A 72,089-nucleotide genomic window follows, 5' to 3' on the forward strand; every position below is an offset into this window, starting at 1 on the left:
ACTGATATACCTGCTAAATGAATTGAATAATTTTACTGATTTCTGGTTGAGCAGAGTCTTTTTTTTAGAACTAAAGTTGCTGATTGTTTTGGTTTGCTGAAGGTGACTGGAGGTGATATTGTTACTTTGTTATACTGAAAAATGTATACTTGTGCTGATTGTGTTTTGACTAGAGGAGAGTAGTTGATATGTTTCTGGTTTGACTGGAGGAGAATAGTTGATATGTTTTTGGTTGAGCAGAATTTTTTTATTGAACTAAAGTTGCTGATTGTTCTGGTTTGCTGAAGGTGACTAGAGGTGATATTGTTATTTTGTTATACTTAAATTTTTTCTGCTATGCTAAATACGTGGGTTGGTGTTACTGGTGTAGCTGACTAATTTTTTTTTATGCTGTTGATTGTTGATGTTTTGACTGGAGGTGAGTGATTTGGTGTTTTGACTAGAGGTGAGTGATTTGTTATATTTCTGGTTGAGCAGAATTTTTTTTGAGTTTGAGCAGCTGACTGATGTAGTCATAATGGCAGATGAATGTTCTGGTTTTGGATGAATATGTTTGTTGCTGTTCTGAGTTTGAGAGCTACTGACTGGTGGTGTTATGCTGGAGCATGAGCTGAATTTTTTGTGAATTGTTGAATGAATGTTATTGGTGCTGCAGAATGAATGTGGCTGAGTGTTCTGGATTGGTGTATAAGTAAAATAGAACTGAATGTGGCTGAGTGTTCTGGATTGGTGAATAAGTAAAATAGAACTGAAGTGTTGATTGTTCTGGCTTGTTGGATAAAAGCAAATTGGGTTGATGATTATTGCGGCTGGAGAGTTTACTGGTATTATGCTGCAGGATGAGTGTTTTTGGTTGCTCTGGTTTGCTGAATGAATAAAATTGGGCTATTGATCATTGTGGCTGGAAAGTTTTCAGTGGAGGTTGAGTTTACAAGGGAATGTTAGAATATGATTTTGGTAGTGCATTTGAGAATTCAGTAGAGGTCGTGTTTACAAGGGAATGTTAGAATATGAGTTTTAGTCATTGAAGGATAAATCTGTAATTTCAGTTAGACAAAGGGTAAATCTGTAATTCTAGTCTGACTAACCAGTTGACTTGTTGACTGGGGTCAGTTTACTTTTTAACAAACTTTTGTAACAGTATTTGTTAATCAGATTTTACGCACACAAATATTCAGACTTATTTTCTCTTGTTTTCTCACACTTTCTTGGCACTTTTCTTAGCTGCCTTTCTTTCAATTTCAAGCTCTCATCATATTCAATANGGGTGGCTTGTGAGAGGCAGATGGGAGATTGGAGGTGGTCGGAAATCACACTACACACACAAAAATCCAATCCACAAAAACAAACTCCAAAAACAGTCACCAAATTCACCAAACTTCATTATCCAAGCAAAACCAAATTCAAAAAACAACTCCAAACTAACTCAATTCCAACTGGTAAGCGGGCTGATGCCTGTTGATGGAGGTGGTAAGGTGCGGAGGTGGGCTGAGGGAATTCTTTGAAGGCAGCAGGTAGGAGGAGACCGAAGAAGCAGTGAGCTGGGTTCGCGAGCGGCTGTGGCGCGATCGATCGCTCAATTGTGAGGTACGATCGATCGCTCAATTGTGAGGTGCGATTGAGCTGGCGGAGATGAGGCTTTGGAGTGTAATTTGACTGTGATGGCAGGGTTTTGGTGAGTAGAAGATGGTGAAGCGAATGGTGGCGTTAGTTGGTGCGAAGGAGCAGCGCAACTGCATGCGACGTGAGTGACAGTCGTGTGATGGTGTCGCAGCAATGTGAAGGTATGGAAGGTTGGAGTAGAGGTGTGGTAAATTTGAAAGTAACATGTTATTTTTCTAATTCTAATAATTTAGGGTCAAAAAGTAATTTAATAATTTATTTATCAACGGTAGTATGGTAATAATTAGGGATGTTCGGTTCTAGGTACTCTGTATTTTTTTAAGGAACCAAAATTAGAACCGGAACTGGAACCGACGGTTCCTTGAAAATTGGAACCAAAACCGGAACCAACGATTTCGATTCCAGTTCTGGATACCCTGTAAAATTCTGATGCCCCAAAAGTTTTTAAAATGGCAAAAAAAAACCCTTAAAAACTTACAAATAACCCCCCACCTGGAACTTATTAACAAAAATAAAATTATAAATTATAAATTATAAATTCAAAATTACAAACTCCATTACTTTGTAAAGATAGATTGTCAAAAGTCAAAATAACTTACTTTAGATATTATGAAATATAAATATAAATGTATTCATATTATTTTTTCTACGAAAGTTTTTATTAACCCCCTACTCTTTAATTTTATTTTATATTAGTCTCGGTTTCTGGTTCCGGTTCTAGTTCCTAACTATAAGAACCGGAATTGGAACCGCACAGTAACAGTTCCAAAAATTTGGAAACGAAACCTACCCGTTGACGGCTGGTTCTGGGTAGGAACCGAAACCAAACCCTAGGTACCCGTCGGTTTCGATTCCACTCGGTTCTTTTAAACACCCCTAGTAATAATACCTTCTGCATCTGTGTTTGATCCTATCAATCAGTAACAGTGTTACTTTAAGGGTGACAATTTGGAATTTGTGAAAACAGGGGTGGGCACTTGTCATTACGCTTTACCTTGGGCAGGAACATATCGTTTACTCTAGAAATTATGGCTTACCATTGCATGGCAATAACTGACTCCAGATATCAGCTGCTAAAGAAGAAGCAAGCCTGCACAAAGACAAATTCCCTAAGTAAATCACATTCTCACTAATTTACAATAACACTATGCTTAAACAACAAAAACAAAAATCATGCTTTAATAGATCCAAATAAATCAAAATCTTTGTTACAAAACGGATGAACAACAAAATACAAGAAAACTAATAAAAAAATTCCAACCAAGTTTGCAAAATCCAAAGAAAAAACAGTATAAACAGTCCCAAGTCAACATTCTCAGCAAACCCAATTGCGAAAATCATAAACACAAAAGATGTGAAGCTGGGACGAAATTTAGTTAAAGATTAAGAGAAAAAAATGGTACCTAAGCTGATGTTGAGGAAGAATAACTTTTTAAGCGATATCCATGTCTAATCTTCTGAAATCTCCACCAATGCTTGCAAACAAAGAAGCGACTGGAAGCGCTTTTATTTACAAGAATGTGGATGGTTTAAACTAGTGTTTGAAAACCGGACCGGATTAACCGGTCGGACCGGTTTGATCTGGAACTAACTCATCTCCAGTCGATTCCCCTAAAAACAACGTATTCTAATCAAACTGGATGAGTTGCAGTTGGATCGTCGAAAAGTGCTGAATCATGGTCCAATCTCGAGTCAATCCCACCGAATTCGCACCATTTGAGGGTAATAACACCACCATAAGACTTGGTGGCATCTCCACGAAAAAACCCATCCATTTCTGAGCTGCAGTCCAGCCTCTTGTCGCTCGCTGTCCCACTATGTTCAGTAATGTCGGCCTTCTTCTTGATTATGGCAAATTTCGGCGTTGTTAGAAGTCCTGACACACCGTAAGATTCGCCAACACCTTAAATCAAAAGCCATCATTTCAAACTTGATTGGCGTTGATTGCCATCCACTTATTCACGCAAACGCCTGCCTTCCTTCTTGATTCTAGTAGATTTCGACGTTGTTAGAACTCCCTAACAACCATAAGATTCGTTGGCACCTATACATCAAAAGCCCCATCATTCCAACTTCAATTGGCCATCGTGTCGCCACCACTCACCAGTCTCTTTGCACACTACCCAGATTGTAGGGGTGTTTGGATAAATTTTTAAGGACTCATGCATAATTATTTAGGGTGTTTTTTAATTTTAAACATTGAAGGACTAAAATTTTTTACAAGATATGGTCCAACCAACGATCCAACGATCAAAGTGGAACCGAACCCTTGAACGGGTCAAGGCTCGATCTGGTTTCAGAACATTGGTTTAAACACCTTTGGGATGATGTTGTATCATTTTATTTGACCTTTGAATGCCAGACTTTTGGAAATGCCAAAATATTTATTGTAAATGATACAACATATAAGACCACTTAATTCACATAAATTTATCTGTATGTAAAGACAATAGTTATTGTCAATGTAACAAATAAACATCAATAAGGTTATTAATATCTCTCATTAATGACAAACAATATCAAACATCAATTACATTAAGCCACATATACAATCAAATCCAATTCTAATTATTCCACATCATGACCAATCAACCAACCAATGTTAAGAATCCAATTGATCACCAATCAAATGCAACCATCTGTAAGACAATTTCCTACATGGCAAAATGAAGGAATTCTACATCTTCAAATAGCCATAATATAGCCTATGCCTTAGGATTAATATATATAATTAGCGGGTAGAAATGGAACCTACCCAGAATTGACACTGTGCAGGTATGTTCTGTTTCAATTTTTTGGAATCGACACTATGCGAGTCTGGCTCCTATGTGTGCAAGAACCAGAAAGGAACTTGGGATGAGAACCGATTGAGGGTACTCGGGATGGAACCTGCTTGGATAGATGGCGGGGACCGAGAAAGCAACTTGGACAAATGAAGGCGGGTACTTGATATTCTGATACCAGGTACCCACCCTCGGATTCCAATTTCTATAGTATATCTATAATAAAGTAGTAACTAATTAATTTATATGATAAATTGATAAACATACTAATTATCATCACTTATTACTTAATTAAATGATTAGAAATTTAATTAATTATAACATTACATTTAGTATGATAACTCATGCCTCATGAATCATGGTATATTAAAAAGGTAATTGTTTAATTAATATTCGTAAAACATATTAACATTAGTTTATCTTTTGTCACAATCACAATTAATGTTAATTTAACTTATGGGCAAATTCAAAAACTTCATTTTTACTCTAGTAAATATAATATTATATAGATTATTTTTATCTATGCAGAAGTAATAAGTACGAATCGAAGTTCAACGAGTATCAAAATAATGATTAGTCGTTTATTATTAAAATACAAAAATTAGAACCACCTACTAATTGTGTATGAACTTTTTTCGAAATAATTTAATTATTAGTAATTTTATTTATTTCTCTATTAAAAAAAATATTATAATGTTAAAGTTTTGAGGGCAGTGATTAAAACCTAAGAGAATTAAATAGATTAGATTCATTAACTATTTGATGAGGGAAACCTACCCAAAGTTTGTGTAAAGACAAATTGGTACCCAAAAGGTTTGGAAATGAACAACAGCACTTTCTATCATGTTTTGTTAGGAATTTTCATCTGCTAAAGGTAACAAGGTGGAAAAGACTGGAATACCCTTAACATCTTTTTCTTGGCAACACACCTTAGCAACCTTTGCCACAGGGTTTTGGCCACTTTTCTGGCCATTTACCCAAAACCTTCTCCATCCACCGTCCTGGCCCTCCCTCACTGAACCTGAAAGATTTAATTCTTTACCAAGTGAATTATCCTAAGGAAATAGTTGCTATGTTGATTTTAAGTGTTCTTTGAACATAAACATAAAGCAATAAAAATAAACCCAAGTAAAACTACACCAATTTTTACATGGTTCGGCAACATACCTACATCCATGGGACCAAGTCCAGATGAAGCCAATCTATGGTAAACATTATAGTTATTACAAAGCCAAAGTTAAGCACAGTTGCAAGAACACTCCCTGTTTTGCAACGCTTTAAACTCCACCCTTGGTCGAACTCGAACTACCATAGCAAGCTCCACGTTCACAAGACCACCTGGTCAGCCTTTAGCTCCTCTCAAGGGACAACAATGAAGATGCACTTCAACTCCAAAGCTGAGAATCCATCAAGCAACACCCATGGAAACCCACGTTCCAGCCATGCATGAACAAATAAACAAAGTTTATCAAAGGTATTTGAAGCCTACCAACTAAGGCATATGAAACCTGATTCAAACAAGAAGAAACCTCAAGGAATTTTCAGAGTAATACAGAGGAATAATCAAGCTTAAGAAGAATGCATTGGAGGAGACGAATATATAGAAAATTGGGCTCCAATGCAAGGGGACAGGTGGCAAGGAATAACTTATTGTATTCAACTTTATAAAAGTTTATTCCAATATCAAGTGCCACCAATCAAAGAGAATAAAACTTTCCAATACATTGAATATAAAATTGACAGGTGTTATGGATCACACAAATATCTCATAAGAGGAAAAATAAAATGCATTTAGAAGCATAACACGTGTTACCCAAATAAATCTGCCAGATAAGTTGTGATCACTCTAACTCAGAGGTGCTCACCTAATACGGTAGATAACTAACATAAAGGAAAGTGGGCACTTTAAACATGAGGTGATCATACGAAATTAAACGAATCAATTTGCTTAGACAATAGGATTGAGGGTTACCACTCTAGGTTCATAAGTTGACAAATAACTTACAGAACCCACCCAATCTCGACACCAGTGCACCCATTAATCGTGAAAATGTGGCCATCGTTATTCCTCGCGACTACCATATTTGAGGTTGGATTCCAGTTGATATCACACCATTCCACATCATTCGAATCCCCACCATTCCCTCTTTGAAACTCAACCTCCCATTGCTCCTCCCTACTAGCCATTGTTGTAGCAACAGTGTTTACCCGCCCTCCAACTGTTTGTGAAAATTCCCCAACCAACCCAACAGGCTGCCACTCCTTTGTTGATGATCTTGGGCTCTTTGGAGTTCTTTGTTGAAAATCTTGCTATTGAAGTGTTGTTTGCTGTGGGTGTTGTGTTTTTTGGTCACTGTCACTCCTCAAAGCTCCCTTCTTCGACATTTTCTAACATGCACACAAAGTGCTCGACAAAAGGTCGTAGTCACTGACCTCCATTCCCAGCGCGCGCTAGCAAGGGCAAGTGTCGCTGTTGTCACGAATCGTAGAAAAATGCCAAATCAGGTAAAAAAAACAATGGATGAGGCAAAGGGTTGTGCAAAGGGCTTGGGGTGAAATCTTTTTTATGACTGGTTGTTTGTTCGTTTGTTCGGTGACAGATTATTGTTTGTTTCCGGTGATCAGATTTATTGTTTGTTTGTTTGTTTTTGTTTTTTTTTTTTTTTGAAATTTCTAAGATTTATTGTTTGTTTCTTATGGCTTTGATATCTTTTTTATGACTCTGATCCATTGAAATTTTTTTGGTTTAATCCAAGAGAGAAGAAGAAAGAGGGAAACAAAGAGATGGAAGGAAAGAGGGACGAAAAAGAGATGAAGAAGTGAAAGGAAAAAAAGAATGAGAAGAAAAGAGAGTGGATTTAGAGAAAGAGATTTAAAATTTAAAAATTTATGGTTGTAGATGAAATTATTGTATTGTCCTTTAGCAGACGGAAAGTATCTATTTGTCATTACCAAACCTTTTGGGTACCAATTTGTCTTTATAGCAAACTTTGGGTTGGTGTAGGTCGTTCTGCTATTATTTGATTAATTAAGTATATAATTGGAATTAGGATCCAATTAAAAGTGTTTAATGTTATTAAAAAAATTATTTTTGAATAAAATAGTATATAAATATATTTGATTGAATAATATTTAGTTATTTACTTCAATTATCAAGTTCTAAGTATATCTATAGTAAACTAGTAATTAATTAATTATAAATGACAAATTGATAAACATTAGTACATTACCACATTACTACATTAGTACATTACTTAATTAAATTATTAGAAATTTAATAATTATAACATTACATTATAGTATAATAACTCATATCTCATGAGTCATGGTATATTAGGAAATCATAAAACAAACTTAGAGTTAGAGTCATACTAATTATTTAATTAAAGATTCAAAAATCATATTAATATTAATATTTAATTTTATTCTTTTGTCACAAATTCACAATTAATGTTAATTTTGAGATAGTGTTAAATTTGCTGTCTACTTTTTTGCTTTAGTTGTTCTCTCATTCCTCTTTTTCTTATTCCAATAATTGTTTATCGTTTGGTTTTGATTGAAATTTTTTTTTATGAATTGTGATGAATTGATTGAATTTAAGTATTATCTAGAGATTAGAGAATTTGTTAGTCACATTGGACACAAATGAATGAGTACTGAAAAGTTGAAAACTACTAAATGCATGTTTTCTTAATATTTCAGGGGTCTATTTGTAAAATTTTAAGGTGTATTTGTCATTTTTTAAACTAATAGGGGGTAATTGAGTTTTTATAGGGTACTCAAACCAGCATTTGTATTTTAGGTTCCAATTCTAAGAATCAAAGAATCAGAACTAGTCGGTTTCAGTTTCGACTCCTTTTCTTAGGAACCAACAAGTTCCAGTTCGCCCGAAAATCGAGGGTACCCAAAACCGCTCACCCCTACAGATAACCTATGACACATTTATGATAAATTGATAATTTGGCATAATTCAGAACAAACACATACGAAGGAGATGATCATGATACAAATTATAATTAATTTCATAAGCAAAAGCTTTAGAGTCCATTACACAATAGAAGAGAACCACTGAAGCCACAAGGGCTGATTATTTATACGGGTTATTAAATGACAGTGTAGAGAAGCAAATTGAAAGGTTTTTAGCAATTAAAATTTGCTATTTAATAATAAAAGTAGGAATATATGTAGAGAAGAGAAGAAAAGATATAATAATTTGCCTCAAACAAATAAGTTAATTAATATATAGAAAATTGAAAGGTTTAAGCAATCAATTTTTATTTTTTTATTTTTGGGTAAGTAAAAATTCATTAGAAGAGAAAGCCAGAATATACACAGGCCATAAATACTCGGCCAATCTATCTCAAGGCATATATTGGGTTTGGTATAAAAGAATCAAATAATCTAAGAGAAATAGAGAATACTATCTAAAGGCTAAACAAGGCAACAGCCTATACAATCAATTCGCTATTGAATAATAAGACTGAGTACACTGGGAGGACATCAAAAGCCAGTCCAAGGTGAAATGTTGCGTTTTAAATTAACTCATTAAAACTACACTTAATACAAGAAACGTCACACTATAATTACTTAAAATTTTGACTTAAATTAAAATACAAATTCATTATCGTAAATATATTAAAATCTAACTGATATAAGAAGAAAACTGAAGGTAGTTATTTTTCTTTGTCACCTCATCAACTTTTAAACCATTAGATTGTAATAGATTAAGTAAAAAATTTCGGTGAAAATTTTAATTTATTTGCCAATACACTTAAAATTCAATTGAAATGAACTTAAATCTAATATTTTTGATTCATTATATAAGCTGGACATCACGTATTAGTGGACTTTTCTTAAACAGTCAGTAACGCAAAACACCATACAATATTGTACGTAAAATGATTCGATAAAAAAAGAGAATAAGAGAAATTAAAAGGTGCTCAAAATCATATACATAAAGGAAATTAAAGACACAATATACAACTTGAACACTCCTCCACCACAGCTTTTTTGACTCAATAATACAAATGATATCTTTCTATTTTGAGGGATAATTGTTTCCACCTCAAGATTATTCTTAACCATTGAAGCAAGCAGTAAAACTCATACTTAGTTGGATCCCAACATCATTTACACTACTTAAAACAATTTTCTCAGTTATCGAGAGAAAGTAATATATTATTTAACTTACATTCATATCATGAGTGGTGATGACGAGCAGAAGAAGTCTTGCTCTTACATAGTCTTCTTTATATTCAACATGTTGAAGCTGATCCGGAGGTCTCCAAGAAGAGAAAAGAAATCGCATTATGAAGGAAGTTCAACTAGAGTTTGTATGCCGACCAGGAGCCATGAAGACAAAGCTTCTTGGTTTGGTGATTCCGATATCGATGGAAAAACGGTAAGTTACATTACTAGGTTCCATGAAACTCGCCAAGATGATGAATAGAGAAGCTCAACAAGTAGGTGTGTTTTTTTTTTAATCTCAGCACTATGAGAGATTTATTGGTAGAAAAAGAAAATTTATTATATATACTTGGCCAAAAGACGTAACTAATCTTATCGCTCTTAATGAAAATAAAAAGTTAAAGAGTAGTGATGCCGATAATCTTAAGTCGTTGTTTTATGTATGTTGGACAAAAGTAATAGAGTTATTAAAAATAAAAACAAAAACTTTTAATAAGTATGCCCAAATTTCTTTTATATATATATATATATATATGTTGAAGTCCCACATCGACTAGGCACGCTCAAGCCTATTGGGTTATAAAATGGGATAATCCTCCCATTCAACAAGGCCTTATTGGATGAGAAGTCAAGCCCACCTCGAATTCTAACATGGTATCAGAGCCCAAATTTAGTTAAGCTGAGCGTTTGACCAGCGAGTGAGGAGTTAGAGCCAGTAACTACCTCCAATAACAGGCATGACCCAACATATGGGCTTGACCGTGAGGGAGAGTGTTGAAGTCTCACATCGACTAGGCACGCTCAAGCCTATTGGGTTATAAGAGGGGGTAATCCTCTCATTCAACAAGGCCTTATTGGATGAGGAGTCATGCCCACCTCGAATTCTAACAATATATTCTCCTTCTTTTTGTAGTAATAACAATCTTATATATCAAAAAATAATTTCAAAATATACATGAAAACATATAAATAAAATATATTAAAATTTTAATAATTTTTTTATTAATAAATTTGGCCCCGCCTAGATCAAATTCCTGACTACGTCCATGATTCCAAGTAAATTTATGGCAATTCGATTACTTATCCGATTCAATAAACTAAATTTTCATTTACATGTGTATTAGGAGCCTATCATTATTCATTAATCTTTTTTCTTTTTTTTTTTTTTTTGCTATTGAGAAATATCAATTTTAAAATCAGAAATATAGAGTGCATGCATGCATTATATGGTGATTATTCTCCCTCTAGGGTTTTTCTTTTTTCCTCTTCCAACTTACTCCTTTATCTCATTTTGTACCACTTTTTATGTGTTGAACAATACTTTTAGAATATTTCAAATATGCTATAATTGGGAAATTTACATCCTTTTAATAGATCTTAATTAAAGTTGAGAACCAAATTCATGGGAGTTGCTCCCCCAACTTGCAAGATTTGATTTGTACTCAATTGAAAAGCTCCCTCTGAAGTTAGAAGAACTGTTCATCTTCAAACGTGGAACCTGCCTCGTTATGAGTTTATGTAACTTTAATTGCTTTCTTAGCTTGTACTCTAAGATCATGCACGCATTTTGTTGAATTTTGTCCTTGTTGACTTCCTCGGAATACAAAATTTTAATACAAGGGATAAGGTTCATTATGTCCCCCCTAATTAAGGTGTACTTCATTGTTAATCAATAATATCCCTCATATAAAAAGAGAGAGAAATTTATTGTATATCCTGGATACTCTTTGATCCTTTTGTGCTGCGTTGTCCCTTGATTTTGCTTAGCGTCATGCTATCTCGGGTTCCTCCTGTTTAGACGTAATTTTTTATTCTTTATAAAATTACTAGTTACCCAAAAAGACGTAATAAATCTTATCGAACTTAATGAAAATAAAAAGTAAAAGAGTAGTGTTGTAGATAATCTTGTTAATTTGTTTCTCTTTAATATAATATGTTGGATAAAAGTAATAGGGTTCTTAAAAAAAAAAAACTTATTTGTTGATCAATAGGGTTTGCTCCAAGTAGATTTATTATGGCAATTTGATGACTTACCCAATTCTATAAACTAAATTTTAATTTACATGTACAAAGGAGCATATCATTACTTTTTTTTCTTGTTGCTATTGAGAAATATTAATTTATTAAAAAGCATAAATATATGCTATAGAGTGCTTGCATTCATTTTGGAATCCATGAATAGATAGATTGTACTTATTCTAGGGTTTTCTTTTTTCCTCTTCCAGCTTCTTCCTTTTCTCATTTTTTTTTTTAACTACTTTTTAAGTGTTGAACGTTACAATTGATAGACACAAACTAAATCTAGTTTTTAGAATGTCTCAAATATACTATAATTTGGAAATTGACATCCTTTTAATACATTTAAGTATAAACTATAAAGTTGAGAACCAAATTCCCGGGAAGATGCTCTCACTTGGACTAGATTGTCCATGATTTAGCAATAATATCTCAACCTTTTTGACTCGAATGAGATCCTTGTGATGATACCTTATTGATTTTCAGAGCCGGATCTAGGAATTAATTTTAGAGGGGCAATTTTAAAATAATATAATATAAAATAGAGAAAAGGTAGATAAATAGGGTTAAATTTATGAGCATTAGTACAAATACAGGACGGTAGTTAAAACGAAAAAACTAAATCAAATTAATGATAGGAAAAAAAAAAAAAATTGAGTGGAGTCACTGGCCTTCGTACTATTTTCCATGTATTAATTGTCACGTGTTGGAGATCTCCTGAATTTGATTTCGTTCATCTTCTTATGTTATGCCACCATATGCCTTTTTAAGACCACAAATATGTTTACAGAGAATGGAAACAATTCTTGTCAACTCTTTTTAATTGCTAGCTTCACATTTGAGTACCAAATCAAATCTTGCCTGTCGGAAGAGCATCTGATTAGTGTTACTTGATTGTACAATCTGATATAAAGAGGGGAAGGGCTTGAGCTTTGAAAGGAGAATTGTCACCCTAATCAAGTAACATGGCATCTAACTTGACAAATAACAAGAATAGATTAATTAATGATTAACAGCTAATTGTGTTCGATAACTCGTTCTTCTTTTTTTTTTTTTTTTTTTTTTTAATACTATTTCTCTTCATAATTTATTTGCACGTTCATTAAACAATAACTACAAGCAACTTAAAAGGTTTTAGGGAAAAAATTATCAGTAATTATAGAGAACAATATGATGAAATTACATCGGAAAATATCGAGAAGAAAACTTAGTTACAAAGGCAGAAAAATTATGAAAAGCAAATTGAAATAAATGAAACTTTGCGTTTTGATTTTAATACATTGCGTTAACATTAAGCGAGCAGAAAGTCACATCATCCGAAGATGCTTCCAAGAAGGCAACCACGTGGTCTATGAGACTATGACCAATTGAAATTAAATTAAGATGGCAAAGCTTTTGCTATAAATTAAACCTCTTGAAATTAAAATTTAATTCTAATATATTAATTTATTTAAAAAATAATTATGCAATTATAGCAATATAAACATCTTTATTGATTATGTCATACAGATGACCCCGTATGCAGATGTAATAAGTTTTATTCTCTCTAATAAGTTCTCGGCTGTTCAATTTCAATAAATTTTCTTGCAAGAAATTGATCAAAAAGGTTTAATTAATAAAGAAAATCAAAAGTTGCTATAAATTGAAGTCACAATAAATTCCACAGAGAGACGCACTTTCATGGGAAGTTGCTATAAAGTGGTGACAGCAATACGTTTGATTCAGTCAAGTTTTGAGCCACTGAAAATCAGAAGCAATTAATGGAAAGAATTTGATTTAATTTCTGTCCATTATTCTTCAAAGTAGTTTCCGAAAAGAAAAATAATATTTTATGTAATATGTGGTCTGTCTCCTAACTAATGAAAGTCGTAATTCTCTGTTTACATTGCGGCAAATTGATTAAGTATATTACTGTTAAATATTCTTTGATATATCATTGCTCCATCAATTACCGTACTTTTCATTATTTATAGTTAACATTCAAGATTCTTCACCAAAACCATGTATATTTAACTAATAATGTTCGTAAAAGAGATGAACGTTCCCACAAGAGACTGAGTATATAATATATAGAAAATTGTAAATAGAATGCATGCATATCGACGGAATCTTAAAAATGGGGGAAACTTCTTGAGAAAAAAAGAAATTAAAATAACACATGGTGACTTACAAAAGCTAATATGAACTCAACCTAAGAAAACCTTTAAAAAATATACAAGAATATTAATCAACTGGTCCATAAGCATTAGCTCAATTTTATTTTATTTTTCTAGATTTTTCGCCCATCATTTATTCAACTATATATATATTCAATCAAGACTTGATTAAACTTATAGTTAGATTTTTATTAGACTCTTCCATTCTCTAGCCTTCTCTCTATTGATATTCTATCTCAAAATTTTCGAGAAACATCGGATGGATTCAAACAAGAAGCCTAAAAATTCTTGCTCTTGCTTTCCCTTCAACATTTTCAATTCCAGGAGGCCTCCAACCGTGAAGCCTCAGAGTGTGAGCAGTGGTGTGGGAACTGGTGCGGTTTGGACTCAAAGTCAAGGCACCGGTTGTGGCATCGGAGAAAAAGAGAGAGTCGGTTCTAGGGTATCTAATCATCAGGGGTCTTTTATTGATGGGAAAGCTAAATATTATATTGACAGGTTCTATGAAAATAACCAAGACTCAGATGTTGAAGTAGAGAAAGTTTTCTATGAAAATAACCAAGACTCAGATGTTGAAGTAGAGAAAGTTTTCTATGAAAATAACCAAGACTCAGTTGTTGAAGTAGAGAAAGTTTAATTGATTATATCCTGTAATTTCTTCTTCTTTTATATGATGCTTTTATATTAATTCAACCATACTATGAATGTATTTTTCAATGAAGAAAACTCTCATTGAGTACTAAATAATTTTTTTTTTTTTAAATTTAGTTGTCTCCCTTACTATATATTTCTTATTTAATATATACGTTCAATCTCTTTACACGTTTCTTATTATATTATTTTTTTAAATAAGATTTAACTCTCATGTAAAATTTTGTCTTTCAAAGACATAAAACCTTGGATCAATCTTGAGTTAATTCAATTTCGTAAAAGGTTGAGTTAATCTATCAGTGTTGCTTATAGTTATTTATAACAGTAATTTAAAGAAGTAATATATTACTAATATAAGTTGTTTCTTTAAACAATCAATAATAAAAGATTAACTATCATTTCAAATATTTTAACGTGTATTCTAAAAACACGACATCAATAGAATCAATAATTGTTTAAATAAATTTATTCTTCAAGTTGGAAGCCACATTTGGAAGATGCTATGAGGCAAGTAATAAATGTGAATCACTCAAAGTAGGAAGCAATTGAAAATTAACGAAGGGACAAGAATTGTTTCAATTAATTGGCCAAAACCTCTTAAAAGTAGAAAATTCTTCATGTTTTTATTGGATTATAAAACTAATTGTTGTCTCATCTAGCTATAGTAAAGATTTAATTATGTTTACATTGAGCCAATTCAAGTTATATTTATTTATGCACATGATTCACATGAAGTATCAAGTTCTTTAAACAAAACCATTTATTTAATACTATTTAAGTAACAAAGTAGATTCTTAATTTATAAAAACTATAGATATTATATAGTTTTAATTAAAAATAGGATTTAACCCTTTTGCTTTTTACCAATTACATATTGAATGCATATAATATTCTTTTTTTGTAATAAATCTATCTAAATTAATTAAAGTATTCAATGAATAAATAATATGGTTCAGTTGAGATTTTTTTTAATTAAATAGTCAACATAATTTAACCATAGTTATTAGTGTATCTTACGATACGCGATACGTATCCTACGATATGATTCGATACGGGTTACTAACAATATGTATCAGAGAATGTATCATAAACTTTTTGATACATCAATACATATCTATTTGTATCTTTAAAAATATCGATACGACTTTATCAAAAAAAAAAAATCGGTGGGATCCGGGTCACCCAATCCGGTCCACTAAAACCTGTCCAAATTTACTCATTTTGCATGAAAGAAGTGAAGAGGAACATATGTTACCCATTTTGCATGATAATAATAATACAAGTGAAAGTATAGATATTGACATTGATTTTAGAAATGATATAAATAGTTGAGAAGAAATGATATAGATTCTTAATATTATGATTAATTTTGATTACGTAATACCATAATTTAAAGTCAATAATACCACAAAATTCTTTAATTAATCTTTGGAATGATATTAATTTTTAGAAAAAATTTATTATTTTTTTAATTTTTTTTAAAATACGTATCCTACGATACGCGATACACGATTCTAAAAATTAAATTTTGGATATACGATACGATATGTGATTTAACAACCATGAATTTAACCCATTTAAATTTAAATTCTATTGGGTTTGGTTTAGTTTTTCGGGTTCGGATTCGGATATTTTTACATGCACAAATGAAATATACGAATGAAATATACGGATGGGGTCAAACTATATCATAAATTACCAAATAGGGCCCGATAGTCCATGATAATGGGCTGAATGGATCTTTCCTGCCTAGCATTTGACCCGTATAAGGCCCCGACCCATTATCATGAATATATTATATTTTCATTAACTATCCAAGTGAACGAATTCAAAGAAAGCAACAAGCTTTGAAGCCATTCAATCAAAACCCAGAAAGGTAACTCTGTTCGTTCTCATTATATTAGCGCTCGCTTTGTATTATTTTCAAATTATTTCAAGTATTTATACTCATTTCCATGTTTTAACACTTCAGTTGATGAACCAGTAGCTATTTTTAAGATTGTTTTCTAACCGTTCGACAAAATGTCTCAAAGGAAAAGACTGTGTTTGTATGAATGTTAGTTTTGAAAAAGGAAGTATTTTAAGTTGACTTTTCCTTTTTTGAAGAATCCTGATTTGAGCTTGTACTTTTTGGCTGCTAAATAGTTCCAATTTTGTATCATTTTTTAGTGGGTTGAAGCCTTATTTTTATGAAAACATTAAGCTTATGACAAATTGAAGTCTTGTTCAAGAAACATATTAAAGTAGTTATCTGTTTTGTGTTTAAGTTTCCAAGGATTTCAATTGAGTGTGGTTTTGCTGTGGGCTGAAGTCAGTGAAGTTAATAGGAGCTTGTAACAGATTTATTCTGAGGGGGGAAAGCAAGCGGGAGCTTTTTTTTGGTGGCTTGAATGCTTTGAATTATATTGATATATAGATGGCGTTGAGGCGTTTATTGGGGTTTTCGGATGGTGAGCTGATGCGCTCGGATGCAAAGCCCTGTTCGAGATTAATGAGGCAGACAGCTGGGATTTTTACCGTTGGAGGAGCATTAGGGTTCTGGGTTCTTTGTAGACTCCATTATGGTATGTCCTATTTGATTCTCTTATACTTGTTTAAGCTTGAACTATATTCACACATTTTGTATCTTAAATTACCTTTGTGCAGCTTCGTAAGTTTCTCAGAGCTGCTATGAAAAAAATTATAAAATGGATTTCCATTTGATCGCTTATATTATCTTTGCTTGTGAACTTGTGTTGGGATCAAGGGGTTGTTAAAAATCCATGATAGGATATGAAAATTGATTGCATTTTTTGCTTGCTTTTTGCTTCAAAGTATTCCCTATGGGTTCTCCATTTCTAAATTTTTTTTTTTTTGAAGCTCAGTTTGTGCTAGAATCCTTTTATTTGGATCAGTTGATAACTCGAATGGCTTTGACAATTGTCTTAGACAGAGTAATGTCAAGCATCCAACTTCATCAACGATTTCTCTAACTTGGTTTTTTTCTTTTTTTGCTCTTGAATTGTATTCTGTGACATAATTTTAAGCTATAAATTGATTTAAATGAAATGTTACTGTAGGTTTTTTTCTGTTTGCATGATGCTAACATTTCCATGCATTCTGTCTAATCTGAGCAGCAATTCATGCTAATGCAGGTCCTAGAGTTACAGTCCCGAGAAGTCTTCGGTGGGCAGCTTGCGGAGCTGTTTCTATGAGCTCAACCACTGCTCTGCTGGTCCGCCTTTTTAGTCCAGAATGTGAACCTCAGAATATAGCCGCGTATGATAGACGAAAGTAGTAATAAGCTTCATTTTTGGCTTAAATTTGTGATGCCTAAGAATTATAATTACTCCTTGAAAAAAAAGATCTCATTACTTGTAGAACCCCAAGACTAAATGCATATGTACTGTTGCTAATGCCAAAAGGTTAAATACATATGAGCCATTGAAAGATATTTAAATTCCATTTGTCACGTAATGTTTACACTACTCTATGGTTTTTAAATCAGTAGAGTTTTTTGACTTTTTGTGAAAATATTGAATGCTGATGAAATATGGGAATCTCTCAGGGTGCCATGATATTTCCCCTTGGAGAAATATAGCTTGGATATCATTTAACAATGGGCCCTTCATTAAGCATATTGGTACTCCAATTGTTCAAGTTCAGCAATTATTGCTTGAATTTTTCTTTTTCTTTCTCTTCTCAACCAAAACTAGTACAATGTGAAAATGGTTGTTTGTTGAATGTTGATAACTAAGGTCCATGTACATTACAAGCAACATTATACTCTTGACCCTCGGTCAACAATTTTTTTAAAATATTTTTTAAATAGTAAGTGTGTCTTATTGAATGAGTGAATTGATGCACACATTTAGCTAAAGACTAAGTTGTATTCACTAAGATGGCCTATATACGTCGTATACGTTCACGACATATATACGAAACATATATATTCCTCCTGTCACATATATGTCATCTTAGCCAACTATTTTTCTCACCCTAAACTGTCTCGGTGTGTATTATTAGCGATTAAAAAGTTTGTTTTTATCTTTTGAAAATATGAGGAAGAAACTCTAGCAATGTTATTTATTATATCATCCCATTCAATTGATGACAAGTGATAAAATTAAAATAAGTGGTGCTAAATAACATCACCCCTGGTGCAATTAAGCTAGAAAATGCGTTTAACTATTAGTGTTTCATTTAGAGCTTAATTTGTAGAAAATAGAAATCTTCAGATGACATGGGATTTATTTGTGAGGGTGTTTGAAATTGTAACAGCTTAAAAGATAATCACTTCATTTCAAAGCTAAGAAAAAAATAATATTTAGAAAACACTCATTAGAATAATCTTTCAAGTTCGATGACTCAGAGGAAAAGACGGTGTGTTTGTATGAATGTCGGTTTTAAAACAATCTTCTCATATGAGTTACAAATTTAAGTATTTTAAGTTGATTTTTCATGTTTTGAAGAATCCCAATTTGAGCTTGTACTTGTTGGCTGCTAAGAGATCAAGTTTTTGTATCATTTTAAGTGGGTTGAAGCCTCTTATTATTTTTAGTTTTTACATTAAGCTTATGACAGATTGAAGTCTTGCTCAAGAAACATATTAAAGTAGTTGTCCAGTTTGTGTTTCAGTTGTTGTGTTCTTGCTGTTAAAGAAATCAATATTTTAGCAGGCTGAAGTCGTTGAAGTAAATAGGAGTTTGTGTAGATTTATTCTCTGAGGGGTCAAAGCGAGCAGGACAGTAATTTTTGGTTGCTTGGAAGCTTTGAATTGTATTGATATATAGATGGCGTTGAGGCGTTTTTCTGGGTTTTTGGATGGTGAGCTGATGCGGTTAGATGCAAAGCCCTGTTCGAGATTAATGCAGACAGCTGGGATTTTTTACTGTTGGAGGAGCACTGGGATTCTGGGTTCTTTGTAGACTCCATTATGGTATGTCGTATTTGTTTCTCGTGCTTGTTTAAGCTTTAATTATATTCATGCATTTTGTATCTTAAATTACCGTTTTGCTGCTTGTTCTTTCTCAGAGGTACGATGAAAAAAAAAAATTATAATATGGATTTCCATTTGACTTTTCTATCTTTGCTTGCGTACTTGTGTTGGCATCAAGGGAAATGACTGTTAAAAATCCATGACAAGATATGAAAATTCATAGGATTCTATACTTGCTTTTGCGTCAAAGTATCCCCTATTGGTTCCCCACTTCTAAATATAATTTTCTGTGAGAATTTGTGTTTTCGTGTTTCTTTCTACAAACAGCAGCATAACAGTGCAGATACTTATATAAAAACTACAACTTTTCCTAATATTTTGATAAGTTGATAGCTCAAATGGCTTTGAAATTGTATGTATTTTATAATTTTTCATGCAAGTTTGTATGATTTTCAAACCTACCTCTGGACTTACCACTTAATTGAGTCTCAGTTTCATTTAATTGTACACCAATAAAACGAGGTCTTAGTATTGCTGTCTCATACGTGTGATCCTTCTATATGTATTCTCTCTCTGTTATGAAGTTTTCAATTTGTGATAGATTGCAAATAAAGTTTGACGTAGTTTGTTAAGATGCATTGGACAGGGTAATGTCGAATGTCTAACTTCATCTACTTGTTCTCTAACTCTGTCTCTTTTTCCTTTTCCTTTTATTGCTTCTGAATTGTGTTCTATGATGTGAATTAAAAGCTATAAATTGACTTAAATGAAATGTTACTGCAGGTTTTTCTGTTTGCAGCAATGCTAACCTTTTTTCATATCTGTCTAATAGAAACATATACTCTATGATAATGCAGGTCCTAGAGTTACAGTTCCGAGAAGTCTCCGGTGGGCAGCTTGCGGAGCTGTTTCTGTGAGTTCAACCACCGCTCTGCTGGTCTTCCTTTTTAGTCCAGAATGCGAGCCTCAGAATATCGCTGCATATGACAGGGGAAAGTAGTATTGAGATGCATGTACGGGGTGAAATTTGTTACGCTTAAGAATTATCATTCATTAGACCCTGAAAGAGAGATCTCATCGCTATTAGACCCCCAAGACTGAATAGATATGTACAGTTGTTGACGTCGAAAAGGTCAATTATTATGAACTATTGAAAGATCTTTTTAAATCCATTGTCACCTAATGTTTACACTCCTCTATGGGTTTTCAAATCAGGAGACTTTTGATAATTTCTGAAAATATTGGATGTTGAAAACATTTTCAGGAGTTCTTGTGGCCCCATTATAATTACCTTATGGAAATGTAGTTTGGAACTTTGGATATCATTTGACTATGGCTTTTTTTTTTTTTTTTTTCCAATAATATCGGTAGGTAAGACTTCAATTTTTCAAGTTGAAAATAGAAGTAAAGCAACATTATCCTTGATCGTGATCCAAGAGGTAACTGAATCATGATTCAATATTGTTATCAAGATGGGTCAGTAAGGTTGCCCGTCAAAATATAGTAACGCTACTCTTAAACAGGGAATTCGTTTAGAAATGAGATAATAAGCCCCTTCATGTACAAATTGAGACGATAGGCAAATTCTTTGAACATGTGTTATTGAATAAGTCGGTTGTCACAACGCACTCGAGAAAGTCTTCACTAAAACACACTTATACATTCAATCATTCATATGTAATTATTAGACAGACACGCATACTCACTTGTCTCGTCTAATTGGAGGAACATATAGATGCCCAATTTATAGAAATGTCTATCTCTAGTTTTGAGTTATACATGGAAAAGATTTTAGCAATATTATCTCTCCTGTCATCTTATGATGTTGAAATGCAAAATAGAATGCAAATAATATATTTTTTTAATTGTGAAATAATATTATGTTTTTTTTATTTTAGAAAATTTTATATTATGTTTCTTTATTGTATAACTTAATTTTTGTATAAATAGACAATGTTGGTTCAATTATAATCAATTCAATAACAATTGAATTCACTAAACTATGCTTTTGAGTCTCATTTGCTCATAATTTCAACATGGTATCAGCGTTTCTAGGTTGAATCAGCTTCCGCTCAACTAATCTCTCTTTTCTATCCCACCAATTCAAAAAGATATTCGGTTAACACAATACTCAGTTAACCTCTCTTTTTGTCCCTGCAATTCAAACAGTTAGATTTTCCAATGGCAAATCGAAACTCAAACTCTAACATAATCGCCAACATTTGCATCTTTTACGTAAGCTTGTAAACCACAAGCTTAAGGGGGAGTGTTAAAGTGCAAAATGTAATGCAAATAATATATTTCCTTAATTATGAAATAATATTATGTTTCTTTATTCTATGAAATTTTAAATATTATTACAATATTATATTTCCTTATTATATAGCTTAATTTTGTATAAATAAGCAATGTTGATTTAACTATAATCAACTCAATAACAATTGAATTCATGAAACTATCTCCTTGAGTCTCATTTGCTCATATGAATCATTTAGTCAATGAAATATGATAAATCTTTGAATGAATGTGAAACCAGTTTAAGATTGTTCCTTGACCGTAATTGATGGTTATCGCAGAAAGGATTTTGTTTGATGTAATTCTTACAAAAATTCTTATTCAAAGTGCTTTTCTAAAGCCGTATTATTTTATTTGTTATTACAAGATGTTGCCGGCTCCCTTTGCATAATTTTGTGGACATAAGGTGGAGATTAGTCACATTACTGTGTTAAAGAATAATTAAACTATAAAATAATAATTAGGAATAAATCTTGTCTCTATAAACATATTACATTTCTAGTTTCCCATTCAATGATTTGTTATTATTAACTCTAATTTATACTTGCCCTTTGATATTAACTTCCAAAATAAATAAATTAATACCGTCATCTTGAAAATTACTTATATCATCAAATTTAGAAGCTAACAATAGAAACCCTAAATTTAATTATAAAATCGGTAAAGGTAAGGTAGAAGGGGATGATAAAAAAATTTAATACAAAGTATATGAAGGTCTTTTTTTTAGTTGTTGTGTGAGAATGTGTGAACAGCTCGGAGCCAGGAATAGCTCGGAGCCGAGCTAGCTGTAGCCCATAATGACTTGTGAGATGACAATCAGATGAAAACGAGCTACAGTCAGAAGCAAGGCGAGCTACTCGAAAATTATCTTCTAAACCATGGATAAGTCTTATCTCCTTGGATTGACATTATCCCCTAAAATCAAGGAGGAAATCACAGGATTAATGTTAGTCAATCTCGGCATGATGGCCACACTGGAAATCATGGGATTGACTTCACCAAATCAAGTCATAATCCCAAAAATCACTCTTGTAAGCACTACCAACTCAGTTATAAACCCCATGAAAATCATTTAAAAAGGGGTTAGCAATTTGAGAGTTAGCAACCTAAGAGTGAAAGCCTGTTCTTGTAATCACAACTATAGTAATAAGATAACAGTAGATGTAGGCTTAAGAGTTTAGCTCGCCGAACCACTTTAAAAAGTTCTTGTGCATTTATTTTCATCATTTTTTTCTTTCTCTTACTGATTATCTATAATCATGCAGCCACACTATCTAATTCTGTTAAGGTCAATTAAGTAACTCTAGTTGTTATAAGATTTTGTAACAACATTTTGGCGCTAGAAGGAGGGCTTCACCTTGTCAATCCTTTTCGTCAATCACACTTAACAACCATGACATATACCAGAGCATCCAAGAGTGGCGTTAATCATGTCGATGAGAATGAGCCTAGCCACCAGGACATTGATCAAAGGGCCAAGTAGACTTGCCCACCAAGAGGTTGATCAAAGGGCCAGGTAGACTCAGTGGCAAATCCAAGATTTTTGCTGAGGGTGGGCCTCCGCAACTCTGTTATTGTTTGCCAAATAACTAGTAAAAACTTTAACAACCAAACCTTAAGCAAAGAAAATAATATAATATCAAGAACCTGAGAGAAAAGAATGCAATAACACAATACTTTCTTACTTGAATATATGAGAAGCAAAATTTTGAGTAAATGTGTTGAGTAGACCTTGAGCAAAACCTTTTTTTAATTTTTTTTTACTTTTGGCTTATAAAGATTATAATATAAATTTTCATGACTTTGATTAGACCTAGCCTAAGCTAAAGTCAACCAAAACTTAAATCAAGTCAACATTGTGTTGACTTTTAATATGAATTAATAAGAAAAAAAGGGAATTTTCTTGATATAAACATAAATAGTAAATCAAATTTCTTTAATAATTTTGAACAACTGAAAGGTGACGTTTGAAATGTAGGAAAGTAGTGGGTGAAAGATGAAGAATAACATCCTTTAAAATATAGTTAAAGTTTTAATGTGGAAAAACAGGTTCATTCTTAGACACAAAACATAAAATAAACTCATAAGATCCATGTCTTTTTCCCTCAAATTACAATAAAAAACCTCCAAAAAAAAAAAAAAAAGCATGGTTCAACCTAAAATAAACTAAATTGAAATAAGAAATACATATACCTAAAACTGATAAAACAAAAAACATAGCTAATTGTGGCACCTTGAGTAATGAAAGCTTCAAAAATTTCAGTCTTCAAAAGTTTTAAGAGCGAATAGCATGAGAAAGAGAAAGGGAGAATGAGAAAGTAAAGAATTTTGGAAATAAAATCATAAAAAGCATGAAGAGTCGTGGAGAAAAAGAGTGGAAAGAGGTTTAAACTTTTAATATGACATGAGCTTGAAATATATATATTAATAGTGAGTTTTTTGTAGACCTAGATATATGTGTAATAGTTCTCATTTTTTTTAAATATGAGGGTAGGTCTGGGTATATATATTAATAATTTTTTGTGGCCTATATATTAATAATTTTTTTTAAAAAAAATTTGAGGCCTACCCTCAAAGGGGCTAGATTCGCTCCTGCCACCAGTGGTTCCACCGGTGACTCAGCAGGGGGCAGGAACGTCATCCAACCCGAAGACTGCCCAAGTGATGGACATGCTAAGGCCACTCACCAATGCATTCCAAACCTTGCAGCAACAGTGACAAGTATGAAGGAAGTCCCGCAAGGAAACTGGGCTCATACCCAACAAGACGTCATTGCTAGAATGCAAAACTGGGAGCTTAAAATAGCTAGTGACAACTGTAGTTCTTCTCGCAATCGCCACCATCAACAGCCTAGAGCTGGTGGAATGCAAAGAAGTGAGGCCCAAGATCAAAACAACCTGAGCAGACGCCCAAGAAGACAACTAATGGTTGAGAGAGAAAGGCGCCAGAAAGTTGCTTGCTCTGAATGAGCGAACAATCAAGCTCAGTGTGTCGTGTGAACCCACACCTAGGGCATACTTCACGTTAGTTAGATGCTGGAAACCGATGTGTCGTTTTGCACCCACATCAGGAAACCTCAAATAATTCCTATTATCCGAGTAATTATAACTTATCATCGCACGCCAATAATAGCTTGAAACTGGTTGGAGCTCGGAGTGATTTGTGAGACAATAATCAAATGAAAGCGAGCTACGATCAGAAGCAAGGCAAGCTAACTGGCAATTATCTTCTAAACCATGGATAAGTCTTATCTCTTTGGATTGACATTATCCCCTGAAATCAAGGAGGAAATCATGGGATTAACGTCAATCAATCCTAGCATGATGGCCACACCAGAAATCATGGGATTGACTTCAGCAAATCAAGTCATAATCTTGAAAACACTCTTTTAACCACTACCAACTCAGTAGTATATAAACCCCCGAAAAATCATTGTAAAGTGGTTAGCAACTTTAGAATCAGCAACATAAGAGTGAAAGTTTGTTCTTGTAGTCAAAATATAGCGATAAGATAACTGTGGAAGTAGGCTTAAGAGTTTAGCTCACCGAACCACTTTAAAAAGTTCTTGTGCTTTTATTTTCATCAATTTTTCTTTCTCTTACTGATTATCCGTAATCACTCGATCATCCTATTTGATTTTGTCAAGGTCAGTCAAATAACTCTAGTTGTTGCGAGATTTTGTAACAACAATAGTGATAAAAAAACACCCAAGGAAAAAATCAAAGCTACATAGAAATAATCACGACAATCATACCACAATCTCCAATGCCTAAACTGTGCATCAAAACTAAGAGTTCGTTTGGTTCATTATTCTAATACTTTTTAGAATAATATTTTGAAAAAAGTTAGATTAAGTGGGTATTACGATGTAGGATTTGAAAATTAACAAAAATACCCTCTATGTTTGTTTATTTACTAAACACCCCTATAATAAAATATTAAAAGTTAACAAAAACACCTCCAACCCATCTATTAAATACGGACAGCCGGCCACCACTACCGGAGGGTGGTCGGAGTCACCGTATCAACGCATGACCGGCTGGATCTTGTCAGTCGTGCGCCGATATGGCCTTATTCGGCTAGATCCATGGTGGATTTGGTCGGAAAATGCTAGATCTACGACTAGATCTGGCCATTGACAACTAGATCTTACCGCATTGATGGTCAACGACGACCATATCTTGGCTGTCGTTGACGACTGGCTACGGCCAAAGATCTGGCCGTTGTGGATCGGGCTGGAAAAGGCTAAATCGGCGCACTACCAGCCAAATTCAGCTAGAAGAGCGCCATTATACTAGATTTCAGCTAGCTTCCGGCAGTGGTGGCCGGAATCTGGTAAATGTGGGTTGCTAGGGTGTTTTTGCAATTTCTAAAAAAAATATTTGGAGGTGTTTAGTTAAATTAATAAATTTTGGAGGGTCTAAATAAATTGAATAATAGTTTGAGAATAAGTCAATCTTACTGTTTAACTTTATTAGGAAAACCCAAAATGCTATTTTCAAGAGTGAATCAAACTGGAGCCTAAGTTTTTTGCATATCTTTAACTCATAAAATAATCACCATAATAGCATATAGAAAATCATCGCCAACTTAGGATTTGTTTCATTATTATTTAAATTAACATATTTAATTAATTTTTTTAAATTAATTATAGCTTCAGGTGTTAGTTCGAACGAGGTCGAGTTTTTTTATCTTATCATTTCACAATTTATCATATTTTTGTGTTCAAAGTAATCGAATAAAATTAAATACATTGCAAGCGCACATTCATTATCGTGGTCTATACGTTAGTCCAAAAATATTTCATGGTGTTATCTTATTCAAATGAAAGCATAAACAACATCATGCAAATAAAATGATAGACAAGTCACTTCGAAAACTTTACCCCGAACATTTTACCTAACTCGATAAATGAATTCACCTAACAAATGTTTCACTTTCATTTGACACTCACTAATATAAAAACTCACCTAGCTCAACTACTCTCTTCGATAATTTGAACTCCTCTTTAGTTCAAAAGCTAACCTTAATTTATGATATTATAGAATGATGAGTGGTGACAGCAATAATCAAAAGTGTTGTTCTTGCATGCCCTTCTCTTTTTTCAAGTTGAGGAGGCCTCGAAGAGGGAAAGATCAATCAGAAGAAGATAGAGAAATTGCACCAAGAATTATTGGTCGTCGCAGCGATGGTGACAAAGGCTCTTTCTGTGGCAACCCTTTTGTTGACAGAGATGCTGATGCTTATCTTGAGAAGAAACATGAAGCTTTCAACCAGTCGCCATTTTAATTAGTTGCAGAATTAAGTACGTAGCTTTTGCAGATTATCAAGCCTGTTTTTCATCACAAGAAATAACATTAATTAATATACTTCTTCTTCTTTCAAAGATAGAAAATGGAACTCCGTATATTCCTACTCTAACGTGGACGTCTGTATGTTTTTAAATCTGAATATCGTTTAATGGGGATAGTAAACAGAAATCCGGGTTTTATAAATAATGAACGTCCATATTTGAGAATTTTTGTGCGTCTTCTCTCCATCTCCTTTTTCTTTGTATACATATATAAGTTATCAAATGAATATAATGGAAATTAACAGTAATTATAGAGGTCTTAAAAGGTTTAAATTATTTTTCAGCAAGAACTCTCTATCCCTCCTCCATTTAAAGGCTGATGATCTGAAAGTATAACAGAGTTTTGCTTTTTAGACTCAACTAATGTTATTAAACTTGAGCAAGAAAGTTTTTAGGAGGGGTCAACATTGATCTCTTAATAAGATGAAAATAATTTTTTGAATAATAGTTGTGTAACATTAAAAAATATATATATATATATATAATTGTTATATTAAACGTTTTAACTTTATAATTACCCTCGACTCATTTTCATGTTTTAAATGTATTTTTTCATAGCCTGATGGGTGTTATCGCTGAGAAGATACTTAAAAAAAACTACTAAAAGAAAAATAGCATTTGATACATTTTTTTTTAACACTAGATAATTTAAAGAGGAATAATACTATACGTTTAATTTTTTTATACAAACTAATAGGTTGTTTGGTTTAAAATTAAAGATATATTAAATAAATTCAAGTGGATGATGTGGTAAGTATGGAAAACTGACACATTAATTTGTATGGATTAGTTTAAATATGTAGCATTTTTATTTTTATTTTTATATTTTTGTTGAAAACATGTATTGGAAAAAATATCTGTATATTAAAAAATGTCAAAAAGTATATGTTTATTAGTAGAAAAGTATTCGTTGATAATGTCCATTTATTTATACAAATGAAACTTATGTCTTTTTCTTCAAATTTTAAATAAAATATGACAATACCCCTGATCTGATTATTATATTGTAAACTTTTTAAGATATATAAAAGGAAGCGTTATAATATGTAACTTCAATTTTTTTTTCTTTAATATATATAGAAGTATAAACTTAAAATTTCACCTATTTATTCATGTTTCATCATTAAGTAACACATGGAAGAAGAGGTCAATAATAGTAGCTATGTAAAAACTCAGAGGAGACCAATGATAGTTTCGAAACATGTGGGGTTGTTTAGATAGAACCTCAGGGATGTTGCTAAATGCCAGTAAGTGATAATTAACCCGGTCAAGATACCGAGTAATTAACTTGGTCACGATACCGAGGATAAATTTTTCATATAAATTTAGAATAAAGAGAGATTTGAAAGTGGCCTTTAGATATATCATATATCTATGGTAAACCTTTTTTGAAATAGTAACTAAAGAATATACAAGCGGTTTTGGAATCGAATCTCATGAAGAATAAACCCACCGGCCACAAGGCTTCTTATTTATTCGTTATCTCTCTTCTCTCCTAATCTCAAATCTTTTTAACATTTTCGCGAAGAGTAAATGATTTTTTCCATCCAAATAATGGTTTAATGACACTTTCTTATTTCTAAACTTTTAAAATACTATTTTTCACTTAAAAAAATACATGTAATGACACTTTCTTGTTGACCCCACCAATCTTCGACCAATTCCGATATCATTGCGACTCTACCAATCATTATTCTGTTCCCCGATCATCACTCACAAAAAACTCTCAAACCTTACTCTTGCCGACCTTGTCAATTGCCGACAATCGAGAGATTAGAGTTTGCGCAGCCGCCTCTCCCAAGTCAAATTCTGATCAATCATGATGGCCAAAATCCAATCTTCCACCACCAAAAAACTCATCGGCCTCCCCTTTTCAAAAGCCTCAAAAGAATATACCAAATTTGCTCTCCGTTCGCCGCCGAATCGAAAAGTATATTTTTTGGGTGGAAAAATAGTATTTTAAAAGTTCGTAGGTGAAAAAGTGTTATTAAGCTATTATTTAGGTGGGAAAAAGACGTTAAGTCTTTCACAAAATGTGTGTGTGTCAACTTAATAGTGGATGGTTTTAGAAGTAAATATATTGGATTTTCATGATCCAAACTTATATATTGCATTTCTTCTTTGGGAAGTACCTAGTAAAAAAGGGTGATGTTACCTGTCTACTAGTTACCTTGATTTCATATCTTCAATGATCTTCTAGAGTTTTAATTAGGGAATTGATCGTGTTTAGATTAAGAGAAAAAAAATAGATTGTCAACTATCTCTGGATGGTCGAATAGTTTAATAAGAATTATTAGGTGTATTACTTAAGAAGTTTTGAGTTTGAATCTCTACTCGATTACTAATAAAGATAGTTAATGAAATTCTTGTCCAATTGATAGTTTCAAAGTCGAATAATTAATTAAAGTGTGCGTAAATTGATAAGAATATTCCCATCATTAAAAAAACAAAAAAAAAAAAAAAATTAGTATCGTCAAACCTTGAAAGGAGAAAATTAGAATGTTATAAATGTTATCTCCGCCAACTCATTTCTCCTCGTCACATCAACACTTATACCTGCTTATATTTATAGGTTTTATCTCGCCTTATTGTATTCATAAGTTTACTTAAGTAAATCCTCTTTATTCATAAAGTGAAACAGTTTCATAAAGTTACCTCAATTCGTTTTGGTACCCCTAGTTTAGTTTCAATCAAAATATTCAAAACCAGAAAGGTCATTCTGGGTTAACTCATATTATATCAGTACTCTCAAAATTTTGTTATCATATTTTGATTTAGCAAGTGTTCGATAAAATGTCTGCTAAAAAAGCCAATTCCTAAAACCCGAAAAAGAAGGTATCATTTTCTTTGCTTTTCGTAGGACCTCTTCCCTGTTTATTCATAAAGTGAAACAGTTCCATAACGGTGTGTTATTACCAGTTAGTAAGAATTAAGTTGACATTCGATTTGGGCTATTATTGTTGCTAAACAGATCTAATTTTGTACCATTTTTAGTAGACTAAAACCCTTTAATGATATGACAGCTTCAAGAGTTGCTTTCTAATGAGCTAAAAGAATTAGAAGTAGCTGCTAAAAGAGACACGTTGACGTAAATTGATTAGCGAAATTCCTGAAACTGATAAATTGATTAGACTTGATCCTGAAAATAAGACGGCAAAATTCCTAGCGACAACGAACTTTCATTGGACCCATTTATCCGGATCGTGAATAAAGTATCAACATTAAGGGACGAGGATAATGTTTTATTCTTGAATCGAGTTGGGAACGAAAACTAATATATCCCTAGTGTTGATACAAAAATTCGTTACCAACCAGAAATATCCAATTGGCCTTAGAAGGGACTAGGTAAGATGTACGTGTGGTTACTAATAACCAACAAGGTCAATAAAAACGACGTAGTAAAGTAAAGAAAAAAAAAGGTTGTATAGTGATTCAACAGTATAGAAAACCAAACCTACATCCATTGTTATTTTATTGTTGGAGGGAGTTACAAGGTCAAATGAGGTTACAAAGGGAAGTTCACAGGCTAAATGGAAGGATTTAGCTCTCACGACCTATTCTCTCTAAACACTCTCTAAAACAAGTCTGGATGCTTTTTCTCTTGAACTTTACTAATAAACTAGAATCCTCCTTTGAAACAGAGGTTGTAGACTCCTTTTATAGAGTGGGTGTTACGGGGTTGAATGCATAATCCCCCTAATTAGAATCTGAGTTAGTAATTCTCATGCTTGTAACAGACTGGGGCATGCTAATGGCAGCTTAACCCATACTTATGATAGTAATCACCTTGTAAGAAAAGACAAACACTAACGGGACGACACGTGGGAGGATCCCGTCGGACTCTGATGTACCTTAAGGACGCGCAGCGCAAATCTGACCATCTGGAAACTAGGCATAACACCCAAAATCCTTAAATTATATAAATAAGATAATTTTAAAACACAAGTTTAAAACAAAAGAAATCCTAAGTTCGATGGCCTGAAAGCAATATTATATTAATTCTAATATTTGATTATTGAGTAAAGGAAAATAAAAAGATCCAACAAAGTTCAATGGTCCAAAACAATATAAGGAATTAAAACTTAAGATAGCTCAGGAAAAAATATATTTGCCAATAATGAATAATCTTGAACAATTATCAAACCTTTGGATCATGATCAAAGAATCGATGCTAAACTAGTAACAAAAATTTATGGAGCCTCTGTCCATAATTGGTTGTTGAATGGAGCCTTAGTAAAGCTTAAAATAGTAAACTATGGACATGATATTGATTGTTGAATATCGGTGACTAACAATACAGCCAAGGCAACTGCAAGGTAGAAATTGGAACCCCATTTCATATGACAAATAAAGATAGGTTGGCAAATGAATCAGCTCCCACCACATCCAACGGAAAATGATTTGATTTTGACTAAACCCAAGAAACGGCCATTCATAAAAGGAACGACTATTCCTCACGGAAGAAATAGTTGTTCCTCTCTAAGGAACGATCATTCTTTCCCTTATGGAAGTTAAGGGACAACTAAAAACGATTGTTCTTAGATGAGAATGATCGTTTCTTCATAAGGAACAACTGTTCCATAAGATGGAATGGTTGTTCCATCTTATGGAACACTCATTCTATAAGATGGAACAACTATTCCTTCTTATGAAATGGTTGTTCCATAAGAAGGAACGACTGTTCCATAAGGAATGATTGTTCTCTTTATAAGGAACAGTCATTCTTTATGGGAATGATCATTTTTTATTAATGGAATAATCGTTCCTTATGTATTTAGTCAAAGTCGTCAGTCGACGTAATAATGTCAACTTGGTGTCATGTCAGGTTTGTGAGATTCGTTCGTTAGCTTAGTATTACCTTTCATATGACTAATAATACAAGCTTGCCTAAATACATATCTGTTATTAGGATGTGTAAATATTGTAAATACTGATTAGTTGTTAATCTTCATATTAGTTACAGATTAGTTAGTTAGTTAGCTTCACTAATTACACTTTACGTTATAACTAATTTATTGTAATAGTGGCTATATATATAGCCTGCTTCTATTTTGTTATTCTCAAGATAAAGAAAGCAGTTTATTCTTCCTTCTCTCTTTTTTCTTCTCAGCTCTTCTTCTTCTTCTTCTCGAGCTTAATATGGTATCAGAGCGAATTTGATCCACTGCAAATTTGCTTGTTTCTTTTTTTTATTGTTCTTGTCTTCTTCAATATGGCCATTCTGTCCTCGAACGCTGATGATTCCAATTCTGAAGAGCGTATCAATTTGAACCATTAGTCATTGATGAACCTTCGAATCCTTACTATCTTCATCATTCTGACAGCCCTAGGCAAGTGCTTGTCTCGCAACAGCTCACTGATGAGAATTACACCAGCTGGAGTCATGCGATGTTAATTGCCCTATCTATGAAGAACAAATTGGGATTTGTTGATGGTTCTATTTCTGAACCTAAAGGTACTGACAATAATCTTCTCAATTCCTAGATTCGCAACAATAATATTGTTATATCTTGGATCTTAAATTCGGTTTCAAAAGAAATTTCTGCCGGTATTATCTTTGCTTCTTCTGCCCAAGAGATTTGGTTAGATCTTAGGGATCGTTTTCAACAGAGGAACGAACCTAGAATTTTTCAGCTTAAACGTGAATTGATGAATCTATGTCAAGAACAGAGTTCAGTTAGCATTTACTTCACAAAGCTGAAAACTATATGGGAAGAACTGAGTAATTACCGGCCAAATTGTTCCTGTGGAAAGTGCACTTGTAATGAAGTTAAAAATCTTAACAATCATCATCAAACGGAGTACATGATGTCCTTCTTAATGGGACTTGATGATTATTTCTCTCAAGTTCGTGGTCAGTTGCTTCTCATGGATCCGATGCCTCCTATCAATCGTGTTTTCTCTCTTATTGTTCAAGAGGAACAACAAAGGAGGACTAATCCTTCCTCTGATAATTCTACTGGCACAATGGCATTTGCTGTTAAAATAGATGTTGCTAAGTTTTGTGGTTCTAGTTCTCAAAATTCTCAGAATTCTAATTCCAGTGCTCCCAAGAATCAGAAAAGAGATAGGCCTTATTGCACGCATTGCAAGATCTTGGACATATTGTGGATCGTTGCTACAAGATCCATGGATATCCTCCTGGATATAAATTTCGTTCCAACAACAATTAAAATGCTGTTGCTCATCAAGTTTCTACTACAGATGATAGATCAGATCACTCTAATTCTTTTGGTGGTTTTGTACAGAATCTGAACTCCAATCAATATCAGTAGCTAATGTCCATGCTTTCTACACATTTGAGTAGCTCAACAAAGGTCACCAATGCTCCTAATCCTGCTCAAACCAACTATCTTGCAGGTATTTGCTTCTCTGTCTCTCTAAGTTCTTTATTTTCATCCAATTAGTTATGGATTGTAGACTCAAGAGCTACTCGACATATTTGTTCACAAGCCAATGCTTTTGTTTCCCTGCGTTCTATTCATCACACAATAGTTACTTTGCCAAATCATTCTCAGATTTTGGTTCATTTTGCTGGTGATGTTAAATTGCATTCTGACCTTGTGCTTAAGGATGTACTATTTGTTCCTCAATTCAAATTCAACTTGATCTCAGTCAGTGCTTTAGTAACTGGATCTACCCTTATAGTGAGTTTCCTCCCTGACTACTTTGTTATCCAGGATCTATCCACCAAGAGGATGATTGACAAAGGTGACAAAGTTCAAGATCTCTATGTTCTTAATGTTCATTGTTTGAATTTTATTTCCAATGGTTTTGTCAATAATGTTTCTGCTCATATTTGGCATAACAGATTAGGACATATTTCTTTTAAGAGACTTGATTCTTTGAAAGATCAATTGAAATGTGATGTAACTAGATTACATAAGTTGGATCCTTGTTATATTTGCCCTCTTGCTAAGCAAAGAAGGCTACCTTTTGAATCCAATAATCATTTGTCCAAATTTCCTTTTGATCTTGTGCACTGTGATATTTGGGGGCCATATCCAACTGTTTCTTATACTGGTCATCGGTTTTTCTTGACTCTTGTTGATGATTGCACTCATTTTACTTGGGTTTATTTGTTGAAGAATAAGTCTAATGCTGTCTTTGTGATACCCAAGTTTTTCAACATGGTTTCAACTCAGTTTAATGCCAAAATCAAGGTGTTTCGATCTGATAATGCACTTGAGTTATCTTTTGTTGAGTTTTTTCAAGATAAAAGCATTTTGCATCAGTTTTCATGTGTTGAAAGGCCTCAACAAAACTCAGTTGTGGAGCGAAAACATCAACACCTATTGAATGTGGCTCGGTCATTATTTTTTCAATCTAGGATTCCAGTTTCTTTTTGGACAGATTGTGTTCTTACGGCGGCTTTCTTGATTAATAGAACTCCTTCCCCACTATTGAGGCACAACACCCCTTTTCATTTGCTATACAAAACAGCTCCTGATTACACTATTTTTCGAGTCTTTGGCTGTTTAGCATTTGTTTCCACCTTAGCTGCCCATCGAAACAAGTTCCAACCTTGTGCTCGAGTTTGTGCTTTCCTTGGTTATCCGCTTGGTGTGAAAGGTTATAAGTTCTATGATGTGGAAACCAAACAAGTGTTTCTTTCACAAGATGTAGTGTTTCATGAGGAAATGTTTCCTTTTCATGTTGTTACTAGTTCCGATCAGGTTACCGATCTGTTTCCAGATTTAGTTCTGCCACATTCTTCATTACATGCTCCTTGTCTTCCAGATCTTGATTCTTCACCTGTTCATGCTCCACTTGTTCCCTCTGGTGATACTTCTACTTCAACAGCCAATATTCTAGTAAATGATATTCCAAAAACTGCTCCTTCTTCATTTGCTGGTGTTGTTCTTCGCAAATCTACCAGGATGATTCATCAACCTCATTACTTGAAGGATTACCACTGCAATTTACTTACTAGTTCTTCTATTCCTGCTTCCACTTCTACATATTATCCAATCTCTAACTATATATCTTATCATGGCCTTTCGGATTTCCACAGGCAGTTTGTGCTCAGTGTATCTTCTCAGGTTGAGCCTCAATACTATCATCAAGCCGTGAAGTTTCCTAAATGGAGATTGGCTATGCATGAAGAGTTAAAAGCTATGGAAGAAAATAACACCTGGACCGTCACTTCTCTTCCTCATGACAAACATACCATTGGATGCAAATGGATTTATAAGATCAAGCTTAAATCGGATGGATCTATCGAGTGACATAAGGCTCATTTGGTAGCTAAAGGCTATACACAACAAGAAGGTTTGGACTTTATTGACACTTTTTCTCCAGTCGCAAAATTAGTGACTGTCAAGGTTCTTCTTGCCCTTGCTGCCTCATATAATTGGCATCTAGCTCAACTTGATGTCAATAATGCCTCATCCGAAAATTAAACATGGCTAGGAGTAGAGAAATTTCTTGGAGTTGTAATAGTAGAAATCTTCTTCTCAGAAAAAAGTTTAGCAAGGTCGCGACTTAAGAAATCTTCAGCAATGCAAAAGAGGATGGGAGATAATGGATCACCCTGACGAACACCCCTTGAGCACCCGAAAAATCCATGAGGGGATCCGTTAATCAAGACTGGCAGTCAGCCTCCATTCGAATTACATTAGGGGATCTTTCGCTTTTGCCAGATCTAGAGAGATACTACGAGTCCTCCGTCCCAGATTCCATCGCCGCGGCCATCTAGTTCATCGATACTACCAAAAAGTCTCATGCTTACGTTACTGTTATTGCTGGTTTTATTATCTTGGATCATGACAATGGGTTTGACTCAATGATTACAAAACTTCCTTTTCTCGATCTTGATTCTCATAGAAAGGTCAAGCACTACGGTCCTAGTTGAACCGGAAAGACCCAAATTCACACCGGTGTCATAGAATTACTTAGCTTAGACACCATATGATTAGGTACCATATGAGCAGGCCCGACAAAAACCTTGTATAGCTTCTTCGATGGCGATCTTTTTGAGAAAGTCTATATGGATCTCTCCTTAGGCTATCCTAGATAGGGGGAGTCTTCTCCATCTCAAGGCAAACTAGTATGCAAGCTTCACAAGTCAATTTATGGTCTCAAGCAAGCTTCGCGACAATGGTATTTAAAATTTTCTCAAGCCTTGATCAAGTTTGGCTTTCTTTAGTCCAAATCTGATTATTCTCTCTTCACAAAGAGTCATGCATCCTCATTTATTGCTCTTCTAGTTTATGTGGATGATATCATCCTTACTAGCCCTTCATCTCAAGCTAATGATGAGCTCAAACAGTTTCTGCATACACAGTTTAAGTTAAAGGATCTTGGTTGTCCAAGTACTTTCTTGGTCTTGAGATTGCTAAGTCCAAACAGGGTATTGCACTTTCTCAACATCATTACACCTTACAATTGCTTGAGGACTCAGGTTATTCGGCTTGTAAACCCACTATTGTTCCCATGGATCCCAAAATCAATTTGATTGCTACTAAAGGTGAATTGCTTCCTGATATAACACACTATCAACGGCTTGTTGGGAAGCTTCTTTATCTCACTTTGTCTTGCCCATATATCACTTTTGCAGTTCACAAGCTCACTCAATTCTTGGCCCAACCTCGCCTTCCTCATCTCAAGGCGGTACATCAGCTACTTCGTTATCTCAAGAACAGTCCTGGTCAAGGGTTGCTGTTTTCATCTAATTCTTCCTTACAGCTTAAAGCATTCTCTGATGCTGATTGGGGATCATGTCCTGATTCTTGACGCTCCGTTACAGGTTTTTGCATCTTTATTAGAGACTCTTTAGTCTCTTGGAAGGCCAAAAAGCAGACCACCATCTCTCAATCCTCAGTTGAAGCTGAGTATAGAGCTATTTCCTCTACTGCCAGTGAGCTTATATGGTTGCAGCAACTTCTTCAAGATTTTCAAGTCACAGTTGATTCTCCTACTATGCTATATTGTGACAATCAAGCTGCGATACATATTGCCTCTAATCCAGCCTTTCATGAATGCACTAAGCATATCGAGATAGATTGCCATTTTTTTCATGAAAGAGTTGCTTCGGGAGTTCTCAAATTGCTGCCCATTCGATCTCAATACCAATTGGCTGACCTATTTACTAAACCCCTTCCCTCTACTCAGTTTTTTTCTTTGTTATCCAAGATGGCTGTAAAAGACATTTACCAGCCACCTTGAGGGGGAGTATTAGGATGTGTAAATATTGTAAATACTGATTAGTTGTTAATGTTCAGATTAGTTACAGATTAGTTAGTTAGTTAGCTTCACTAATTACACTTTACAGTATAACTAATTTATTGTAATAGTGGCTATATATATAGCCTGCTTCTATTTTGTTATTCTCAAGATAAAGAAAGCAGTTTATTCTTCCTTCTCTTTTTTTTCTTCTCAGCTCTTCTTCTTCTTCTTCTTCTCGAGCTTAATATCTGTCATAGAAGTATATCCATGTTGCAAAGTTCAAAATCGAGAATTTGAATTAATAATACGGTCCAACAAAGTAGGTTTTGTCTTTTTCTTTCTTTTTTTTTTTTTTTTCCTCAAGTATTAAAGTACCTAATCTTCATCTTGAAATTTGATATTAACAATTTAAAATTACACAACTTATACAAAAGTTGGGATACAAGTCCACAATTTTACCAATCACATCTCACATTGCTTAATTTTCCTTCAGTTTAATAAATGTTTTTGCAAAGTTCGAAAACAAAATTGAGTTAATAATAAATTTGATCAAATAGATATTGTTTTTTCTTTTTTTTTTAAAAAAAAAGCATTAAAGTAATTAATCTTCATTCTCCTTAGATGTTGTTGATGCGTGATTCAAACACCAACTAACCGTCACGTGAGTAACGTTGATTGATCAAGAGACACACATGATTATCAAACAAAAAATGTGGAATGAATGTGATAAAAGCTTTTTAAAGTGGTTCGGATGCTAGGGTAGCAAGTCCTATGTCCACTGATTTGAATTAGTAATGTGGGTCAGGTCGCAACAGCGAACTGACTTACATACGAAAAGTAAAATCAGAAAAGTACAAGAGAGAGAGAGTTTTTCAGTGTAGAAATGGTCGAATCCCCTTAATGAAGGGGTCTTCTTCATTTTATATCAAGTTGAAGGCGTGTAATCATCATTAAATCCATGGGTTGGTGTGATTGTCAGGACATAATCCGGCTTTACGTCCCATTGCCCTCTTTCCCAGCTAATTTCACAAGATTTATTGCAGGGAAATGGACAAGTGGGAGCTCCATATCATTTGGCAGACCTGACGTGTGCGTATTGCTCTGACAGGAGCAGGTCACTCTTCATCACGTGACTTTCCACGTCAGCGCTTGTCTTCCCAGGCATAACAGAAGTCCCCTAGTTTTTAAGGTTTAAGGATCGAACCTTGGAAACTAAGTCATGCCACGACTGGAGGTTCTAGTAATTTCGACCTAAGCGGAAGGAGCTCGGGACAGGGCCTTTTGCGAACACGACCTCGCATTCTGCCCAAACGACCTGACAATCGTCACCCCAACGACCTGGATTCATCGAACGCTGCTTATTGTGCCTTAGGGTTGGAGATTCAATGAGTCTGTTCCCACACTGTCAGGCGCTTTGCACGTGTTAAAGCGTCTGACAGGCACATTAAATGCGTTGTACGCTGACCCGGTGTTATTTTGACAGCATTAATTGCATGACGCACTTGAAACGACGACCCCCATCATGGCATTTAATGCGACGTGGGGTGCATTTAATGAGGGGAGAGAGAGAAGGCTGTCGTTTCGGTTCCGAGAGGCGGTAACCGTCGATTTGTAGTCCATATAAAAGCCCATGTTTTTTAGACGACGCCACCAAAATCCCTTTTGCCTCGAGCGATAAATCTTTGCAAACCAGACGTTCTCCGTTTTCGATTGGCGCCTCTCAGATATCCGAAACAAGGTCTTCTCTTGGTCACACCCCCCTAAAAGGTAAGGTCTCCTTCCTTCTCCCTCCCCCTTTTTTTTTGTGTTTGGTTGGTGGGCAATGGCGTTGGGTCTCCTGGTGTTCCACCAGAGACGCGACGCCGTCGTCAGATTCGAGCCATGAGTGGCAGCTCGAGTTATTGTTAGGGTTTAAAGGATTTGTCCCATGCCGCCGTGCGGGACACGTGATGGCTAAAATGACATGTCTGTCGGTGTTGCAGACTCTGGAATGGAACCGTCAATGTCCAGACGCGAGGAAGCGGCCAACTCGTCCTCGCGGGATGTTCCCGAGGACGCATCCCTTGACGTCTTCTCGGTTCTCACCCAAGAAGAGTTCAATAGGATAACAAGACAATTTGACGTACGCGTAGAAGTGTTCCTCGACTACACCAGGTCGTCACGGTGTCCTTCCGATGGCCTCGCTGCGATCTCCGAAGAGATCTTCAAGGGTGGAGGGATGATTCCCTTCCATCCTTTCATTAGGTCGGTCCTGGATCACTTTGGGATCGCACCGATGCAATTGACGCCAAACGCGTATGTCATCGCCGTCGCAATGTACATAGCATGCCGCGAGAGTGGCTTGGGCGAGCCAACGGCGGTGGAGCTCGGTATCGCCCATTATCTTAAAAAGATAGGGACAAGGATTTGTATTACTTGTCCCGGCGACCTACCATCGCCGAGGGGATACATAGCTATCCCAGCAACGCGGGGGCCTGCGAAACGAAATTCTTCTTTTTCTGCTATGACGGCCACTGCCGCTTTCAGAAACCAAGTAGGTTCTTCTTTGCTAAGTTCATTGTCTGCTCGCATGCTTTATAATAACGACCTGCTTTCTTCTTTTGCAGTTAATAGAACGACCAGCCAAGACCTGTTTGACGACCCGGATAGGCTCATGTCTTTTAGAGTCCTTCCCGAGGAAAGCCGGGACGCAAGGAAGCTCGTGACAACCACGAACTTGCGAAAGTACGGTTTTATCAGCAACAACGCGTCTTTAGAGCCCCTGGAAGGTAAGTTACACTGATTTCCTTCTGGTCGCAAATTAATTTTGTTTACTAATGTACTCGCATGCAGTAACTATGTCTCCGAAGGAGTCCGAGCAGTCTCGCCGAGCACCATTCGTCTTTCCTCGATCGAGGAGAGAGAGAGCGGCCGAAGCTGCTCGTCCCATTCCGGCACAACCGGTGCGAACAACCACGCCCTCCCAGCCCCGTCCTGTGCAAGAAGCGACCAGGACAGAACAGGTCACTCAGGCACTACCTGCTCGCCCGAGGCAGAAGGCTCTGGCCCAGAGGTCAAAGAAGTGGAAGCAGATTCAGGTCGATGAGTCGGAGATCGAATCCGAGGAAGAACCCTTGAGGTTGCGACAGGACTCAAGGAGGTCAGGAAAGGAACCCGTGAGCGAGGCGATTGCTGCCGACAAGGCAAAGGACGCACCAGTGCTGGACTCATTGGGGAGTTTGCTTGAATATCTGCAGCCGATAGTCTATGGTCTGCTCGAATGTGGGCTATCGGAGTCGTATGACGAGTTCGCCGATACGGGCGACGACTTGATGACCACCTCGTTCCAGCATCTAAGTAAGGTACACGAACTGCTCTTTAGGGTTTGTCCGTCGTTTTTATTCTAAACTCGCTTCTTGCCCGCAGGCTTTGCTCGCGATGAGGATGTCTATAGAACAGACTCGACTGGGGGCCGCGAAGGGGGCCAGCGACCTAAAGGAGGAGGTCGCGAAACTCAAACAGAGCTTGGAGTCCGTCGAAGCGGAAAGAGCACAGGCATTCGAAGCTGGGGGCAGGTACCTGGACCAAAAGGATGCTGCTTTGCGAACGGTGGACTTCCAAAAGGCGGAGCTCGAACGACGTGCAGAGGAAGTGAAGGAACTTCAAAGGACAATCGCCAGGCTCTCTAAGGAGGTCGGAGAAAAAGACAAGGAGATCCAGGCGACCTCCATATGGGCCCAGCGAGCTGAACAAGAAAGGGAGGCTTCCGAAAAGGAAAGGCTAGCTCTCAAGGCCAAACTCCAGGAGAGTCGGGAAAGAATCGCTTCTCTGACTGAAGAAATACGGATCCAGTCAGAGGAGGTGGAGGAAAAAGCCGCAGACTGGGCAATCAGGTCTATTTATTTCCTGCGACCTAAGAACCCAGATATGGATATTTTCGACCTCCCAGAGGGGTGGCAAGAGGCCTTGCGGATTCTGGCGGAGGAAGGCGACCAAGCAGCAGCGGCCGCCCAACGATCCGACCAGGCAGGGGGTTCTGGTCCCGCTTCGAAGGATCCCCCCGACCAACCATAATGTAACGAGTCAGACTCCATTGAGATTGGGTCTTTATTTTTGTACATTAATGAAAATACATTTTGCTTTCAATTGCTACTCGCTCTTTTATATATAAGTACAGTTTACGATCCAGATTTACATAGGCAATTACATATGAATTCTTACACGCGAACAGAACACATGCGAACTGTTTCAAGCGAACAGAATAAACGCAAACTGCTTAAGCGAACAGAATAATACTTTACAACAAATGGAATTAACAAAATCAAAAACTGATCTATAATGAGAGCTGAGTTCGGGATTACTGATAGTATGGCCGGAGGTGCTCGGCATTCCAAGCTCGGGGTACTTTGGAACCGTTCAATCTTTTGAGATGGTAAGTCCCCAGTCTGATCACCTTGTCGACCCGGTATGGTCCTTCCCAGTCAGGTCCTAATACCCCTGCACTTGGCTCTCTGGTCCCAAGGAGAACTTCCTTTAGCACAAGGTGCCCGACCTGGAAGTCTCTTCGTTTGACCTTTGAGTCGAAAAACCTCTTTGCCCGCTGCTGGTAGGCTGCTATCCTTAGCGAAGCCTTGCTGCGGTGCTCTTCAACGAGATCCAAACTTGCCCTCATTAGTGCTTCGTTTTCAACCTCCTCGTACAAGTCTCTCCGAAGAGATCCAGTTCCCACCTCTACAGGAATCATCGCTTCGCAGCCATAGGCTAGCGAAAAAGGGGTTTCCGAGGTGGAAGTTCTTGGAGTTGTCCTGTATGCCCATAAGACTTCGGGGAGATCGTCAGCCCAATTTCCCTTGGCTACCCCAAGTTTGGCCTTTAGAGTGTGCTTGATGGTCTTGTTGACTGCTTCTACTTGGTCTTTTGCTTGTGTTCTTGCGACTGAGGCGAATTTTTTATGGATGCCTAGCTCGTCGCAGAACTGCTTGAACTCCTCGTTATCGAATTGCTTTCCATTATCCGAGATGAGGGTGTGAGGAATTCCGTAGCGGCACACTATGTTCTTGGAAACGAAGTCTTTCAGCTTTCTGGTCGTGATCGCGACTAGCGATTCAGCTTCTACCCATTTTGTGAAATAATCTACCGCGACCACGGCATATTTGACCCCTCCCTTTCCAACTGACATGGGACCGATAAGGTTGATTCCCCACATGGAAAATGGCCACGGGCTAGACATCGTTATCAGCTCATGCGAGGGGGCTCGCGGAATGTTCGCGAACCGTTGGCACTTGTCACATTTCTTAACAAAATTGTGCGTATCTTCTTGGATCCGGGGCCAATAATATCCCTGGCGAACAACCTTGTTCACAAGAGATCGGGCAACTGTGTGATTACCGCAGATTCCTTCGTGAATCTCTCTCATGACGTAGTCTGCTTCTTCACTGGTTACACATCGGAGGAGAGGGGCACTGAATCCTCTCCTGTACAGCTGGTCCCCGATGAGTGTGTAACGAGCAGCTCTTGCTCGCACAACCCTTGCCTCAACCTTGTTGTCTGGCAAGGTCCCATCCTTCAGGTATTGGAAAATGGGAGTCATCCAGGAATCCGGTTGAGTCACATTTACGGCATGTTTGGCTGATTTGATAGTTGGAGCATCTACGAAACGAACAGGAATGTTGTCTGGAGCCTCTAGGTCCAATGACGAGGCTATCTTTGCTAAGGCGTCCGCTATAGAATTGCTATCTATAGGGATCTGAGTGATTTCAAAGCATTTGAACGGCCCTAGAGCGGTCTTAGCCTCTTTCAGGTAGCGGATCATGTTCTCTTCCTTAGCTTGGTATTCCCCTAGAATTTGGTTGACGACCAACATAGAGTCTCTGTAAATGCTGATCGCGGTTGCACCCATTTCTTTGGCAAGTCGCAACCTGGCGAGCAGGGCTTCATACTCTGCTTCATTGTTGGTTGCCTTAAACCCGAACCACAGAATACCATGAATTCGAGCCCCCTCGGGGCTTACAAAGAGAAGACCCGCACCGGCTCTTTTCCTGTTTGATTACCCGTCGACGTAGAGGTTCCAGGTCGACAGGTTCTGAATACTCTCTTGCACGACTTCGCTAAGCTGTTGCTCACCTGGGAGATAGGAAAATTCTGAGATGAAGTCTGCAACAGCTTGCCCTTTAATGGTCGATCTAGGCTTGTACTTCAGGTCAAACTGGCTCAATTCCATGGCCCATTTGAGCAGTTTACCCGAGGCTTCTGGCTTCTGGAGGACCTGCCTGAGGGGGTAATTAGTCATTACGTTGATTGTATGGGCATGGAAGTAAGGTCGCAGCTTCCTGGACGTAATCAGCAGAGCAAAGGCTAGTCGCTCTATTTCTGGATATCGCATCTCGGCATCCGATAGGCGCTTGCTCGCATAGTACACTGGCCATTACGCCTTTTCCTCTTCCCGTACCAGAGCTGCACTAACCGCGAACTGAGATACGGACAGGTAGATGAGCAGGATTTCTTGTGGAAGAGACTTAGAGAGGAGAGGTGGCTTCTCAAGGTGTTCTTTTATACTCTGGAATGCCTGTTCGCATTTGGGAGTCCATTCGAATTTCTTGTTGGCCTTCAGAACATTGAAAAATGGTAAACAGCGGTCTGTTAATCTCGATATGAAGCGACTAAGTGCCGCTATCCGCCCATTTAGACTCATGACCTGCTTTTTGCTGGTCGGGCTCTCCATGTCGAGCAGAGCTTGAATCTTCTCGAGGTTTATTTCTATGCCCCGCTGATTAACCATATACCCTAGGAACTTTCCCGATGACACCCCGAACGAACACTTGAGAGGGTTTAGCTTCATCCTGTACAGTCGGAGGATGTCAAACATCTCAGCAAGATGTGCAATGTGTTCTGAGGCGACCTGGGATTTGACCAGCATGTCGTCCACATAGACCTCCATTGTCTTCCCCATCTGGTCGGAGAACATCCGGTTGACCAACCTCTGATAGGTCGCACCCGCATTCTTGAGGCTGAAAGGCATGACTTTGTAATAGTATAACCCCCGGTCCGTAATGAAGAATGTATGCTCCTCGTCTGGCCCATACATCGGGATTTGATTGTATCCCCGAGTACGCATCCATGAAGCTTAACAGCTCATGCCCTGAGGTGGGATCAACGAGCTGGTTGATTCTCGGTAGAGGGAAGCTGTCTTTCGGGCAGGCTTTGTTGAGGTCGCTGAAGTCTACGTAGATCCGCCACTTGCCGTTTGGCTTCTTTACCAGGACCGGCTTGGCAACCCATGTCAGGTATAATGCCTCTCGGATAGACCTGTTTCATAGGAGGTTCTCTACTTCTGATTTTAGAGCGGCGTATCGCTCCGGATCCATCGTTCTTCTTTTCTGGCGAACCGGCTTGGCTTCATTGCTGATGTTTAATGAATGGCAAATAATGTCCGGGCTAATCCTGACCATATCTGCATGCGACCAGGCAAACACGTCAATGTTTTCCTTTAAGAAGCTTATCAGTTCGGAAGCGAGCTGAGGGTTGAGACAGCTTCCAACCCTTAACACTCGGCTTGGTTCTTTTGGATCAACCGAAATTTCAGATAGATCCTCAACCGGGCCGCTAGGAGGGATTTCCTGGATTCACGGATCTATGTTATCCTCCGCTGGACCAGGCTATGGTTCGATCCGGCTGATCGCCATAGCCTGGCGAGGCGCACGTCGCGTAATGCCCTTCCCTTGCCTGCCATCTGCACCGCTTTTACGTAGCATACGCGAGATGCGCTCTGCGATCCGCTCACTTCCCCTATCCCCGTTGGAGTGGGAAACTTCATCTTGAGGTGATAAATGGAAGTGACTGCCTTGAAGCTTCTCAACAGAGGTCGCCCGAAGATTCCATAAAAGGCCGATGGGCAGTCCACGACAAAAAATTCGGTAACCCGAGTCACCTCGTTGTAGTCGCCGAGCGTGACCGATAGCTGGATCGTTCCTTTGGGGATCAGGTGATCCCCTGTAAAACCATAAAGAAGCATCGAGGCTGGCTTTAGGTTGGCCTCGTCTAGGTTCATTCTATCGAAAGCGGTTTTGAATAGGATGTTCACAGCGCTTCCGTTGTCTACAAGCATTCTGCAGACATTATGGCACCCTATCAGGGGCGTGATTACCAGGGCGTCCTCGTGGGGATGGTGCAAGCGAGCTGCTTCCTTCTCGCAGAAGGTGATCGGCTCTTCCTTTCGAGCCTTCTGTGGTCACTGCAAAGTGTTCATTACCCTGATCGGGTCGTGATATGCTTCGCGAGCGTACCTTTCATGCGCTCCTCGCGTGTTTCCCACGAGGTACGGACCTCCAAAGATTATGTTAACACTACTGTATCCGCTGCGATCATGACGCTTTTTCTTTTGCTCCCCTTAGCTCTCTTTTGGAGAGTTATCAATATACTCCTTGAAGTGCCCCTTTTTAATGAGCTCCTCGATTGCCTGCTTTAAGGCTCGGCATTCGTCAGTGTGATGCCCGTTATCTCGATGGTAACGACAGTATTTTTTGCTGTTTCTGGCCGTAGCAGGTGTTTTCATTGGTTCCGGATCACCGAGTAGGCTGGCCTCCTCGGATTTGTCAAGGATTGCGGATATGGACACATTCAGAGAAGTGTATTGGGCTCTGTCGCGATCGCGACAAGGAACAGGAGCATAGGACTTTTTGTGCTCGTAGCGGGGTTTCTTCCCTTTTCGCTGATCATCAATGTCTCCTTTGTGATCAGCTCTTCTATTTTCTCCCCGACCAGACATACTGCTGGAAGTACCGTGATCGCGACGGCGGAGTGCCGCCAATGAATTCTCTATTCGGAGATACTTTTCTACAAGGTTGTAAAATCTGGTAAGGGAAACATCGTCCTCAGCCTGCAGTTCTTTCCACATGTCGATTTGCGGGCGAACTCCGGCTATTATGAGTGTTCAGATGGACTCTTCTGGGGCGTGAGCCACCTTGTTGAGTTCCCTGTGGAAATGGTCGATGTAAGATTACAGGGATTCGTCTCTTTCTTGCCTTATGTTGCTGAGGTAGCTCAAAGGCATTGAAAACTTCCGATTAGCTTGGAAATGCCGTAGGAACGTCGTGCTCATCTGAGGCCACGAACTGATCGATCCCGCTGGGAGCGACCTCAACCACCGCTTGGCATGAGAAGTCAACGTCACAGCCAAACAACGGCATTTTGCAAAATCCGAAACCTGGTAGAGCTCCATCAGGTCGTTGAACTCATATAAATGATCCTGCGGATCATGGTTCCCATCAAACGGCCGCATATCGGGCATTCTAAACCCGGTGGGAGTGGGGCAACTAGCACTTCGGGAGAGAAAGGGGATGCAGAGGCGACCTATGCCTGTTCGTTTTGTTGCTCCCTTAACCTGTCCAAAGCTCGTTGTAGCTCCTCAATTTGTGGTAACGGAGCCAATTGGGGGTTGTTTTCACCCATGCGAGTCCGGCCTTCACGATTACGGTTCAGGAAAGTCCGGAGGTCGGATTCCTTTTCGCCTCGATCGGCATTTCCGGCCGCACTTGACACACGCTGGCTAGAGGTGTGTGAAGGCGATGGATTGTGCGGGGGGTTTTCACGACCCTCGCAGTGGTATGAACCGCCCTGCTAGGTGTGGGGGCCATCTGCATAATAACGATTGGGATCGTTCTACTGGCGGTGACAAGAATCATTGCGTCCGGCATTTTTGCTTGGGTTCGCCTGCGACGTGGCATGGGACTGCTCGGGATTCACTTTTTCGCCGAGTCTCAGCTTTGCCGGCACCTTGCTCGGGGCACGATTTGTGCTCGCTGGTCCTTGGGAGCTCGTAGGCTTACCTTTTGCCACTTGCTTACCCTTACGTCTGCGCGCTGCAGTACTCGCGGCACGGGCTATTGCCCTTTGCCGCACTTTCGCGCGACATGCAGGCGTCTTTGGCGGTTGCACCACCCCAGCTGTTGTAGATGACATGCCTTGGTCCAAACGGTCTAACCTTTGGTTAACCGTCTGGAGAGTATTATCGAACCTCTCCAGGTAGCTTCTGATGGCGGGGTCGAGTTGCGAAGCTGCCAGGATATCCCCCGCAGCATTTTACGAAACTGGAAGTACCCTGGAGGGGGTATCCCCTTGGGTCAAGGGGACTCCTTCAGCGCGCTGATTAGCTTGCACTGGCTCAGATTGGTGGGCCATTTGTTGCTGTAGGACCAGTAGGTCAAAGATTCTCCTGATGAAGGGTAGACACTAAATCATCCCTCCTTCTAGCGCCAAACTGTTAATGCGTGATTCAAACACCAACTAACCGTCATGTGAGTAACGTTGATTGGTCAAGAGACACACGTGATTATCAAACGAAAAATGTGGAATGAATGCGATAAAAGCTTTTTAAAGTGGTTCGGATGCTAAGGTAGCAAGTCCTACGTCCACTGATTTGTATTAGTAATGTGGGTCAGGTCGCAACAGCGGACTGACTTACATACGAAAAGTAAAGTCAGAAAAGTACAAGAGAGAGAGAGTTTTTCAGTGTAGAAATGGTCGAATCCCCTTAATGAAGGGGTCTTCTTCATTTTATATCAAGCTGAAGGTGTGTAATCATCATTAAATCCATGGGTTGGTGTGATTGTCAGGACATAATCCGGCTTTACGTCCTATTGCCCTCTTTCCCAGCTGATTTCACACGATTTATTGCAGGGAAATGGACACGTGGGAGCTCCATATCGTTTGACAGGCCTGATGTGCGCGTATTGCTCTGACGGGAGCAGGTCACTCTTCATCACGTGACTTTCCACGTCAGCGCTTGTCTTCCCAGGCATAACAGATGTGATAATAAAATCACATCACTTAAAATGAGAAACTATCTTGAAAGTAAATTAGGAATAAAGATATATTGGAAAGTGGCTCCAAATATATTTAGGTGTCCTAATCTCAAACCCTTTGAGATTGAATTTAATTCTACATACATTATAAAGTAAACTAAATTTCTTAGCCTACAAACTGTTTTGGTCTTTCCTTCTTCCTTTCTTTTTACTCTTTTCCCATAGAATCATTCTGCCAAAAATTCTGGTGGAGCTCGACCCAACTTTTGAGTGTTGGTTCACATTTTGATTCATTTTTAATGTTAAGATAATAATTTATAATTGAAACGCCACTTTTCATTCCAATTGTTGGCTTTTTTAATCCTTCAAGGGTTATTAGTCTTACAATTTTAAGTTTGCAGTTGGGTTAAGTTCCTGATTTCTCTAATAATTTGAGAATGTGACATTTTGATACCTCATAAAAAATAGCACTAACCTCCTCTCCCAATATTTAATTAATTGGATTCCTTAAGCTACTTTCATACATTGTATTTGGACAAAATTAATCTAGTGCATCCTAGGATTTAGAAAAGTTAGACAACTTTGCAGAACTAAATAAAACATATTCAAATTCTCAATTGGTTGATGATTCATATTCTAGTTAATTTTTTATCTATTGAACTAATACTAGTTATAACTAAATTTAATTGTTTAAACACATGTATCCAATGAGCTAGTGGGCCTGTTTGTTTCAAGGTTCCAAAACTTAGAAAAGTGAATCTTTTATATTAAGATACTTATTTTGGTTATTTTGTTTCACCACTTAAAGCAGAGTTTAAGTCAAATTTTTTACGACTTTATTATATGAAACATAGATATTATATATAATTTAGTAAAGAATCTAGAATGTTAACCATCATTAATGTAATGCGAAATATTATATGTATTGTACTTGAATGTGCTCCAATATGAAAGGAATTAAATCTTCACTAGGTTAAAGAATAAAGACCTCAAATTAATTTATAATTTTTCTGAATAACTGAGAAGAAATTCTACTTTTAGGAGGTTTCATTATATATTTGCTTTACTCTCTCATCTTGATTGCCTGCTGGCACAGCATCTTTCAGTGGAAGGGATTACCAACTTTTAATTAATTATATTAATGCACTAAAATCATAGAACTTTCCCATTTGATTTTCATTGATTCTTTGTTCTCAGTTTAGACTTTAATTCTTGATTTCATTTTGCCTCTTTTTCCACAGAATCATTTTACCAATTATTCTGCTAATGCTTTTCATAATCACACTGGCTGAAAATTAACTTCATTTGCTTGTCATCACTTTATAGCATTTTCCCATGAACTTGCATAAGAAAAATTGATTGAACGGCCAATAAATCTTTTATTAGAGCCAACCATATAAAATAATTAATAAGGTTTATTTATTTCATCCGTATGACATAGTCAATAAATATATTCACATCATTTCTGTATTATTTTTTCTTTCATCTATCATAAACACAACCATTATCATTAGTAATCTGGAGATTTTCATAAAATACCTCTGAGATTTGCCTATTCATTAAACTTGTGGCAGTTTTGGAAAAAAATTATCAAGATACAATAGTATCTTGATATACCTCTAAACCCTAACATCGTCCAATTCTATTAACATATAAGGGATAGTTTAGTTAATTGACAATAATACAATAGTATTAACTCTAGTTATTTATGCGGAATATCTTATGTGAATTGACGAAACTACCCCATGCGTGTTAACAAAACAACACGGCAATGTGGTTTAGGGATACATTTTGATCATTTATCTAAAAGTGTCACAAGTTTGATAAATAGACAAACCTCAGGGGTATTTTAAGAAAATCTCCCATTAGTAATTATTAAAGATTAAGACAAGTTTCTTGTTTAAGATTTACTAGAGTCAGCTGATGGGTGTGAAATTTTAAAACCATGCAAATATGGATCTCAAATAAATAATAATTCTTCCATTTTCACGCATGTTTATTTTAAAACAATAATATGATCCTTTTTCATATTTAGGATAAAATATAAAATAAATAAATAAAACATATGCCTCTCTTAGTACATAGAGAGTGCCAATTTTTTCTACATAATTTTTGAATTCTTCAAATTTAAAAATTAATTGTTGATGATTTAAGCTGTATTAGATATGAAGGATCTAATCAAGATGGGCAGCCAAACCCTATTTGTCAATAATTAAAATTATTTATTAGCTAAGAAAAACCATAAATATACCTGGCTTTATTGAAGAATCTTGCTGTTTTCATTGCCTGCCGAGCTGCTGCTGGATTTCTAACTGACGGAGCAATGGGATAATATATTAATACATAATTAATCAATTTGCCGCAAAGTAAAGAGAGAATTAAGTGTCCACTAGCTAGGAGAAAGACCAGAGACTAATTTATAAAGTAATTGTTTATTAATTCACGAAGAATGTTTTGCTTTTTGGAAGTTACTTCCAAGAATTTAATGGAAAGAAGATCAAATTCACGAAGAACTACTTTTTTTTTATTCAGTGGCTGAAAGCTTGACTGAATCAAACATCTTGCTTGTCATTATTTTATAGCGTCTTCCCACGAATGTGCATGCCTCTTCTAAATTTCAAATTTTTAAGGCCGAACGACTTGTGCATACCCAAAGTTTACTGTAACGACAAGTTGATACTCAAAAGGTTTTAAAACGACAAATAGGTACCTTTTGTTATATTCTGTTAATGATTTTTGTTTATTAATAGTAAAAAGACTAAAATGCCCTTCAAAGTTTCAATTTTTGTTTTTTATAAATTTAAAAATTTCTAAAAAACCCCCTAGGTTTGCTAATGTAATTAAACACCCCCATATATAAAAAGTTTGCTAAATGACAAAAAAACCCCACCACCCCAGTGCCAGATTCCGGCCACCATCGCCGGAATCTGGCCGGAAAACTGCATTACGACACAGATCCGTCGGATCTGTGTCGTAACGTGCCGATCTGGCCTTTTCCGGCCAGATCCGTGGCTGATCTGGCCGGAAAAGGCCAGATCTACTGCCAGATCTGGCCTTCGACGCCGCAGATGGAGTTTTGCGGCGTCGACGGCCAGATCTAGCCGTAGATCTGGCCTTTTCCGGCCAGATCAGCCACGGATCTGGCCGGAAAAGGCCAGATCGACGCGTTACGACACAGATCCGACGGGTCTGTGTCGTAACGCAACTTTTCGGCCAGATTCCGGCGGTGGTGGCCGGAATCTGGCACTTGCCGGTGGGGGGTGTTTTTGTTATTTTATAAAATTTTTATATATTGGGGTATTTAGTGAAATTTGTAAACTTAGGGGGTTTTTTGAAATTTTTAAATTTATAAAAAACTAAAATTCAAACTTTTAAGGGCATTTTAGTCTTTTCACTATTAATAAACAGTAATAAACAGAAATCACTAACAGAACATGACGGAAAGTACCTATTTGTCATTTCAAAACCTTTTAGGTACCAACTTATCGTTACGATAAATCTTGGGTATGTGTAAGTCGTTCTCCCAATTTTTAATAACTAACTTTAACGGAGGGGTATTTTTTTCATTTTATTATAATTTTTAAAGCTAGTTTACAGTCAACCAACCTTTTATTAGGTTAAAGGATTAAAATAATATTAATTTTAATCTCTTTCGTTTTAAATACTATTATTTTAGTCCTTAAAGTAATAAATGAAAACCATAACCACCAAAAATAATTAGCTCATCATATAAATATTTTCTCTCTTTTTAGCACAAAAGTGATTTCATGATATATTGAAATCACGTCAAGTAAAAGTACGAAAATTAAGATATAACCATAACAATTTTATTTGTCACATCTTACGTCGTTTAAACTTTTTTTAAACTTTAAAAATATGTAAAGTTCGAAAACAAAATCATGAATTAAATTAACATCGCTTATGAAAGTTACTATATAAGTTTTACAATTTTACCTGTAACATCTCATATAACTTGATGTTAATTCACATTACTAGAAATATAAAACTACTTTTAGACTAAACTTATCTCAAATTTCCAACCAAAATTGAGGCTTAAGATCACCAATAATCACATAACAAATATCTGAATTTAGAATTTAAATTCATGAGTGGAGTAGAAAGAGCCATCACTCAATCCCATTCAGAGCCCATTATTTTTGTCTTATTTTATTATTTTAATATGAATTCCCTCTTGTGAACAATTAATAGTTTCTTCGGTTCTCAATAGTTTATCAGTCTTATTCACAAAGGGCTAATAACATCAACACCTCTTGAGGTTTCAGAGTTTCACAAGAAGAACATAATTAGCAGAGCAGTGTATTTTATTGTGTAAAGTATACTTTGCCCTTGTTATTCTATTTAGTTCACAATCTTACTTTCCGACTTAAATACTTACAAAAACAAAAAACAAAAAACAAAAAGTAAACTATTATCTCTTTATTTTATTCTTTAACATACGTTATTAATCTATACAAAAGTAATTTTTTGTTAATAATAAATAAAAATAATGATTATTTGATTAACCTCTCCAAAGTATCAATACTAAAACTTGTAAAAGTAGTTACTATATATCTTTCCTCAAATCATCACCACCGCCCACCGTTGCAACCAAAGCCTTTACCCTTCTTCTATTTCTAAAAAAATTTTGGGCAAATTTCTAGTCTCTTTTGCAAGTTAAAAAAGCCAAATACGTCAAACAAAATTCAGTCCTAAATCAACAAATTAGACCTGTCAAAATTAACTAGAAACCAAAACACATAACAAAAATAATGGGTTTACAAAAATTAAAAATTAGAAGAAACTGTCACAAAGACTTCCACACACGCCGGCGCATGCACTGTTGCAATTGTGTCCATAAACTACATAACCCACACCCCGGTCTCCATATCCTCCAATCGTAGAGATTGGCGTTTGGCTCGCCTAATCGAGGACCCATTCCGGCCCGCCCCGTTACTTAAAATATATTCATATATATTATAAGGATGACATATGTAATTCAAGTAATAATGAGTTACCACAAGTTTTACTCTTTCTTAATTGTTTAAAATCATAGTTTTAATTTTTAAATATCACAATCTAGGTTCATTATTTTAAAAAATATATATCGATATTGAATTTCCATTAATACTTGTATAAAAGATAAAATAGCCCTACATAAATACGAAATAAAATAATTATTTAGTATATTAACTTAAATATTTGATACAAATTTAATTAAGACTGATAATCTATCTTAATCTAATGGTAGACGTTACATATTTTTAATGTCATCCATACACCATATTTTAAACACTAATTTTTTATATTTCGTAGATTAATTTCTGTCAATATCTTCACTTATTAGAAAAATCAAAGTTTGTTAATTCATTAATTTTTTCCAAGTCGTGTTAAGAATAATAAACTATCATATGAATAAACACATGAGTTATGATATGTATAATTTTATACATACTGAAAAAAAGATTAATTTTAACATTATACATATGAAAGCAAAAAAAAGAGAAATTATACCATAAGTTATACAATAATCAACAATAAAAGACCCATGTAATAAATAAATGGAGGATGTAAAATGATGACAGTATATGGAAATTTAAATATATTATATAATTGGAAATCAATGTAAAGAGTATTATTTATTCAAAATAAGTCCACCCATAAATTCTTGGATTACCAATAGAAGCCCAGTTGTGTTTAAGGCTAAGCCAGGCCAGTGGAAAAGTTGAAACCCAAATGGGTTTAGCTTGGGTTGTGGATTTATTTGTCCATTGGCGAAAGATAAAAGATAATGAAGATATATGATATTTTGGCTATGGGTTGAAAGAATAATACTTTGGGTACTAATGGATGAGTACTAATATGTGTACTAACTAAAGCATAGTACCTGTATTATGCACATAGTACGGGTACTATGCTTTAGTTAGTACACATATTAGTACTCATCCATTAGTACCCATAGCATCACTCGGGTTGAAATGACGGTGGTTGTACTCTGCAAAAATAAAGAAAATGATCTTTTTAATTTTATTTTTTTAAAGATAAAATAAATAACTTTTTAGATATGGGTTCATTGATAGAGATGGCAATGGGCCCGATATTTTCGAGTATCCAGCCTGGCCCGGCCCGAAAAGGTCAGGCTTTACTCGGTGTTCATGGGCTTGGGCCTGGGCCTAATTTTAAGGCCCAACCTCAAGTACAGGCCGAGCCTGGGTATGTCTTCAGGCCCGGCCTGACCCAACAATTTTAGTATTAATTTTACTAAATTATCTTTATACTATATATTTAATTGCAAGATTATCCTACATATATATGCCCATTTCTCCTAAACCCTAATCTCATCCCATTTGATGAGTATTAAAAAATAAATAAATATTTAAAAGCTATTTTTAGAATTAAAAATATAAAAAAATTGAAATTTATTAATATTTAAAAATTCACATTATAAAAATGGGCGGACTTGGGCCTGGCCTGAGGCGGACTTGGGCCCGGCCTGAGGTTACAAAAAACCCGCTAGGCTGGGCTTGGGCTTTATCTTTCATACCCGTGACCGGCCCGATCCGAGCTTGGGCCTTTGTCATGAGGTCAAGCTTGGGATTGGGCCAAGGGGTACCAGTCCTGACCCGACCCATTGCCATCACTATTCATTGAATAAGTTTTTTAACTTGTTTCTTTTGTTTCTCTATTACTACTAAACTAACCTTTCCCAGTTAAGTTTGCCCTAATGTCACGTGTAAGTGTTGACCTAATGTACGCGTGTAAATCCTTAGGGGTGTCAATGTTATTAACCCTATTCACAAATTGAGAGAATTATCGGTAGAAATCCAACTATAAATTAACTCAGTTGCAATAATTTATTTATCATCTCTTAATCCCAAATCCTGTAAAATTAAACCAAAATATTGGATTTTCATTAACACTTGTTTCATTTCTTATTGGGGATGATTCCTTGTTGATTTTTTGTTAAATATAATTCTCCAGAGGTTTAAGAACCCTCCTTACAAATATATTTTTTGATCCTTTTTATTTTAATACTACACTTTTAGTCCTTTTGAAAAAAAATGAAAAGTTATTTACATAAACAAAAGTAAATTAAATAAACAGATTACACACTACAAATTCAAATTCAAATTAAATAAACTCGATTTGTAACCTCTATATGTTTATTCGATTTCGATTTTAAATTTTTTTTTTTTTTAATTTCAATTTGTAATGTATAATATGTAATTCTTGTTATATATATATAATTTAACTGCACATTTAAAAAAAAAACATGCATTATCATATTGACATATAATAAAATTTTAATAACTAACTTTAATGAAGGCGTATTTTTGTTATTTTATTTTAATTTTACAAGCTAAGTTATAATCAATTCTTTTATTACTTTAAAGGACCAAAATAATAGTATTTAAAACAAAACAAAAAATATTAAAAATTAAAAATTAAGGCTTAAAATCACCCATAAGCACATAACAAATTTCTGAATTTAGAATTTAAATTCATGAGTGGAGTACAAAGATCCATCACTCAATCTCATTCAGATCCCATTAATTTTTGTCTTATTTTATTATTTTAATATAAAGTCCCTCTTGTGAACAACTGTTACAATTCTTCGTTTCTCCATGATTTCTGTCTTATTACTAAGGATTAATAACATCAACACCCCCTCAGGTTTCAAAGTTTCACAGACGGATAAAGAAGAACATTAGGTCAACAGTTAAACCCCAAACTGTGAGTAAAGTTAGAGCATAATTAACAGAGCAGTGTATTGTTGTGTAAAGTCTATTTTACCCTTGTTATTCTATTTAGTTCGCAATCTTACTTTCTGACTTATATACTTAAGAAAACTAAGAAAAAAAAAAAGTAAATTATTATCTCCATATTAATTAAATTATTCTTTATAAATAAATAAAATAATGATTATTTGATTGACCTCTCCACTGTATCAATACTAAAACTTGTAAAACCCGTTATTATATCTTTCCTCAAATCATCATCACTGCTCACCAGTACAACCAAAGCCTCTACCCTTCTTCTATTTCTGAAAATTTTTTGGGCAAATTTCTAGTCCCTTTTACAAGTTGGAAAAGCCAGATACATGAAACAAAATTCATTCTAAATCAACAAATTAAACCTATCAAAAATAACAAGAAACAAAATCACATATAAAAAAATAATGGGTTTACAAAAAAAAAATAATAATAATAAGGAGAAACCACTGTAAATACTTCTGCACACACTGTCATACGCGCTATTGTAACTATGTCCATAAACTACACAACTGGTCTCCATATGCTCCGATATGTAGCTTTGCAATCATTCTTTTTCTTTAATAATAAATTGAAATTTATGCAATCATTTAATTTTGTGTTTAGTCTATTTATAACGAAAGATTTACTTAGCTTTACAAATAAACATTCTCAAACACTGCAAAAAAAAGATCAAGATATTGTAAATGTTATAAATTTTGTTGAAACATATAAGCAAGCTTTACAATTAATTAGGGATAGTGGATGGGAGAATTTACTTAGCAAAATTTGTTCTTTTTGTGTCAAACATGACATTGATATTTTAAATATAGATGACAATTTTTTTATTCAAGAGCGATCACAATGGAAGACTAAAGATATCACAAACGTGCATCATTACCGTCTTAAAGTATTTTATAGTTTTCTAGATATACAGCTTTAAGAGTTGAATATCGTTTCAATGAGGTAAACACTAAATTACTTATTTGTTTGGCATGTTTATATCCAAATGAAAATTTTGTTGCTTTTGATAAGCAAAACTTGATGCGCCTTGCTGAAATTTATCCATAAGATTTTTCTAACTTAGAATTCATAGCACTTGATTCTCAAGTTGATATTTATATTTTGGATGTACGCTTTAATGACAAATTTATGGGATTAGAGATCTTGCAAGAGTGATGGTTGAAACTAAGAAGGATAGAGTGTTTTCATTAGTTTATCTGTTGATAAAATTAGTATTAATTTTACCGGTTGTCACTACTAGTGTAGAGAGAGCATTTTCAGCAATAAATGTTATGAAGAATCGTTTGCGAAATAGAATGAGTGATTGATGGTTAAATGATAGTTTAGTTTTATATATAGAAAATGATGTATTTGATAATATTGATAATAAAGTCATTATACAATATTTTCAAAAGATGAAATCTTGTCAAAGACAATTATAAATGTATTAATTAATGAGAATTTTATTAATACAAATATTTTTGTTTATATTTATGTTAATTGTTATTTTAACGTTTGACCCCCTGAGTTTCATTCTTGGGTCCGCCCCTGACCATATGCAATTTATCAACTACGACACCTTCATTCTCCTTTTTTTTCTTCTAATATTTGTCCTTGAGGTGTAATCCATAGTTGCTAGTAGGGGTGTTCAAAAGAACCAGTTGGAACCAGAACCGGTGGGTATCCTGAGTTTGGTTCTGGTTCCTACCTAGAACCAATCATTAATGGGTAGGTTCCGGTTCCAAATTTTTGGAACCGTTACTATGCGGTTTCGGTTTCGGTTCCGGTTCCTATAGATCGGAACCAGGAACCAGGAACCGAACTAATATAAAATTAAATTAAAGATTAAGGAGGTTAATAAAAACTTTTGTAGAAAAAGTAATGTAAATACATTTATATTTATATTTCATAGCATTTAAAATAAGTTGGTTTGACTTTTGAGAATCTACCTTTACAAAGTAATGGAGTTTGTAATTTTAAATTTTATTTTTGTTAACAAGTGCCAGATGGGGGATATTTGTAAGTTTTTAAGGTTTTTTTGCCATTTTAAAAACTTTTAAGGGGTCATAAATTTTACAGGGTACCCAAAACCGGAACCGTTGTTATAGGTTCTGGTTCTGGGTACCCTAGAACCAGAACCGTCGATTCCTGTTTTGGTTCCAAATTTCAAAGAACCATCGGTTCCGGCTCCAGTTCCTTCAAAAAGTGTAGGGTATCCAGAATCGAACACCCCTAATTGCTAGTTGTTGTCGTTTTGGCTTTGGTTGTACGGATTTGTTCATTAGCGAAAGATAAAAGATAGTGAAGATACATGATTTTTTGGCATTGGGTTGAAATGACGGTGATTGTACTCTGTAAAATAATCTTTTTAATTTAATTTTTTTTAAAGATAAAAAGCTGACTTTTTTTATATATGAGTCTTGATTGAGTTTTTAACTTTTTAACTCGTTTCTTCTATTTCTTCATTACTTTCAAGTGCTATTACTGAACCAACCTCTTCCAGTTAAGTTTGCCCTAACATCATTGGGGTGTAAGTGTTGACCTAATGCTCTTATCTATACGCCTGAAAATAGCGAAACCTTAGGGGGTGTCAATGTTATTAACCCTATTCACAAATGGAGAGAATTGTAGGTAGAAATCCAATTAATTTATTAACCGATCTGATACTATAACATAACAAAATGTTATAAAGATAATGGCAAGTTAACACATCATTATTATAATTTCATGTGAATTAATTTATTCCTATGCAACCTAACCTTTCACTTACCTAATTATAAAATTGAATTTTAAAGAAAGTAGGGCTTAATATTTGGTGTACCTGAGTTATCTACCATTAACAATGTGGTCCTCTTGGTATGGAAATTATTTAGTTATCTCATATATCCCTAGTTTTTTTCTATTAAAATTAACTTTTTTTTGACTGATTTTGACCTTTGAAAAATCATATCACTCTTAAACAATAAATTTCTTAGAAATTCATAATATAAGTTAAATTTTCAAAAAGAAATTTAAAAAATACCCAAAAATCAGGAAATTGTAGTAAATTCATTAAAAATTTAAAAACAAAATTCTAAATTGACTGCCAAAAGTAAGGGGTTTTTTTAGTAAACCCCCATAGATTTGAGGTATTCGAAGCCCACTAATTTGAGAAATTGGACCCTAGCCCCCATTTTGTCAACTTTGCCATTAATGTTAACTGACATTCAAGTAAAGTTACAATTTTAGTTTATAAAGAAGGGCATTTCAGACTTTTCGCATATGAGAACCCTAGATAATTTTTTAGGTTGACTTGGATGGAAAGTTGTGAACAATAAAGATGCATACACAAAGAAGAAATACTATAAGCTAATGTAAATGACAAAACTTTCCAACTTTAAGTTGGCCTACACAATACTTATAACACATTACAAGGCAAATAATAAAACAAAACTACAAAGTTTCAAGGGTACTATTGACATTTAACCACCTTTCTCCTCACCTAATGGAGTCCAATCAAGAAATTTAACTTCTATGGATCCTAAAAATTATTTGAAGTCATTAGAATTTGAAGATTTCATCTTAACTATACTATACCTGAATTTAAATCCATATAAAATTTCACACACACATATATATACATTTTTGGGTGACTATGGGTGTCCAGGCTAAATTGCGCGCACACTTCAACTAATCCTCTGAGGCCTTGAAGTTAACGATCGATAAAACTCCAGTGGTCATCTAACAGTCCCTATTCGACCACTCGACCATCCAAGTGTGGTTAAATTTCAATATTTCAATTCAACAATAATCAAAGAGTTGTCAACTATTATCCCTATTCTTTTAGGAAATTGACAAGTTTGTGACAATTATTTCATTTTTAGTCAATCATCTTTTTACGTCTCAAAAAATCCATATATCCCTAGTTTGACACAGCCCAAAATCCTTAAATTTTAAAATACAAGTTTAAAACAAAAGAAATCCTAAGTTCAATGGCCCCAAAGCAATATTATATTAATTCTAACATTGTTATTGAGTATAGGAAAATTATAAGATCCAAAAAAGTTCAATAGTCCAAAACTATATAAGTGATTGAAACTTAAGATAGCTTAGGAAAAAATACATTTGCCAATAATGTATAATCTTAAACAACCATCAAACCTTTGGATGATGATCAAAGAATCGATGCTAAACCAATATAAGGGATTAAAACTTAAGATAGCTGAGGAAAAAATACTATGGACATGATAGTGACTGTTGAATATTGATGACTAACAATACAGCCAAAGCAATTGCAGGTATAAATTGGAACCCTATTTCATATGACTAATAATACAATCTGCCCTAAATAAATCTCTGTCATAGAAGTTGTTAAATAAGTAAAGCCTGCGACGTCGTTTAGGCCAAGGAAAAAACGCTGTCGTTTTTCCTATTAGTCCAAATCAATCACAACCATCAAATTTAAAGAGAATCTGATGGCTCAAATTCAATCACAAGTCAACAGTATAAAAGGGGAACCTTTTCACGCATTTTGGAAATTGTTCGTGTATTAGGGTTTTCTCTCTTTTCTCTGTAAATACGTTTGTGTAACCTGGGTTAGGGTTCGTGATTCATTCTGGTTCTTCTTTTTGTAAATCGTTCTAGAGTCTTATTTTGAGGGCAGGGTGTTCCTTAAAGGGTATAGAGTACTCTAGTGTTAGGATTTGCAGGATAAAGAGAAGTGAATGAGTGTGTGAATGTTTGGTTGACAGTGAAGGAGATTGGTCTGTAATCTATAATCTTTGGAGTGATTAATCCTAGTGTAGCAAGCTCCATATTCTGGAGTTCAACGTGGATGTAACTTGTTCTATATTGAACAAGCGAACCACGGTAGATCTTGTGCTGTGTGATTTTCTTTGTTCTTGCGTTTTTCTGTTATGATCTAAGATTAATCTTGCAGGTTGAGGAATCAGTATTGATTTACAACATAAGTATATCCATGTTGCATCTCACATCGCTCGAATTTTTGCACTTTTTTTAGACTTTAGATGAATATGTAAGTTTTTTCAAAAAGTTAAAAGCAAAATTGTAAGTTAATAGGCGGAATCAGATCATATAGGTATTTGATAGAATTTGAGGTGAGCCTGACTCCTCGCCCGATAAGGCATTGTTGAATGGGAGGATTACCCCCTCATATAACCCAATAGGCTTAAGCGTGCCTAGTCGGTGTGGGACTCCAACACTCCCCCTCACGATCAAGCCTATATGTTGGGTCATGCCTATTGATGGAGATAGGTGTTGGCTCTAACTCCTCACCCACTGGTCAAGCGCTCAGCTCAACTGAACCTGAACTTTGATACCATGATGAAATTTGAGGTGGGTCTAACTCCTCACTTAATAAGGCATTGTTGAATGATAGGATTACCTTCTCTTATAAATCAATAGGCTTGAGCATGCCTAGTCGGTGTGGGACTCTAATAGTATTATCTTTTTTTAATCATTAATGTAAGCTATCTTCATCATAGATCATGTCACTTAAAATAGGAAAAATTAAGATATAAATTTTACAATTCACTTATCACATCTCACAGTGCTCGATTTTCTCTAAGGTTTTGGATAAATAATGTTTTTTGCAAAGTTCAAAACCGAGAATTTGAATTAATAATAATATCCAACAAAGTAGGCTGTCTTTTTTTTCTTTTTTCTTTTTTAAGTATTAAAGTGCCTAATCTTCATCTTGAAATGTGATATTAACAACTTAAAATTACACAACTTATACAAAAGTTGGAATACAAATTCACAATTTTACCAATCACATCTCATATTTCTCAATTTTCCTTCAATTGAATAAATGATGTTTTTGCAAGATTCGGAAACAAAGTTGAGTTATTATAAGTTTGGTCAAGTAGATATTGTCTTAGTAATTGAACTTCATTCTCCTTAACTTAAAATCAAAAACTATTTTAAAAATAAATTTAACTCAAATTTCCAGCTAAATTGAGGCTTAATTACCAATAAGGTCGTAACAAAGTTCTCAATTTAGAATTTCAACTACTCAGTCTAACGGGTTCTTTTTATCTAGTTGTATTCATAAATGAGGAGAATTGTCGGTAGAAGTAGAACTTCTATTAAAAATTAACCCAACTGTAATAAAATATTAATCGATTTAATACTGTTTAACAATAATATGTTATAATATATTACAAAATAATACTAGACCTCCTACACTAAATACATAGTGTTGTTGTTTAGGTCGAAATCATTCGACAGTGAAGAGTATAAAACTCCACCGTTGGTTAAGTACTTTGATCATTGAACTCGATTTTAGCTCCAAAAGCTAACCTTATTTTTTTGATGATGATGAGCGGCAAGAACAATAACTAAGTGTGTTGTTTTTGCATACCCTTTTCTGTATTCAAGTCGAGGAGGCATCGAAGAGGGAAAGATCAATATGAAGAAGATGAAGGAATCAATGCACCAAGAGTTGGTCGCAGTGATGGAGACAAAGACTCTTTCTTTGGAAACCCTAGAATTGACGAAGATGTGTCGATGCTTACCTTAAGAAGAAGCATGAAACTTTCAACTATGAGTCACCATTTTAATTAGTTCAAGAAAGTGCGTATCATTTGCATATTATAAATTTGTTCTATATATCTTCTTCTTCGTGTAAATTAATGCATAAGTTATCAAAGGAGGATAATGGAAATGATAACACCTCCTGCGTCTTCTTCTTCTTCTTCTTCTTCTTTTAGAGACCAGAAAATGAAAGTCCAGAAAGCAGACGTCCATAATTTTGAGAATTTTCGAGTATATATATCCTTTCTCCTTCTCCGGCCCTCTTCTTCTTGTGTACGCATAAGTTATCAAATGAATATAACTATTACACATTGAAATTATCTTTTAGATTCTCTCTCCCTCAATTTGCAGGTGTTGTGCATGATTTTTCGACGGCCAGATTTGTGCCACCTGTCTATAAATCGTACTGAGATTTAATGATCAAAATCGTCCTAAGTCTCGCTCCTACAACAGATGATTTAACCAATAAGCTTATCAATCTTAACCATGGGTGGGGCCGTGGGGGTTGACTGAGATCCGGATTAAGGGGGATTATGCGTGTAATCCACTTTGTAACACAAACTCCCAACCACTGTTAGACGGTGTGTATAAAATGGAGACACCACATCCATTTTGAACGATGCTGGATTGAATACACTCAAGCATAGGAAACCATTTAGAGAGAGCATCAGCTCACTACAACATGTTTTCTCCTGTAATCATCTTGTGTGTAATCCAGATATAAGCAATAAGACATTAGAGAATGTAGGTTTGGTTCCAACCCGCTGAACCATTTTAAAAACCTCTTGTCTATTTCTATTGTGGATATTATAGTTTATTCCAAGCTGATTATTTAAAATCACGTGCATATCTTACGTAGTTCTGTCGTGATCGATTAGATATCTCTGATTGTTACGAGTTTTCGTAACAACATTTTCAATATCTAAGGATTTCCAACATGGATTAATACATAATTACCTGATCTAAAGTAATGGTGAAATTTGCTAAGAATTATTGAAGAGAATAATGAGAAGAAAAATTGTGTTTTGACTAAAAAAACTAAAAATTAATGCATCCGACAAACTAATGAATCCATGTTAATTTATCTCTTTATCTTTCATTAAACATCTGTGTGTGATAGATTTTTATTGGTTCAATTAATATATACACGGTGAAGAATATAAACTGGCATTATTAAAAGCTGGAGAGTGAAGGTTTATTCACCATCACGCATAGACGGACCTCATTAATATGCATAATCTTCTATTTTGATGTTTAGATTGTATTTGTATTTATATTTCCAAATTTGACCTCAGTCACATGTATATGAAATTATTTACAATCTCGTTTATTTAATTTTCCTATAATTAATGTTAAATTACTTTGGTTACCCTCTCTAACATTAATTCTTGACTCTTGAATCCGCCAAAGTTGCCACCTTTCGCTCTATTTATTAGTACAATTTTCTCTATCAAACTAATTATTTCAAAAAAAAAAAAACAATGAATTACAATATATAAATTATAATATAACTTTGATTTTTATTTATTTATTAAAATTATCACCTATTACTTTATTCATGTTTTACCATTTGTTAGGGACTGTATATATATATATATATATATTGCACATTATAATTACAAATTGAAATAAAAAAAAGCACATTACACACACACACACACACACACACACATATATATATAAAATATATATATATATAATTTAACAAATTGAAATAAAAAAGCATATACACATTTATATTATATATAATATTTAACTGACATTTTAAAAAAAAATGCATTATATATTGACATATAACAAAATTTTAATAACTAACTTTAACGAAGGGTATTTTTGTTATTTTATGTAATTTTATAAGCTAAGTTATAATCAACTAATCTTTTATTACTTTAAGGACAAAATAATAGAATTTTAAAAAAAAAATTTAAAAAAAATTGAGGCTTAAAATCACCAATAAGCACATAACAAATTTCTGAATTTAATTTCTATGAGCGGAGTAGAAAGAGCCTCACTCAATCTCATTCAGATTCCATTAATTTTTGCCTCATTTTATTATTTTAATATAAGTCCCTCTTCGGTTCCAATGATTCTGTCTTATTCACAAAGGATTAATAACATCAACACCCCCTAGGTTTCAAAGCTTCACACCGGATTAAGAAGAACATTAGGTCAACACGACACCCAAACTGTGAGTGAAGTTAAGGGCTAGGGCATAATTAACAGAGCAGTGGATTTTATTATGTAAGTCTATTTTGCCCTTGTTATTCTATTAGTTCACAATCTTACTTTCTAACTTAAGTACTTATGAAAACAAAGGAAAAAAAAAGTTATTATTACTCCTTATTAATTAAATTATTCTTTATAAATAAATAAATAAAATCATGATTATTGATTACCTCTCCACTGTATCAATACTAAAACTTATAAAACCAGTTACTATAGCTCCGTTTGGTAGCTATTGGGAATGTTATTATAGTATTTCAATAAAGTTAAATAGTAAAATGTCATTTTTCTCTTAATTTATTCTACATTTTTTAATTTCTTTTAAACCTTCCTAAATTTGCTAATTTAAATAAACATTTTCAAATATTTTTTTTAGAAATTACAAAAACACCACAGCAATCCATATAATTTATTTTTATTAAAATTATATATATATATATATTTATATAATATATATATATAATAATATATATATATATATATATTATATATATATATGAATATGAGTTATACTTGGTCATTATTTAATGAGCAAACAACGTATCCCATCCAAAGTTTATTGAAATCTCAAGTTGATATTATTGATTGCATTTTTCTAGTATCACCTTTAAAGTAATGTCATTTTCTTTATTTTAATAGATTTTCAATTTTCATTATAGCGTAACGTTGTTAGCATGTAAAGTGTTCTAATGCTTTATTTAGTAAAAGATGGACTCATATTAGCAAAAAAGACTTACATTAATAACGGTTAAATAGGTAGTTTTTGGCTTTTTTTCATTGGTTCTAAAGTTTAAAATCACTTTTGAGATACCCCAGGACTCCCAAAACTTTCTTATCAAACTATACTTCACCTCGACTTTACTATAAGTTTTGACCAGTTTCGCTAATCATTAATAGTGTTAGTTAAAGGTAAGGATCTAAAATTATCAATTAAGATTTCGTTAAACCTCGGGACGAGTGGGAATTTGTCGCTTACTCTTATTTAATTTGAAAAAAATAAAAGATGAAATAAGACTTACGAATGATAACGTTGAATGTTTGGTGGCGACACTGTTTCATCCCCATAATCCCCACAATAAAATATAAACGTTTTCTATTTCTTCATTAAACGACGAGACAAGAACCTTTCCATTCTTACATCTACTTGAGCTGAAGCCTTCCATTAAACCTCTCCCTTCTGCTTCTTCAAGGCATCAAGCGACTCCGAAATCGTCAAGGAGTTTCGACTCTTCCGAGTGTACAAAGACGGTCGAGTCAAATTAAACTTTCCGCCCTTCGTCAAGGCCACGGTTCCACCGTCCGATGATCCCGTCACCGGTGTCCGATCCAAAGACGTTACGATCTCATCTGAACCTCCTGTGTCCGCCCGTATTTTCATCCCCAAAGTCACAGACCCTAAACAAAAGTTCCCTCTTTTATTCTACATGCACGGCGGTGGCTTCTGTATGTTGTCCGCCTTTGCTCCAGGCTACCATAGCTTCTGTAGCACCCTTTCAGCCGAGGCTGGGGCCATAGTTGTTTCTGTGGAGTACGGACTCTTCCCAGATCGACCCATACCGGCTTGTTACGAAGACTCATGGGCTGCACTCCAGTGGGTGGCGTCCCACGTTAGTGGAAGTGGACCTGAACCTTGGCTAAATGATCATGCTGATTTTGGCAAAGTTTTTATCGGTGGAGATAGTGCCGGAGGAAATATCTCGCATACTTTGACGTTCCAGGTCGGTTCAATCGGGTTACCTGGAGTGAAAGTGGTTGGGGTGATCTTAATTCATCCTTATTTCGGTGGGACGGAAGACGATCAGATGTGGTTGTATATGAATCCAAGTAACAGCGGGTTGCAGGATCCTCGGATGAAACCGTCCGTAGAGGATCTTGGGAAGCTCGGGTGTGAGAGGGTGTTGATCTTTGTGGCTGAGAAAGATCTTCTGAATGTTGTGGGGAAAAATTACCATGAAGATCTGAAGAAAAGTGGATGGGGTGGAAGAGCTGAGCTTGTGGAGAATCATGGTGAAGAGCACGTTTTCCATATGCGTAATCCCAATTGTGAAAAGGCAGTGGAATTGACCAGTAAGGTTGTTTCATTTATCAAAGAAGATTAGTGTAAAAGTAGTTTGATAATTTAGCGGAGTTTGTTGGATTATCTTCTTTGTGTAATAACTGGAGTGTGTGTGTCTTTTGACATTGATGAAATAAAATGTATTATGAGTCTATAATTTTCACATTTCTTAATGTATAAAAATGTAATATTTCTTTTCTCTTTTTTCTATTTATTTTCTTTAACCGATGCTGCTCGGGCCAACTTGTGCGTATCTTTAAAGTTGACAGTCAAGTAAATCATCTTAGTGATCAACCCTATTATTAATCCAAGTGAATCAAACTCAAAACTTCTTGAGTAATACACTAAAGAGTTCTAATTGACTGTTGGACCACCCAATAGTGGTTAAAATGTTATATTTCAATGTAATGTTAAAAAATGACAATCTAAATTGTCATATTGCCTGAAATTAAATTATAATCAGTGTTCTAAAACCTGGCTCGAGGAGTCACCCGAACAAGGGGTCAGTTCCGATTTGACCGATTCAATCGGGGGTCTAACCAGTGATCCAATAAGTTTGAAATTTAATAAACACACCCTTAATAAATACCTATCAATCCCTATAAGTTTAAAATCCAACAAACACGCATTTGTGATTTGGCCAAATGCAAATTGATGGTCGAACAGGTTGGGCCGCAATGACACACCATGGATAGCAGAGTTGGGACATTGGACTCGGGCATGGAGGGCATGCGACATAAGTGGCCAATGATCAGGTTAGGGATTTTAAAACAATCCACTTGAGTAACTCAGCTTAGAGAAGGCCCTGGGTAATAGTCCAACTGGTTGAATAGGCCGAGTCGGGCCGGGTTTCACAACACTAATTATAATCATTTTAAGGGGATTAAAAAACGTTTTTTATTGGTTCAATTAATATATACACGGTGAAGTATATAAACTGGCATTATTAAAAGCTGGAGAGTGAAGGGTTTATTCACCATCACGCATGGACGGACCTCATAAATATGCATAATCTTCTATTTTGATATTTAGATTGTATTTGTATTTATATTTCCAAATTTGACCTCAGTCACATGTTTTTTTCACATGTATATGAAATTATTTACAATCTCATTTATTTAATTTTCCTATAATTAATGTTAAATTACTTTGGTTACCCTCTCTAACATTAATTCCAAAGTTGCCACCTTTCGCTCTATTTATTAGTACAATTTTCTCTATCAAACTAATTATTTCAAAAAAAAAAAAAAACAATAAATTATAATATATAATATAACTTTGATTTTTATTTATTTATTAAAATTATCACCTATTACTTTATTCATGTTTTACCATTTGTTAGGGAGCTGTACCTAACAAAAACAAAATATGGTCAGTTGGCTCCTCATAAACATTTGTAACCTATAATATGTTTAATTGATTTTGATTTTAAAATGTGTAATGTGCTTTTTTTATTTCAATTTGTAATTATAATGTGCAATTCTGGTTATATATAAATATAATTTAACCGCACATTTAAAAAAAATGCATTATTATATTGACATATAACAAAATTTTAATAACTAACTTTAATGAAGGGGTATTTTTGTTTTTTTATTTTAATTTTAAAAGCTAAGTTAGTTATAATCAACTAATCTTTTATTACTTTAAAGGACGAAAATAATGGAATTTAAAACAAAAAAATTAAAAAAAAAATGAGGCTTAAAATCACCAATAAGCACATAACAAATTTCTGAATTTAGAATTCTCATGAGTGGATTAGAAAGAGCCATCACTCAATCTCGTTCAGATTCCATTAATTTTTGTCTTATTTTATTATTTTAATATAAAGTCCCTCTTCGGTTCTCAATGATTTCTGTCTTATTCACAAAGGATTAATAACATCAACACCCCCTCAGGTTTCAAAGCTCCACAAACGGATTAAGAAGAACATTAGGTCAACACTTACACCCCAAACTATGAATGAAGTTAAGGGCTTAGGGCATAATTAACAAAGCAGTGTATTTTATTATGTAAAGGCTATTTTGCCCTTGTTATTCTATTTAGTTCACAATTTTACTTTCTAACTTAAGTACTTATGAAAACAAAGAAAAAAAAAAGTAATTTATTATCTCCTTATTAATTAAATTATTCTTTATAAATAAATAAATAAAATAATGATTATTTGATTGACCTTTCCACTGTATCAATACTAAAACTTATAAAACCAGTTAGTACAACCAAAGCCTTTAGCCTTCTTTTATTTCTGAAAATTTTTTGGGCAAATTTCTAGACCCTTTTACAAGTTAGAAAAGCCAGATAAGTCAAACATAATTCAATCTAAATCAACAAATTAAACTATTAGGGCCAAAAATCGTCCTTGGCACAAATAAGAAAATGGGTCTGACAATATGGAAGAGACTAGGCCTAATCTCGATGCGATCCGATCCGGATTAGACCCATTGATACGAGGTACAGCCGGCCCAAACCATCTGGGCGCGAGCCTCCCAATCCCAGCTCACTTCTTGGACCTATACATGAGTTCAGAGCCCATGGCCCCCGCAGATCACTTTCTTATTCCTGATCAATCTCCTATTCGAGGTCACCTTCCTGTTCAGATCACTTTCCTACTCGAAGTTACTTTCCTGTTCGAGATCACCTTCCTATTCGAACACTGGTAAGACGGCTCACCACCATCCTAATTCCTCTAGAGTTCGTATCAGAGTCACACTAGGACTCCTACTCCCACCAAGACTAGGAGACCAGACAATCATTATATAAGCAGAGGTCAGCCCTCTCACAAGGGACATTACATTACACCTTCACACCCGAAGCTCTGACTTAAGAGACTCACATCACTGCCATAGTCACAGTCCCCGACTAAACTTCTGGTAACATCTCTACTCCCTAGCCCTCACTATACTAGCCTCTTTCAGCCTTGCTGACTTGAGCGTCGAAGTACCTATGGTAAACACCACCCCGGTGTTTTCCGTTCGCTTCACGCCTTTGTTTCTTGAAAGATAAAAGATAGTAAAGATATATGATTTTTTTGGCTTTGGGTTGAAATGACGGTGGTTTTAATCTGTAAATATAAAGGAAATAATCTTTTTAATTTAATTTTTTTAAAGATAAAAAGCTGACTTTTTTTTATATATGAGTCTTGAGTGAGTTTTTAACTTTTTAACTCGTTTCTTCTATTTCTTCATTGCTTTCAAGTGCTATTACTGAACTAACCTCTTCCAGTTAAGTTTGCCTAACATCGTTGGGGTGTAAGTGTTGACCTAATGCTCTTATCTATACTCCTGAAAATATCGAAACCTTAGGGGGTGTCAATGTTATTAACCCTATTCACAAATGGAGAGAATTGTCGGTAGAAATCCAATTAAAAATGAACCCAATTGCAATAATTTATTAACCGATCTGATACTATAACATAACAAAATGTTATAAAGATAATGGCAAGTTAACACATCATTATCCAACTACTTATTATAATTTCATGTGAATTAATTTATTCCTATGCAACCTAACCTTTCACTTAATTATAAAATTGAATTTTAAAGAAAGTAGGGCTTATTCTTGGTATGGAAATTATTTAGTTATCTCATATATCCCTAGTTTTTTCTATTAAAATTAACTTTTTTGACTGATTTTGACCTTTAAAAGATCATATCACTCTTAAACATAAATTTCTTAGAAATTCATAATATAAGTGAAATTTTCAAAAAGAAATTTAAAAAATACCCAAATATCAGAAATTATAGTAAATTCATTAAAATTTTAAAGACAAAATTCTAAAAAATTTTAGGTGAATTTGATAATTGCATAAGTCGACATAGTTGACATTTTAAATTGACTGCCGAAAGTAAGGGATTTTTTTAGTAAACCCCCATAGATTTGAGGAATTCGAAGCCCACTAATTTGAGAAATTGGACCCTAGCCCCCATTTTGTTAACTTTGCCATTAATGTTAACTGACATACAAGTAAAGTTGTAATTTTAATTTATAAGGAAGGGCATTTCTAACTTTCACCTAGGAGAACCCTAGCTGAATTTTTCTTCTGCCCTGGCATCTTTTTTCTTCTCCGTCTTTTCTCCTGCTTCTACCATTTTATTCCTCTCTTTCTCACCAGTAAACACCTCAATAGATTGCCATGAAACCAAATTAGACTTCTAATGGCTGCTTAAAGACTCAATATGGCCTCTAAAAGCGTCGATAGGGGCAAATCTAGCCTCTACCAATGTCGAGAGGCCGAATTTGGTCTCATCGGTGACAAGGCTAGATCTAGCCTATCGACAACAATAGAGGCTAAATTCGAGCTCTACGCAGCCTTCAAGGGCAAATATGACCTTATCAATTGTCCTGAGGTCTTTTTTTCACCTGTATCATTGTTGTTATTAAGGCTTTCAATCCTTTCGCAATAGTCGCAAGACCTTTGGTAGCCTTAAGCGATAAATCCGAGGTAGTCAAAGCCTTTAGTGGTTATTGCGGTGTTGTAGAGACATCTAGCTATACCACAAGGTTGTTAGAGGTGGCAACACCAACAACAGATGGTGGTTGTTGCACAATTAAGGGATGACAGAGAAGGTAGTTAGGCAATTAGGATATGTTTTGTTATTTTGTCAAAGGATAAATTCGTCCTTGCACTCTTAACAGATTCTCATTAACGAAACTTGACAGAATGGGGGGTAGGGTCTCATTTCCAGAACTAGGGGGTGCTTTTAATTCCTCAAATGTGTAGGGGTTTACTTAAAATTTCCCAAAAACAAATGGTAAAGAAGGTTAGTGTATTATTTCTACAACAAGAGGAATTATATTCTTAATAGTGGATAACCCAATGATACCAAAGGAATAAACCCTAATAAAATATTACAATAAAGAAATATGAAAACTTTTAGGTTGACTTGGACGGAAAGTTGTGAACAATAAAGATGCATACACTAAGAAGAAATACTATAAGCTAATGTAAATGACAAAACTTTCCAACTTTTAAGTTGGCCTTCCACAATACTTGTATCATATTAAAAGGCAAATAATAAAACAAAACTACAAAGTTTCAAGGGTATTATTGACATTTAACCACCTAATGGAGTCCAATCAAGAAATTTAACTTTTTAAGGATCCTAAAAATTATTTAAAGTCATTAAATTAAAATCCATATAAAATTCAACAATAGTTGGAGAGTTGTCAATTATTATCCTTATTCTTTTAGGAAATGACAATTATCCCATTTCTTTTTCAGTCAATCATCCTTTGACATCTCAAAAAGTCATCAAATGACCTCTTTAACCTTTCCAAAATTCATTTTAAAAAAACACACTCACCATTTAAAACTTATATTCAAACATAGTGAATAGGATTTAGTAACTTTTTCTATTTTTAACTCCAAAATTGTTAGTGATGGTTTTATTTTTATTATTTCAAGAGTTAAAAAGACATAAATCACCTTAGGTATTAATAAAATAAAAATCCCAGTAAATTATGTAAAAATAGGACGGTTATAAGTTGGTATTATCAAATTGTTTTCCTATTATTTATTTAAACGCTTAAAACTTAATGGAAGAAGATTTTTATTATTTTAGAATTTTTGTTATTTATCTCAAGAGATTAATCATTAAC

General features: G+C 35.1%; 3 protein-coding genes and 1 pseudogene across 6 annotated transcripts; all 4 read left to right on the top strand.

Annotated features, from left to right (window-relative positions):
* The first annotated feature begins 16,231 nt into the window (after nt 1–16,231).
* On the top strand, nt 16,232–17,969 carry LOC116139299. 4 transcript variants are annotated; one of them, XM_031424991.1, is made up of 3 exons: nt 16,232–16,292; nt 16,757–16,980; nt 17,551–17,969. In XM_031424991.1, exons 2-3 carry the CDS (start codon nt 16,833–16,835, stop codon nt 17,691–17,693), a joined length of 291 nt encoding a protein of 96 aa, XP_031280851.1. In that variant the 5' UTR covers nt 16,232–16,292; nt 16,757–16,832; the 3' UTR covers nt 17,694–17,969. The 4 variants fall into 4 exon arrangements, with proteins under 4 accessions (XP_031280851.1, XP_031280844.1, XP_031280838.1 ...); XM_031424984.1 differs by having other exon boundaries at nt 16,233–16,292; nt 16,728–16,980; XM_031424978.1 differs by having other exon boundaries at nt 16,243–16,292; nt 16,684–16,980.
* Nucleotides 17,970–19,081: 1,112 nt separating this feature from the next.
* LOC116138519 lies at nt 19,082–20,334 on the top strand (annotated as a pseudogene).
* A 12,036-nt stretch (nt 20,335–32,370) lies between these two features.
* LOC116138529 lies at nt 32,371–33,237 on the top strand. The gene is made up of 2 exons (XM_031424240.1): nt 32,371–32,437; nt 32,519–33,237. Exons 1-2 carry the CDS (start codon nt 32,371–32,373, stop codon nt 33,235–33,237), a joined length of 786 nt encoding a protein of 261 aa, XP_031280100.1.
* A 29,098-nt stretch (nt 33,238–62,335) lies between these two features.
* LOC116138545 (probable carboxylesterase 7) lies at nt 62,336–66,596 on the top strand. Its single transcript, XM_031424259.1, has 2 exons — nt 62,336–62,443; nt 65,626–66,596. Exons 1-2 carry the CDS (start codon nt 62,336–62,338, stop codon nt 66,532–66,534), a joined length of 1,017 nt encoding a protein of 338 aa, XP_031280119.1. The 3' UTR covers nt 66,535–66,596.
* The last annotated feature ends 5,493 nt before the right edge of the window (nt 66,597–72,089 follow it).

The sequence above is a fragment of the Pistacia vera genome, unplaced genomic scaffold (genome assembly GCF_008641045.1).
Source record: "Pistacia vera cultivar Batoury unplaced genomic scaffold, PisVer_v2 Contig11, whole genome shotgun sequence".
NCBI classification, from domain to species: domain Eukaryota; kingdom Viridiplantae; phylum Streptophyta; class Magnoliopsida; order Sapindales; family Anacardiaceae; genus Pistacia; species Pistacia vera.

Excerpts from the sequence above, each read along its gene's own strand:
- LOC116139299 (XM_031424991.1), top strand. The coding sequence starts at position 16,833 with ATGGCGTTGAGGCGTTTATTGGGGTTTTCGGATGGTGAGCTGATGCGC. Across the intron at positions 16,981-17,550 it reads TCTTTGTAGACTCCATTATG|GTCCTAGAGTTACAGTCCCG; the intron begins GTATGTCCTATT and ends ATGCTAATGCAG.
- LOC116138529 (XM_031424240.1), top strand. The coding sequence starts at position 32,371 with ATGTTAATTGCCCTATCTATGAAGAACAAATTGGGATTTGTTGATGGT. Across the intron at positions 32,438-32,518 it reads TTCTATTTCTGAACCTAAAG|AAATTTCTGCCGGTATTATC; the intron begins GTACTGACAATA and ends CGGTTTCAAAAG.
- LOC116138545 (XM_031424259.1), top strand. The coding sequence starts at position 62,336 with ATGGAAATGATAACACCTCCTGCGTCTTCTTCTTCTTCTTCTTCTTCT. Across the intron at positions 62,444-65,625 it reads ATAATTTTGAGAATTTTCGA|GCATCAAGCGACTCCGAAAT; the intron begins GTATATATATCC and ends TGCTTCTTCAAG.